The 60948-nt window shown below is 42.6% G+C and overlaps 2 protein-coding genes across 2 annotated transcripts; both read right to left on the bottom strand.

Annotated features, from left to right (window-relative positions):
- Positions 1-2929: 2929 nt before the first annotated feature.
- Positions 2930-4726, bottom strand: Garin4 (golgi associated RAB2 interactor family member 4). Its single transcript, XM_005329523.3, has one exon. The coding sequence runs from the start codon at positions 4724-4726 to the stop codon at positions 3020-3022; it is 1707 nt and encodes a 568-aa protein (XP_005329580.2). The 3' UTR covers positions 2930-3019.
- A 13713-nt stretch (positions 4727-18439) lies between these two features.
- On the bottom strand, positions 18440-32002 carry Atf3 (activating transcription factor 3). Its single transcript, XM_005329427.5, has 4 exons — positions 31755-32002; positions 25326-25569; positions 20997-21104; positions 18440-19909 (listed from the first exon to the last, which is right to left on the bottom strand). The coding sequence occupies exons 2-4, from the start codon at positions 25563-25565 to the stop codon at positions 19712-19714; spliced, it is 546 nt and encodes a 181-aa protein (XP_005329484.1). The 5' UTR covers positions 25566-25569; positions 31755-32002; the 3' UTR covers positions 18440-19711.
- Between the last annotated feature and the right edge of the window lie 28946 nt (positions 32003-60948).

The following is a 60948-nucleotide window of genomic DNA, read 5'->3' as shown; positions in this document are numbered from 1 at the left end:
ATTCGTCAACACTTCCAGTTCCTCTGTGAAGCCTTTCCTGACCCATTACTCCATCTCAATCCCCAGAATCCCTCGGATGAATGGATCTTTCATTATACCTGTCACTCATTGTGTCTGTCAATCATTAAAATAGCGACTCACATGCCTGCCTCCCCCCTCTTTTATTTCCAGGACTGAGGACTGAACTGAGGGCCTTGCGCATGCTAAACAAGTGTTCTGCCACTGAGCTAAATCTCCAACTCCTTGCCCTGTCTTTTTCACCGGTTCTTTACAGCTGAGTGAGACTCAGTATGTGGTAGGTGCTGCGTGAAAGGTGTTGCACTGGAGTGACTCCATCTCTGCACCTTGACCAAGTCCTTTCAATGCTCTGAACCCAGTGGCTGCTCTGCCAGATGGAGTGACATGAGAATCAGAAGACAGCACATATATTAAATAACTTTATAAATGACTAAGTGCTATGTGAATGTTTTTGTTGCATTTTTGTCTTCCAGACTAGTGTTTACCTACACTTGCCTGTGTGGAAATCCTCAGATTAAAGGAATGAGATGTGATCTTTTTTGTAATTTCTCCACCTTTCCAGTCAAAGGAAAAGCTGGTTAGGAGTAAACCATTAATTCGTCTCCCTTGCAGGCCCCCAGTCTTCTCTGGAGCTCTGGGTTAATGATTCCAATGTTGTTTTCTTCACAGGGCCAATTAGTGTCTAATCTTTGGCATGTTCCCTGCTTTCTTAAGAATAACTTGACTCACTTCAATAATTCCTCAGCCTGGGGTCAGGAACCTTGTTTTGAAGGAGGAAATGGTGGATGTGAATAGTCTTGAATTGTCTTCCCTTCTTGACAGGGTCCTCCATTCCATGTCCACTATTCCCTATAAGGACCAAAAAGATCTCTCCCCACCAAAAAGTTGAAGTCTGCAACTACCCTCAGAAGTAGCTTTAGGAATTAGCTGTGGAAATTCTAGCAATTGTAGCCTAACTCACAACTTCCTTCCTGTGAGGTTTGAGGATTTGTTTTTGGAATTCCAGGAGAAAGAATTCTGGTCCTGACTTTCAAGAGTTACTTTCGGGGGTGGGGGTGGGGGTGGGGGTGGGGTGGGGTGGGGGTGGGGTGGGAGGGATGGGGGCAGGGACTGGGCTGCCTGGAGCCATAGCTCCAGGCAGGAGTGGTCCCTGGTGGAGAGCAAGGCCTGGAATTCCAGGCGGGAGGTCTGTTTACAGCTGTAGTGAGGGCAGCCGAGGCTGGGGATAGAGGTCTGTGAGCCAGACACAGCTTAAGGGTGGTCTGGACACTCTTTAGATAAGGCCATCTAGGGGCTGTGAGCTCACTAAAGTTCAAACACCAACTCACAGTTGCTCACGACCAGGAGTCTCCCCAGCCCCCATCCCTTCCTCCTCTTAATCCAGTAAATTCCATGCTCACCTCTGTAGAGTTTTGGCAAGTCTCAGGTTCTTGTGGTGCCCCTGTCTCTTGGGACTTATTCACTTTGCCTGCACCTCATGACTCCAATACATCTCTGCATAAAAAAGTGGGTTAGGGAAACACTGTTCTGCAAATGTCCCACTAAGTGACAAAGCAAGCTACCTTCTTGAGCCAACAGTGTTCTCATTTGTAAAAAAAGGGACATCATTCCTTTTCCTAACAACCAATCCCAGCCCGTATACATGTCATTTAAAATATGAATCTTAACAAAAGAGGCTCCCATGCCACTTTGGGACATATCACAGAAAAGTGAAAGCACCAAAGAAAGGAATTAAGACATATCTGGGGCAATAACAACTTTATTACATCTGCCACCGTCATTTTAGGGCTGATAAACAGACAATAAACCCTCTATTATACCCCCCTCGCTAAAGATATACAATTCTCAGTGGGTTGTGGTGGCTCATGTCTGTGATTCCAGCAGCTCTGGAGGCTGAGACAGGAGGATGGAAAGTTTGAGGGCAGCCTCAGCAACATAGCAAGGCCCTAGCAACTTAATGAAACCCTTTCTCAAAATAAAAAACCAAAAAGGGCTGGGGTTGTGGCTCAGTGGTTAAGCATTCCAGATTCAATTCCTGGTAAGTCTTATGCCTGCCTCCTTGTTCCGGCCTCTTGCTTTGCCACCATAAAGAAAAATATCATTCAGGTTCATGTGTTTACCATACCCTTTTGTCTACATTTTTACCAAACATATATGCAATACATCATATGATCTTGTTTCTTAACTCTTTTTTTTAGGTGTAGATGGACACAACACAATGTCTTTATTGTTATGTGGTGCTAAGGATCGAACCCGGTTCCCGCCTGTGCTAGGCGAGTGCTCTAACGCTGAGCCACAATCCAAGCCCTTTTAACTCTTTTATAAGTAAATTATATTCTATTCTGTGATTTGCATTTTTAAAAATATAACTGAGCAAACTGTATCTACACTGATTGTCACTTTCAAATATTTCAATCCATATCCCATAGTCATATCAATTGTGTTGATGGAAATTTGGTCTACTTCCAGTACTTACTATTATTTTGCTATCAACATTCTCATGACCATCTCCTAGAAAATGTATGATTGTTTCTCTGGGGTGTATGCCTAGGCAGGGAATTGCTAAATCTAGACAGTGGTCCTCCCTGTTCTGATTGCCAGCAAATGTTGCTGCTCCCCTTCCCCCACCTCAAGAGGAGGACCTCCATGTTCTCAATCTATGGATCTTTAGGGGGGAAGAAAAATTATCAAGAGTAGGGAAATGGTAGAGTTCCCAGCCCAAGATCTGTGACTCTCAGCCATCACCCTGGGTCACCCAAAGAGGGAGCATTCCTATTGACACAACTGAGCATGAGTGTGAGATGGGGCAGGGAGGGGTCTCAAGCTGCAGCACAGCTGACGTCACAGAATCCACTGTGATGTCACTGCTGAGCTGTGGAACATGGAAATTCAGACACAACTCAACAGACCATTCTCAGGTTGAATGGTTCTTTATTTAATCTGCAGTAAAGGAAGCTGGAATAGGCTCTTTTGGGATAGTCCCCTGATCCCTGGGCCCCTCTTAACTTCTGGCTCTGGGTTGTATTTCATGGGTTTCAAAGGTCATCGTCTCCATGACCTCGGATGTCACAGAACCAGTGAGGTCCAGACCCTGGCCACTCTCTGCTGTCTCCATGATGGCCTCCATGGTGGTCCTCTCTTCTCTCTTAGCTGTGACGTCCATATCTCTGCCGCGCACTGAGGCCACCCCTTTAGTGGTAAGGTTGGCTTTGACCGTCTTCAAGAAAGAGCCGATCCTGCCCATTCTCTTGTTGGCCGAACCGGAGCTTGTGGTTGATAAGCTCCTCCCAGACTTGTGGGAGCTCCTGGACTCCTTGGTGATGGGGGAGCGACTGATGCCTTTGTGGGTACTGCTGTGCTTGCTGCCTCCGGGGCTGCTGCGACTTTTCCCCTTTTTATCCTCTCTAACAGTTCGGCGGCCAGTTGACTTCCGGGAGATCTTGTCCCCTGTCTTGTGGCGACCTTCACCCCTGCGGTGATGGGTACTCCTACTCACAGTTCTGTCCTTTTCTCTCCTCTCCCTTCTTTCCCTCCTCTCCTTGTGGACTTCTGTTCTGATGTGGGAGCTTTGCTGCCGTTTCGCCTGGCCACCCTTGTCACTCAGCCTGGTTGGGGTGAAAGATCCTGCTGCTGAATTCTTATCTGGTTCTCCAGCAGTTTTCCCAGCAGCAGGTTCTACCCCAATATTCCCCACGCCCTCTGGGGAGAAGCTGGAGGATGTGCTGGGAATACCTTCCAAGGGCTTGTTTGCAGCCAGGCCTACCTTAAGGCTCTTAGGGGACCCCTTGGCAGAGCCTGCAGTGGCCACATGAGTTTTGCTTCCTCTTGCACCAGTGAGGGTCGCATCAGCTTTGTCTCCGCCTGCCTGTCCAGAGCCTGCTGCTCCCTCTGTCGCTGACTCTTTGACATGCTCTTTAGATTTTGTTCTTGGGATGGCTATATTAGTCTTGGATGTGGATTTGTGGGAGCCATGCTGGATTCCCTCCCCCCCAACATAAGCAGCAGAGGTGGCCCCACACACCTCAGAAACCATGTGGAGGCTCCTGATGCTAACCTGGTCTTGATCCCCTTTAGCATGTAAATCCCCAGCCCCCAAACTTGTCTTGTCCTCTTCCTCAAACGCAGGCATGCAGATCATCTCCTCGGCTGGGATGGCGTACGTACTGCTGTTACTGTCCACTGGTGGTCGCAAGAGGTAAATTAGTTTTTCCCAATAGGCAAAGAGGTCTTCCCGGGCATCCAGAGGAGGGCACAGCTGCAGGTAGCACGACCGGCCGGTGGCAAATTTCAGGCGCAGCTGTTGTTTGTCACGGTCATGAACAGAGATCCTTACAAACTTCAAGGGAAGGAGTCTGGTGAGCTCCAGGGTCTTTGAAGACTTACGACCTTTCCCCTTGGTGCGTCCAGCGAGCCCCTCATGTCCAGCAGCTGGCCGGGCCAGCAGCATGACATCAGGGAGTGGGAGAATGGGGCTAGTGCAAGCGATGCCGACGGTCACCATCCGGACTCGGTTGTGCACATCAATCACTTCTCCTCTTTTGGTGATCTGGATGAAGTCGCTTTCAAATATCGGTGCGTATTTGAATATGTCATATTCTCCCTTGTACAGCTGCCGCTGCAGCTTCCCCATGGTGGTATTGAACATGCCCACCCCAGAGCCACTTTGGGCAGTGTAGTATGGTAACAGACACTCACTGTTCGCGGTCATCTTTTATCATAAGAGCGCTGGCAAGGCTGGTCCGAATCTTTCTTAGCCTCCTGGGCAGATGAGGGAGCAGAAGCGGTGCTCCTGGGTCACAGAAGTGGTGCCACAGCAGGTCTCTCAACACCAAACCACCCCACCCCACAAACCCCTCCACCTTTGCCTCAGAGCCTCCCAGAGGCCAGGCTTGGGGTGGGAGCACAAATGATAGACAAGGGGGCACTGTAGTGTGCCTGGATCCCAAACTGAATCTCTTTAAAGATTGAAGAGATGCAGGGTGGGTTCCAAGAGATTGTCTTCTGGGTCTAACCCCCTCACCTCCACCTGTGATATTTTACTTCGCTGAGAGTCAACAAACTGCAGTCCTAGTGGGAGAAGTGACCACCCTCTTGGCCTCAACCCCCTGCACAGCCATATTTATCCTCTGCTCCCTTTGTGACCTGTCACTGTCACATACCCCTTTGTTTTCATACCCCAGTTGCTCCTACAGAGGACAGGGCCACCCTGCCAAGGGACTCAGGTATGTGCAAAAATAAAGATTTTTCAAATGGAACAATTTTGTATGGGTGCTTCCTTCCCAACCCAAAATTCAAGAGACTCAACAACAGGAATGTGTCTATGAGACTGCAAGAGGATGGGAGAAATGTGAACCATCTGAGTTCATGGTTTAATTTTATTGAGTAATTTAGAATTGGTAGTCTTGGTCCTTAGCCTGTCCTTCCATAAAATTGCAGTAGATGTTGACAATGATAATTGTAAACACTAACTATGACCTTTAATAGTTAACATAATTTAATAATGAAAAAGGTTTCTTCTCCTAAGAACTATATTACATATTTTGCATGCTATTGTAAGAACCCATAGAGTTTGATATTATTGTTATTGTACTCATTTTACAGATTTTTTAAAAAATTAAAAAGGTTGTATCACTTACATTTTCATAAACTAATATTGTTTAAATCCAGGTCTAACTGACTCTAAAATCTTCATTCTAAACACTACAGAGACTCTGCTTCCTGATGCCATATGCTGAGCCACTCTCCTCCATCATGCCTTCCGCTGTGATGTTCTGTCTCACTTCCGGCCCAGAGCAATGGAGTAGGCCATCTATGGACCAAAAAGAAACCTCTGAAACTGTGAGCCCCAAATAAACTTATCCTTCTCTACATTATTCTTGTCTTTTGGTCACAGTGACCAAAAAAAAAAAAAAAAATGCTGAACAAAACAGAAATTGGTACCAGGAAGTGGGGTTGTTGCTGTGACTAACCTGACCATGTGGTTTAGAAACTTTTGGAGCTTTTTGGAATTTGTGGAAGGAATTTTGAAAAGTTTAAATATGCAAACTGGAGAAGTCTTAATTTGTTGTAAATGGAGCTTAATGGGTGATTGGGAAGAGTGTAAAGATTGGGCTCATGAGGTTTCAGAGAAGGAGGACTCTATTGGAAATTGGACTAGAGGCCACTTGCATTACACTGAGGCAAAGAAGTTGTCTACTTTTGGCCCATGTTCTGAAACTTTCTGTAAAGCTGAATTTAAGGTGAATTAATCTGGTGGAGGAAATGTCGAGGAAGTACAGCATTGGGGTGGCATGGATATTGCTGGTACTTTAAGCCAAATTAATCATGATAAACAGGAACAGGAAACAGAAATATTTGAAAAACTTGATATTTAGGTCAGGTATGGTGGTGCACGCCTGTAATCCCAGCAGCTCAGTAGGCTGGGACAGGAGAATTGCTAGTTGAAAGCCAGCCTCAGCAAAGGTGAGGTGCTGAACAACTCAGTGAGACCTTGTCTCTAAATAAAATACAAAATAGGGCTGGGGATGTGGCTTAGTGGCCCAGTTCCCCTGAGTTCAATCATGGATTACATGCACCCCCACCTGTGTGTGTGTGTGTGTGTGTATGTGTGTGTGTGTGTGTGTGTGTGTGTGTGTGTGTATGCAGACCAACAGAGGGCTGATGAAGTGGCTCAGTGGTTAAACACCCCTTGGTTCAATCCCTGCTACAAAAACAAACAACAACAACAAAACAACAACAAAACACTTTGCTGTTTGGCCAGAAAACTGCTAAGAAAGTTGTGGTAGTTAAAGACATTTCAACCACTGAAGAAATGCTAAGTACTTTGCACAGTGATAATGGGAAAGATGGCTTGGGGACATCTTAGGGATTGGCAACACCACACCCATCTCAGGCTCAAGGGTGTAAAAGGAAAAATTTCCTTTGAGAAGAGACCAAGGAAGAATCAGCCTGTGAGACAGTAGTTGCCTATGTTTCTCCTTTGCTAGCAAAGCAATAAAACTTCTTTTTCTCAAAACCATGTCCTCATTACTAGATTGACATCAGGGACAAGGACCAAGATTTTGGTATCAAATTTGGCAATCCAGATGGGACCTGAGAGCAGACCCTGCTCTAACTTTTCTTGGGCAGGCCTGGCTTTCCAAGCAACCCTACTCCATGCTGAAGATCTAAGATGAACTTGTTGAAAACCACTGGTGGGGAGTTAGGAAATAGATGAATTTGCTTCGAATGGAACTGGAGGAGCTGTTTCTATGAGGGAGGGAATGAGGGACCATCCCAGCAGATGCTAAAGCTTCTTTTGCTGCAGGGAACTCCTGCCTTCTCTCCCTGAACAGTACAGATCACTCCATCTTGGTCTACTTTGAGAAAAAGGAAACAACTCAGTAAAGTTGTGACACCCTTGGCCATCTAGCAAGTCTCCCCCTGTGCATGCTAAGACCTTTGCTTCTACACATCTGGTTTCTCTTCATGGGAACATCTGAACCCTCTTTGTGGAGACAACTCTGGCACCACTGATGTAGGAGCCATGGTGAAGCAGGATTAGAGAACCTAGGGATATTTACTCCCTTCTGGTCTATTCTAAGTTCTCATCTGTTTGTTGGCCTTAGGTTTGGAAATTCCCTCTGGTTGCCTGTGTTTTTGTTTGTGTCTATTACTTCCTTTTTAAAGACATGGGCAATATTGTGCTGATTCTATAGATTATCTCTTGGGAAAGGTCTTGGCTAGTTGGTTTCAAAGGTTCCCATCAATTGGCCATGATTTGGGGGATCCTTTCTGATTGTCTGTCTCTGTGTTTCCCTTTTGTACAATCTTGCAGTTGGAGTTGGGTCTATTAGAGGTAAAGTAAGATGAAGAAAGGGCCACCTAAAGGCATAAGCCTGTCCAAGAAAAAAAAATGATGATTTACTGTAATGATCCTGCCTTTCAATGTCTTTCTGAATTATTGTACAGTCTTGCAGCTGGAATTGGTCTGTCAGAGGTATTATAAGTGGGAAAATTTATGCATGTGCAGGTCTGTCTGTTTTAAAGGTTCCCATGTATTGGCTATGATTTGGGGGAATCCTCTCTGGTTATCTGTGTTTTGTCTTTATCTGAGACTGACCCTTTAAAACATCAGTCATGCTGTGTTAATCCTACTGGTAATCTCTTGAGAAGAAAGATCTTGGCTTAATGAGTCACCTTTAGGTATAAGCCTAAGAGAAAGATGCTTTACTATACAACAATCTGGCCTTTAAATTATTTTCTGGATTATTATACAATCTTGCATTTGAAGTCAGAGGTAAAGTATATGGAAGAGATTCTGTATGCATAAGCATTCATGCAGTTGCATGATAAGAAGTTTGAACAGTCAGAAATTGAGTTAAGGATGCAAAAAGTCACTTCTTCTGTTGTGCAGGACAGGACACCAGAAGAAAGGATTAAAAAAATGATTTAAGTACTTTCCACACAGTCCTGGCAATCTGGCCCTCTCCTAGAATAAAATTTGTTGTGTAATTTAAATGCATAGATAACATTTATAAGAATTGTTTCAGAATATAAATTTTTAAAAGGGTATGAAACTAGAAAGAGATATAAGAAAGTTATATGGATGGAAATTAGAAGGTAAAAGGAATGTTTCTGGATGAGAAAAGTATTTTGTATGATAAAGTGTAATACTCTTGTACTAAAGTTCAAGATATGGAAGAAAGGACAAAACTAAAAATGTAAACAAGTTATAGAATGTCTAAATTGCAGAAAGTTTGTGGAACATTAAGCTCAAAAAGTTCATATGTGATTAAATTGGCTATAATTAGCAAAGTCAGTCAAAGCTTTTCAAAATTTAATGTACCGATAGGAAGCAAAGTCTGAAATATTGATCTGGTCTTATCTAGCAAGATAATTTTCTTGTATTTGTTAGGTTTTATTAGTTGGGGAAAATAAGTGTTAAAGGAACTAGGATTTGCACCTGTTTTAAAGTAAAAAATGATTACTTTAGTAATTGGTTAAACAAACAACTGTTACTTAGATTATAACAATATAGTTGACACCCTAAATATATGTGACTAGATAAATATATGTGACTAGATGTATGCATCTGAGAACTATATTTGTCTAAGTCTTGTCTAAACATTATGTAAAAGTTCATAAAATAAAAGTTTATGTAAGTTTACCAGCAAGATAACCAATAAATGTTCTCTTTTATACATTGTATCTGATATAGAAGAGCCACACTGCCATTTGAAGAAGAGACCTGTCTTATATGTTTGCTTTGACTAAGTTGATTTCTGGTCATTAACACCTCTTTCCTAAAAGATGTAAGGCTATCCTTTGACTTTTGCTAGTACTGCTAACCCACTCAGATCTGTGATTATTGTACTGCACAGTATGGATTGTAAATTTTACTTTAAAAATTAAACTTAGTTAAATGTAAAACTTAGGAGAGAATTTTACCAAGTGTGTGTTCTCTAAACTAAAACTGTCTGTAGCAATAGTTTCCTTCAGATTTATATAGAAATAACAAATTTGGTTGGTATTTATTTATGTCATTTGCTTTATAACTGATTAAAAGTAACCTGTGTTAATTAGTTTCAAAATATAAATTAAACCTGTTGTCAATAAGTTATGTATAAAATTTTGTGTTATTCTTTACACTGGGATGGGAATTTAAATGTATTTTTTGGAAGGTAATAAGGAAAGCCTGATTTGTTCAAAGATTGACAATGTAGAATATGAAAATATTCTGCCACCATTTTTTTTTAAACAAAAAAGGAAGTTAAGAGCTCTCTTAGCAGCTGGGAATAGTCTCTGTAGTCCTGGTTGTCATGCACCTGTAGTCCCAGTTGTCAGGAGGCTAAGGCAGGAGGATCATGAGTTCAAAGCCAGCCCCAGCAAAAGTGAGGCACTAAGCAACTCAGTGAGACCCTGTCTCTAAATAAAATAAAAAATATGGCTCAGGATGTGGCTCAGTGGTCGAGTTCCCCGAGTTCAATCCCCAGTACCAAAAAAAAAAAAAAGAAGAAGAAAGAAAAGAAAAAAAAGAGCTCTCTTGCCATCTCTGATAAGTTTCAGATGTAATTCATCCTATGTTAACTAATATTCAGATAGACTCATGAAATAATACATGAGAACTTTGTAGAATGATATTTTTAAAAGGAGCAAAAATGAGATTCAGAAATAAAACACTTTTTAAGATTTGTCACGAGGTCAGTCTCACCTGAGTAAAGGCTCTGGTGCTCATTAGTCTCCATGTCTCCATGTTAGGATGGCTCCAAAGTAAGCTAGAACTAAGCTTATTTAAAGTTGTGTTCATCTGGGCATGGTGGCATATTTCTCTGATCCCAGAGGCTCAGGAGGCTGAGGCTGGAGGATTGGAAGTTTAAAGCCAACCTCAGCAACTTAGTGAGGCCCTAAGCAACTTAGCAAGACTCTGTTTCAAAAACTAAACGTAAAAAGTGTTGAGGTAAAGTGATAAAGCACCCCTGAGTTCAATCCCTGGTACAGAGAGAGAGAGAGAGAGAGAGAGAGAGAGAGAGAGAGAGAGAGAGAGAGAATAAAGCTGGGTTCAGAAGATAGATTTTTTGTGTGTGTTGTTTTAATAGTTATTGTTATATATCCAGGTAAACAGTGGATATAATACAAAACTTAAGAAAAGGTTTGGGTAAATTGTAAAAGGTGTTAGGGCTTGTAAAAGAGTTTTTAAAAAGTAAAAATTGTAGGTAATTGAGGTGATAAATAATGTGGGTCTTTATTGAAGCTAAATAGACCCAAAGATACATTTGGCTGGGGATATAGTTCAGTTGGTAGAGTGCTTGCCCTTGCATGTACAAGACCCTGGGTTCAATCTCCAGCACCACTACAAAAAAAAAAAAAAAAAGGAAAATGAAAAAAGATACATTAGTGTTCATTTTTAATTTTCCTTGTAAAACTTTATAACCATTGCCTATTAGTGTTTTGCAGAAATGCTGCTTCTAACAGAACAACCTGAATTAGTTTGAAACAATAAGCCATCGCCTATAGGAGAGACAGAATATAATGCTGACTTGTTGCATTAATACTGACTTTAATTAAAATAAAGGAAACTATAAAATTATAGATATTAAAGTTATAACCCATTGCTCCCACTTTGAGACCAGTAAAACTGGCTTGCTAGATGTTTAAAACCAAAAACTTGGAGACCAAAGTCAAGGAAGTAAAAGGGCCAAGAAAAAGCAGCCAACTATTTGGCCCTTGTCCTCTAAGCTCAACCAGGAACCAGAGAATGACGAGATGCTTCTATGGGTCCTATAGCTGGTGAGTCATCTGATCTGCTGATCAGGGGGATCAAGGGGACCCTAGAGAACAGAAAGCCAACCAGTGCACACTCTTCAAAAAAGAGGACCATTGGAGAGAAAAATGTCCCTGATGCTTCCAAGAGCAGCCATGTATGATTGGCAAAATACTTGCCTAGCAGATGGCACTACTGGTAGATAAAAGTTAAAGGAACCAAGAGGCTTCTCACATGTTCCCAAGAGAGATCCTGAGGAATCTCAGCTGACTCTTAGTAAGTAGTAGATAGGAACAAGGTCAAGTTTGATCATCTTGGTCTTAGACACTTGGCAGGAGAGTATAACCAAAGCACAGAACTACATAGATATTTAGGAGAGAAAAATGACTCTTTTGGGTTAACTTGAGATGTACACTTGTGTCAGCCCAATCAAAAGTAAATAAAAATAGAGGCTGTTTAGGAAGGGTTCTTGAGCCGGAGCTATAGCTCAGTTGGTAGAGTGCTTTCCCTGGCTTCATTCCCCAGCATCAAAAAAAAAAATAAAAAAAAAAAAGGAAGAGTTCTTATGTGGAAATGCCTAATATTAACTATCAAAAAAACTCTAGAATCACATGTTTGTCCTGGGTGAACTTGAGCTTGATCTTGATCTTATAGACCTACAAATCATCCTAACCTCCTACATAGATAAATTTAATTTTTTTTTACTAATACAATTATGAGTTACTGTCTTCATGTTGAGACACTGGCTGAAATGCTAATTGCTTTGGGGCTAATCATTTGCCAAAAAAAGTAATGCTTTGCTGTCTTGTTTATTATCTTAGCAAGATCCCTGCCCTATGACTGCCCTGTCCAGTTACCCACCAGCTGCCACCATGGATCTCTGAACTGTCCTGATGATGAATACCCTTAACTTTCCATGCCCCACCTGATAGAAAACAAGGACTTCAGGTCACTTCCCCCGACAACTTTGCCCTTTCTCAACAGGAAGTAGTTTGGTGGTATTGTCACCCACTTTTTTTTGTCACCCACTTTTCCATAGAAATGAAATGTAGAAAATTAACAGTGGGGAAATGTTACAGTGGTCCACTTCATGCTTCGAAGATAGCCCTTGCTGCTCTGCCACTACAACTTACTTTTAAAACAGATGCTTTTTTCTCTTCCTCTCTCCCTCCTCCTTAACCTTTCCCCCTCTCTAATCTCGGGGAAAACACACTTACCTCTCTTCCCTGCCTAGGGAGAGTTATCTATCCTTGAGCTCACCCACCATAGAAATAAATTAATACAGACTGAGGATGGCACCACAAGATCTCAGAAATGACTTTCTCCCAAATTAACAATTGTATTTCAACTCCAAAAGAGAACACATGGAATATAGCTTTTGAATCACCTCTTTAAAAACTCCTGTTCTCTCAGATCAGGCAGAATCACTGCCTCTGGGACAGGAGTTCCCTGTGTTTCTCCTTTGCCAGAAAAGCAATAAAATTTCTTTTTCCTTTTTCTTAAAAAACAAAACAAAACAAAACTATGGGGACACCCTGTTTACACAGAGGGGCTTAGGAAGTTTACTCACCATGCTCAGCTGCCCAAGCACTAAGAGACTGCTGCAGCTGTGGTCAAGGAGGCTTTTCTACTGCTCAAGATGGTGGCAGGCCCTGGCAGCAACCATATGGTGCTGGTTCTGCAGGATTGTGGGATTTTGGAATTAGGTGGTCATGGAGGCTTCCACTGAAATTTCAAAAGAAGGCCTGGGAGGCCAGACAAGGTGTAGTAGTTGGATTCCCTGAGGGCAGCCCCTGAAAGTGTGATGTGTGGAGATGTATAAAGGGAGCCAAAGCTGCCATGGAGACCTCAAGATTAAGTGAGGCCAGGTGGCTGGGGATATAGCTCAGTGAGTAGAGTGTTTGCCTCATATGCACAAGGCCCTGGGTTCAATCCCTAGCACTGCCACAAAAAGAAGAAAAAAAAAAAAAAAAAAAAGGAAAAAGAAGAGGCCAGTACCATGGGATGTCTGCTGAGGAAAGCTGTATTTTTCAAGCAGAAACAAACCAAGAGAGAAGCCATATGTGTTGCAACCAGCAAGGTCATAGGGGTGGAGCTACACAAGCTCGTTAGAGAGAACATCATGATGTCATATACCCCAGACACTGAACGTGGGGCTACAAGGCTTGTTTGCCCACCTGGATTTCAGTCTTGCTTTGGTCCCATTCCGCCTTTCTGTGCCATTTATTTCTCCCTTGTGGTATGGAAAAGTTTACTCTGTGCCATTATATATTGGATATATGTAACCTGCTTTTGAATTTTATGGGATTCATGCTGAGAATTTGCCTTGAGTCTCAGGAGACTTTGGACTTGAACTTTGGGTAATGCTGGAATTGTTAAGACTATGGTGACTCTTGAAAATGGACTGAACATATTTTGAATTGGGAGATGAGCATGAGCTTTGGGGGACCAGGGGCAGAATACTGTAGTTTAGATATGCAGGGGTCCCCCAAAAGTTCATGTGAGAGAGAATGCAAGAATTTTCAGGGCTTGGATTGTAACTCAGTGATAGAGTGCTTGCCTAGCACACTGGGTTCAATCCTCAGCACCACATAAAATTAATTAATTAAAGGTAATTAATTAATAATTAATTAATTAAAGGTATTTTAAAATAATTTTCAGAGGTAAGTGATTAGATTAAGAGTTGTGACTGATAGGAGTTGTGATTGACATGTGATCAGTTGTGACTGATATGGATTATCTGGGCGGTAACTGTGGGCAAGTAGGGTGTGGCTGGAGGAGGTGAGTTACCAGGGGCGTTCCTTTGGGGTTTATATTTGTCCTTGATGAGCAGAGCCCTCTCTCCACTTTCTGTTTCCATGTCCTGAGCAGCTTTCCCCCACCATGTCCTCCCACCATGATGTCCTGCCTCATCTCAGACCCAAAGCAATGAAGTCAGACATCTATGGACTGATACCTCTGAACCATGGGTCCCAAATAAGCGTGTCCTCCTCTACATTGTTCTTGTCAGATCTCTTGTGTAGTGACAAAAAAGCTGACTAAAACACTCACAAAATACTCTATCTCCATCTGTAATACTCTGATGGTAATACCATAAGAGTGGATTAGGACTTCAATATATAAATGTGGGAATTGGGGACTTTGGAGGGAGACCAGAATTCATTCTACAGCAATTTACTTTACTACTTGCATGAGCATTTCTCTTCAGGAACTCTGATAAGCCCTATCCTTGGCCAATCCTCAGTGACATTGAGTGGTCTCTTATACACTGTTCTTCAAGCTTTTGTTTTAAGTCACCTGAATCCATTTTTGTGTCATATACAATAATTTTATATGGAACTCGATGGATGGATTAGATGGGAGTGGAACAGTTCTGGCAAAAATCAACTTTTTCTTGCCCAATGTGGCAGCTCCTTTTTCACGGTTTGAAGGATGAATTTTTGTTTTTGAAAACTAATTACAATAAATCAAGATAGGACTCAAGTGAATCTTGCTCTTAAAAAAAATAGGAAGAAGTTATTTTTTTTCCTCTGCTGAAAACACCTCTAAAATTCTGATAACAAAAACAAATAGTATGTACAGATTAACTACAAGTATTTGTTAATAATTTACTTAAAATTCACACAGCATGAATAGTATGAATTTAAAAGACTCTGGTACTACTGGGTGTTTCTTCAAAGTTAAATTATCAGTGTATTGAAGAGATAGCTGTGCTCTTGTGATCATTGCAGCACTATTTACAATACCCAAGAAGTTTAAACAACTTAGGTGCCACAGCCAATGAAAAAGTTAAGATACTATGTTATATCTTCACAACAGAGTGCTATTCAACCATTAAAATAATGAAATTTTGTCCCTTGTAAGAACATAAGTGGAACTAAAAATCATTATGTTAAGTGAAGTAAGCCAGGCACAGGAAGACAAGTACCACATGATCTTATTTATATGTGGAACCTAAAAAAGTTGACCTCATAAAAGTTGGGAGTAGAACAGTGGTTACCAGAGAGAGGGAGAGTAGAGGGAAGGTGGGGGAGGGGAGGAGTTTAATCCATGGGTACAATGGTACGAGTTCCAGTCAAGATGGGAACAAAGGAGACTGATATCCGCCAAACTATATTGTTGTTTTGTGTGCATATATGAGTATAGAACAACAAATCCCACCATTATGTTCTCTTATAAGGTACTGTTATGATTTGGATGTGAGGTATCCTCCAAAAGCTCATGTTTGAGACAATGCAAGAAGGTTCAGAGAAGAACTAATTGGGTTATGAGAGCCTTAACCCAGTCAGTGACATAATCGTCTGATGGGATTAATTGAGTGGTGATTGAAGGCAGGTGGGGTGTGGCTGGAAGAGTAGGGCATTGGGGGTGTGACTTGGAGTATATATTTGTATGTGGAAGTGGAATCTCTCTGCTTCCTAATCATCATGTGAACCACTTAGCTATGCAACTCTTCCACCATAAAGTTCTGCCTCACCTTAAGCCCTGAGGAATGGAGCCTGCTGTCTGTGGATTGTGATGACCTCTGAAACCATGAGCCCCCAAATAAACTTTTCCTCCTCTACAATTGTTCTGGTAGGGCCTTGAGTTGCAGTGGAAAAAAAAAACTGACTAAAACATGTACCAATAAAAAGTGGGGGGGGGGGGAGGAGCAAGAAGTTCTGGTGTAAATGATAGGTGACTACTAGTAGACAGCAAAAGTGCACTGAATATTTCAAAGAGCTAGAATAAACAACTTTTGATGTTTTCACCATAGAGAAATAAATGCTTGATTAGATAGATATGTTTTAAGTCATCTGTACATTATAAAATTTATACAATACTGAAATAGAACATGGTAATATGTGTAGTTGTTGTTTTTATATAAAATTTTAAAATACATTTAGTTAATAAGCATGTAAGACCCTGTGGCTAAGAAAATTGCAATCTTCCTCTATATTTTTAACAAATACTGCTATAGAATTGATTTAATTTGAATATGTTCATTTCACTGTGTTGAATGAAAGAAAAAATGATGGCAAAATAGCCTTATGTGTGATGTATTTATATATATATATATATATATATATATATATATATATATAGAGAGAGAGAGAGAGAGAGAGAGAGAGAGAGAGAGAGAGAGCCCAAAGCAACAGAGCCAATCAATCATAGTCTAATATCTCCAAAATTTGAGCCAAAATAAACCTCTTCTTTCTATAAGTTGATTATCTCAATTATTTTGTTATAGTGACAGAAAGCTGACTAATGCATGGGATAATGCTTGTGAAGTACTTAGCATAGTGCCCTATTCAATAACTGAGCTAATATTAATTAGCATTAGTCCTCAGCAGTGCTTGGCAACTCAGTGTAAATTCCTTCCTGGGAGCCATTTTTTTATAAGAGACTTGGAAGAGCTTGGAGTTAGTTCCACCATGAAGACACAGAAGGATGCTCAAAGGACAAATATGGCCTCATTTTGGGAAGATCTGGACTGTTACCATGAGACAGAAGAGAGGAGAACGCCTGGTGTGGATTTGGATGTCAAGGATTTATTTGGAGTTGGGAAATAGCATTTTACCTCTGGACAGAAAGTGAAAGCATTCCTGTCCTGAATCAGAACCTTTTAAACCCTTTACTCCTGAAACAGATGTCAGAATAGACCTCAGGGCAAGGTAAAGAGGCAGGAAGAAAACAACAGGAGGGGGAGGGTGGCTTTCTAGGCCCTGCCAGAAGCACCACCCACAATTGCTTCTGCAATTTAGTAAGGCTCTAAGCAACTTAATGAGATCCTGTCTTTATATATATATATATATATATATATATATATATATATATATATATATATATATATATATATATTTTAATTCTCAGCGGACACAACATCTTTGTTTGTATGTGGTGCTGAGGATCGAACCCGGGCCGCACGCATGCCAGGCCAGCGCGATACCGCTTGAGCCACATCCCCAGCCCTGAGATCCTGTCTTAAAAAAAAATGGCCGGGGATATGGCTCAGTGGTTAAGCACCTCTGGGCTCAATTCCCAGTACCCAAAATAAGATGAACCAAATGACCTGATGGTAAATAATATATATCCTTGTCTTTATTAAAGTATCAAAACATAAACTTGGCTACAGAAAACAAAACTTATTAATGCATTAGTTAAGAATTTTCAATCACACTAACCACACACAGTTTGATTCTCAGATCAATGTCTCCTGCCATGGCTATCCTCTCTCCCTTTCTTTCTAATCTATTGCTATTCATGGCAGTTTGCAAATTATCTTGAGTTTCCTAACAGCTGGTGGTGGCACCTTTACCCATAACCAGAGGGTAAATGCAGGGGAGTTTTCCCCTCCACCAAGGCAAGCATAAATTATCTAGTGAAAGAAGTGGCGAATGTACTAACCTCAGATGGTTCTCCACAGATGAGGAACCACCCCTGATGTGCCACTAAAGCAGCCAAACTAAGATGCCTTTGTCATAAGTGATAGTCTAAAGGAACCACACATAGTTCAAAGAAGCAGAGGTACCATTCATGTAGACCAATGTCACAGTTAATGACGTCAGCATCGTGAAGGTAGCAGAGTGGCTGGTTTTTATTTCTAGCCTGTATTATATGTGTCCAGGCAGTTCCAGAAAATGAGGGAGAATACCTTTCTCTGAATTATCATACCCATCTTGTCCAAAATTATTCTTTCTTCCTCTCTATCCCCCTTCCCATTCTTTTCTGATCTTTAAATACATAGTTGCCACAATGTGACACACATTTGGATGTTATAACAGATATAATTCAAGTGGATACTTTAAGAAGAATGCTGTGGCAGGTCAGTTTTCAAAGGCTCAAGTTGAACAAGAAATGTGTTTTACGCATTTGTACATTCAGAGAAACTGATGGTTGAGGTACTTATATAACTCAGATTTTAAATCTATCTAACTTCTATGTTAGCACCAGTTAACTAGGATAAACTAGGTGCTGTGTTCCGGGGATTATCAATAAGAGATCTGAGAAAGAGGACTGAAAGTCAACTAACCTACCTATTGGAGCCCAAAGACAGAGGAGGAGGACACTTGGATAATGTTCAAAACTAAATCGTCTCCCACAATGGGGAGAAGAGAGGTATGTGTGGCTGGGGTGGGGGTAACCTTTTCAACAACAAAGAGCCTTAAAAAAAAACAAAAAAAAACACAGAAACGAGTATAACACTTAACGTTGACCACATCTTGGTTCCAAGATTTATTATATTGACAGGTTAAGGATACTAGGATAAATAATATTTTCTCTTACAGAAAAAAATTGTAATGATACTATTAAGAAGGGTTAAACACTCTGAGGATTTCACAGAAACATCAGAATTTTATCAGACAGTAGCCAGAGTCCTTGTGGGCAGTGTGAGTGACCTCTCGCAGCTGCAAATGCTCTGGGCCAGATTTCTTAAAACAGATACATGACCAAAACAGTGCCATTGACATCCAATAATGCTAAAGCCTGGGTATCCCCTGGCTTCAAACCTGCATCTCCACTGATCAGATTTTAACCACAAGGAAAGGAAAATGGAATATTCTTTGGCTCTTCCACTAGAAATAAATCCTGACAAAGTCACTGAGTGGATAGTCCTAACCCTTTGGAAATTAGACTTTCCTTCTGCATTCTTCCTGTGACATTGTAACTGAGCCTGCAACAGAGGACCCACTGTCAGGCCCATGGATTTTCCCTTAACACCTGGGTGCCAAGGGAAAAAGGAGGCCTCCTCTTTGACCCAGACCTGCTCTGCTGGCCAAAAGACAACGATTCTGCTCTCCCGGGCCTGGCAAGCGCTTCTGGCCACCCGAACATTTTTGTAAGACACTGCCCATGGCGAGGGACCCTCCAGACTCTCAGAAACCAGATCTGAGGAAAACCACGGAAAAGTCACACACCAGTGTTGTACGAAACAAACATCAAAAGAGCATAATGCCTAGTTTTGAAACGAATGCCTTGCACACAGTAATTCCAGGACATAACAGCATATTCTCTAGAAAGCACAACCCTGGCCATTGCACAACTTCAATAAATGTTGTTCTCACTCCATGTCCCCTATGAGCAACAGCGGCAGCTGCAGTGGAGGAGATGGCGCCGCTCCACCCATCCAAGGTACAGACCCTTTTGCTTGAATCCTAATGATGGGCATCCTGGTTCTTGTAGAACTCACATGAAAGCAGGCAGGACCCTAATCAGGGGCCATCTGGAACATCTAAGAACAGCCAGTACGTCAAGGCCTAAATCCTGGAGTTGAGGCAGAGGATGCTCTTGACCTGGTCCAAATTTCACTCTGCAGCAGAGTGGGAAGGCCCTCTCGAGTCACCATGGGCCCTCCTGCCTCAGTGGTTCTCGGCTGCTGGGATTCTAGAGGTGCACAGGAAGTCGGCTTTCCAATGGCTTCAGGGTTTTAGGTGGAAAAAGGAGTATTCGATGAGGACTCCCAGTTGCTGCTTAGCTCTGCAGTGTTCCTTCTTTTATCTGTTGGATAAACAGGTTTCTCTCATCTTCTGGAGTCCGCCCATTCTGAGCCCGGACAATACACGTGGGCCGATGCAGGTTGAGCATGTATATCAAATGCTGCTTCTCATTCTTCAGCTCCTCAATTTGGGCCTTCAGTTCGGCATTCACACTCTCCAGCTTCTCTGACTCCTGGGGGACAAACAAAAGAGGCATTAGGAAGGGAGATCAGGAAGGGCCAGCCAGGACAGGGTGGCAGTGTGTGTGTGGGGGGGTGGCTGGGGCACCTCAAGGCTCATGAAGCTGCAAGAAATCTGCAGAGGGAAATATCCCCTAACAAAGATGGAAGAGCAGCACTAGGAATGGGAGAATACAGACCCTGGAGAAGCCTTTGAACTTGAGGGGCCCCTTTAGAAAAGCCCTGGAGATGCCTCCAAGGTAGGCTGAATGCTATAGTACTGAAACTGCTACAGGACCAATGATCCAGAGACGAACTAGGCATGAGTCCTTGGCCCCATATGTATGGGCATCTGGACCTGAAAAGCTAGGGAAAAATTCAAGACTCATGGTTCTTGGTCTTTGGTTAAGTCACTGATCTCATGGACAAGTTCATCTCCCCAGAAAAAAAATGACACCACAAAATTTCCTCATTTCCACCAATACCCTGGAGCCATCTGCAAAACCCTCAGGGACCTGTGGGTTAAGACTCTTCCATGGCCAGTCCACACTTGGGGGAGCAGACACAGCCAATGAAAGGACTGTAGCACCACGGTCTGTTCCACCTGCCCACACAGGCTGCTCCCCTGGTGTTTCCCCAGGTTGCCAGCCTCATGCAGAATTGGCTCAGACCACTGGATGAGCTGGGAGGACAGCAGAGTTCAGAACCAGATAGAGCCCAAAGAAGCAGTGCAACCGGTGTTTGCAGATTCAGGAAATAACTTGTTTGAAGAGATTAATTTAAGGCTTTTCATAGTGAGCCAAAGGAGAGCAGCAAGTTTCCTTTCTGAGACAATGGGCAGGTGAAGACTCCTTAACTTGGCTGGCATATCCCCCAGCCTGGGAGCTGCTGGGCATGTATGGACCAGCCGGGACTCTGGAGTCTGGAGTTTTTAATTCACACACCTGCTTTTTGTGCATCCAAACCCTTATCCATTGTTTTAACAGCTCTGCTACTCATTCGGCAACTGGCCTTTCTGCTACCAGGAAGCCCTTCTTCTGACAGTGACCTGAGGCTGGTGGGGGACGGAGTGAATGAGTGGGGAAAGCTGCAGGGACTCACTTTCTGCAGGCACTCTGTCTTCTCCTTTTTCTTGTTTCGGCACTTGGCAGCTGCGATCTTATTCCTTTCCCGTCGCCTCTTTTTCCTTTCATCTTCCTCAGGAGCTACCTATAAGATCCAACAGACAGACACACGTTTAATCTCATCATGAAATGCCACCCACCTCAAATACACTGCCTTTTACTGCCAGCAAAGTCTGACAAACTGCCGGGTGCAATGATGTCCACCTGTAATCTCAGTGCCCCTGGAGGCTGAGGCAGGAGGATTGTGAGTTCAAAGCCAGCCTCAGCAACTTAGCTGAGGCCCTAAGCAACTCAGCAAGATCCAGCCTCTAAATAAAATATTAAAAAATGGGTTTGGCTCAGTGGTTAAGCGTCCCTGGGTTCAATCCCTGGTACAAAAAAAAAAAAAAAAATCTGGCAAAATGGAACAGCCCTAATGCAATGGGACTCAGGAAAAAATAAATAAATAAAGCCTTAGACTTCAGCCTGAAACCCTTCTACTACACACACACACACACACACACACACACACACACTTGAGAATGAATAATGAAAACCAAAGTACTAAAATAGAATTATACTGGCAATGTTAGTAAATTAAAATCTAACCTACTCTAAAAATATCTATGGGTTTTGAAAGAAGATGTTGATATTTATTTATTTATTTATTTATTTATTTTTTTTTTTAAAGAGAGAGTGAGAGAGAGAGGGGGACAGAGAGAGAGAGAGAGAGAATTTTAACATTTATTTTTTTTTCTTATTTCTTGGCAGACACAACATCTTTGTTGGTATGTGGTGCTGCTGAGGATCGAACCCGGGCCGCACGCATGCTAGGCGAGCGCGCTACCGCTTGAGCCACATCCCCAGCCCCAGATGTTGATATTTAAATTCATAGCTATTGGGACTACTAATCATTTAAAGGAGGACCATCTATTTGGGAAATACATCCCTTAGGACCAGAAACAACCTCAGGATCATCCCTTAGCCACCCTCTCCTGTTGCCTGTTCTTTGATTCAAGACCCAAGGGCAGTTTCATTCATCTCCATCCTCAACTGGAGTAGCAGGTACTGCCTTTCTGAAATCAGCAGCTGGTAGAGCTCCTAGACAAAGAGCCCATTCTCAACCAAAGTGCCATGAATCAGCCCATAGCTTAGGTGCTATGTATAGTGGTAAATTAGACCCATCCATTGGTTTAGCCAACAAATACTCACCACCTCCTCCCCTATGCCTCACCCTGAGCCAGCCCTCAGTATCCTGGGAGGGAAAAAACCCTATTCTGCTTTAGGATGTGGTCCTCTGTGGAAGTTCACTCAGACCCTGAATTTGTCCATGGGCCAGTGAGGAATCGGTATCATTCAGTCACTGAATTGGCTTAGAGACCAAAGTCCAGCTGAGATGGTGAGCTAAATGGGTGACAGTTTAGGCTGTTGATGCCAGACCCTGTCATGTCACTTGTCCCTGCTTTGGACAAAGGAAAAGGCTATAGGAGCTACACCTCAGACCTAGCAGGTCTGGGATGCCATGTTCACCTCATGACTGACTTGTAACTATTCCTTAGATCTAAATAACATTGACTGCTTGGGCAGAAGGCCTTGCAAAGCCCAAGGGAGAATTATGGGGAGAGGAAAATTTACCATTTACATCTGAGTCCCAGAACCACACAGGCACATACTTAGGCTGTAGACTAGACTGGCTTTGAATTCCAGTGTCACCACTTAGTAACCATGAGCAAGTTACTCTTCTGAGCCTCAGTTTTCTCATTTGTAAAATGGATCAATAATAGTATTTATTTACTATGACCATGATGAGGATCAAATGAGTTAATATATATGAAATGCTTTGCATGGGGCTTAGCTTATACTAAGTGCTATATAAGCTTTAGTTACTGTTATTAATTTCACCATCAATATTTTCCTCAAGATATTGCAACCCTACAGGTATTTATTTTGCAACACTGTAGGCATTTTGGACAGGTGGAAGAGGATTCACATTTGCTCAGGAGGAAGCTCTTGAAAACAGAGTCACAAACTGTCCAGATGGAAGGGCTCTCTATGGCCCATTCAGTCCAGCCTCCCTCATTTTACTAATGAGGAAACTGAGGCACGGAGTGGCCAGTTTAAATGTGCCCAGGAGGCCCCAGGAATCCTTTGAGGCTCTCGACCCCCAGACCAGTAAGCTACACACAACATAAACCCAGGCATTCCATTCCCTTCCTTCCTGTCACAGCTGCCTTGTTCACCAAGTCACCTTTCCAGAGAGGACTGGGATCTGGGAAGCAGACTCATGATGCACAGATATACAGGATGCCTATGGCTTTGATGGGTGTGTGTCTTATTTGAAGGTGGGAATTACTACTCAACCATGTCTGCTGGTGCATTCTCTTTCCAATATGTTAATCTACTTGTCACACTGACCTAAGATCACAAAGTCAAGTGAATACAGAATCAGAGAACTCCCCAAGTTTCCTTCCAAGCTTTCTTCCTTTCTCTCCTACTAGTTCGATTTTATCCAGTTATCTCAAATTGTTAAAAAAAAAAAAGAAAAACCCATTGCATGACCAATATGATTCTGCAACCTGTACACTCAGAAAAATGAGAAATTATATCCCATCTGATTCAAATGTATGATGTCAAGATCACTGTTCTTTCATGTGTAACTAATTAAAACAAATAAAAAAATCAAAAAATTTTAAAAAAGAAAAACCCAACGATAGTGTCATTGGACTGAGTGAGCACTGGTAAACGTTGTTTGGGTCCCTCTGAGGCTAACTGGGAACACAGCTAATGCCCCTAATGATGCTATATGGCCACAGCATTATAAATAGTCCTAGCTACCATTCATTGAATGCTATCAGCTAAGCTCTCTGCTGGGCAAGCATTTTACTACTGAGTTACAACCCTAGTCCCAACCTTTTTTAAACTCAGTTCTTCAGGGCAGATTCCACTGCCCTTTGCCCTTTGCAATCATGCCAGTTAAGTAAGCTTGCAATAGTGCCATCTGGCAATCATCATGGGAAGGCCAAGAAAATTGCAAGATCCCAGCTCTGACATCATTGAGCCAGCACAGCATCCCCAGCAATCATGTCTCCTATGTCTGTTATTTCAGGTATCTTATGAAAGGTTGCCAAGTACAGAACAATGCAAGCATCTGAAACAGACATGAACTTAAGCATACACTTGGTACCAAGGCTGTCGGCATTGCTATAGGGAAGGGTGGGGCTGGCTACCTGGTCCTTGATTCATTGTCTGAAACCTTAGGTCCTGTTAGTGATAAAAAAAAGAAATCACCATGCTACGTTCTTCTTCAGAAAGACTTGATACAGAAGGTGACATCTTCCCAACCCAGGACTTCAATGTCCATATGCTGATACCTTCCAGCTCTAGATCTCTACCCCCATACTCCTCAGGACTCCAGGCCCACATATGCAACTATCTGCTCCATATCTTCACTGCAGTTCAAACAGAACAGGAGGCAACTCCTGCTTTTGCACCACCTGCCTTCCCTGACTTCCTGCAGCCCCAATTTCAGCAGCAAGTGGAAATTCCATTTTTATAGCTGTTCAGGCCAGAACATTGAGAGTCATCCTTGAGTCCTCCTTCTCCCACACTCTCTAACCAATCTATCAGTAAAGCAGATTTATCCCCAAGTCAGATCCAGAATCCAAACACTTCTCAGCAGCTGCACCATTCCCTCCTGACCCAGGCCCTCCTTCACTGACCTGGGAGGCTGCCCCTGTCTCATTTCTCCACACCCCTCCTTGCCCTTACCACCCATTCAACAGAATAACCAGGGAAATCTTTTAAAATATGTCAGAATATGTGACTCCTCTGCACAGAAACCTGTGCAATGGCTTCCCATTTCACCTCTGGGCACAAGGCAATATCTACACAGCAGTCTATAAGGCCCAACATGATCTGCCCCTATTTCCCCTCCCCCACCACTCCAGCCTGCCACACAGCCCACTTGGCACTGACCATGCTCCTCACTGGTGCTTTCTCTCTTTTGCCAGACTGTCACAGTATCTTTCCCTCAAGTCCCTGCACAAAGGCCACCTTAGTGCCGCCATCTCTGCCCTTCTAATTTATAATTTAAAACAACAACCCCATCCTTCCCCACTCCCCCGTTCCCTTTTCTGCTTTTCCCTTTGCACCTGTCTCATGCTCTGCATTTATCTATTTCACGTAGAAAATAAGCTCCCTGGGAGCAGCAGTTTTGCTTTATTCCCAACTCTAGCCCCCCACCCCCACCCCCAGTCTAGAGAATGGGCAGCATGTGGTGAATGTGCCCAAAACATATGCAAGAATGAACACGTGTGGTAGAACCCACCTCAGCTTTTGTGACCGACATCTCCAGGGGTCTGTCGCTGACGGTGACTGACTCCAGTGCAGAGGACATCCGATGACAGAGGTGCTTGTTCTGGATGGCAAACCTCAGCTCTTCCTTGACAAAGGGTGTCAGGTTAGCAAAATCCTCAAATACCAGTGACCCAGGAGGGGACAGGCAGGGGACGATGGCGGAGGCACTGACTTCCGAGGCAGAGACCTGGCCTGGGTGTTGAAGCATCATTTTGCTGAAAGACACATTGAAACCCAAACTGCTTCAGGGGTTCTGGGGCATGGGATCAAGTTCTCCCCACCTATGACCCCCCAACACCACAGCCCGGCCCACTCCCTGAGGAAAGTCCCATTAGCCGTCAGGCTTCTGTTTTGTTTTCATTTCATGCCATTCTCATTTTGAGTAAAACAGGTTCTTAAAATACACAGCTCAGTGACGTGGATAAAATGCCTAATTGAAGTTTATAAGGGTTGACATTTCAAGCTATTCTGAACTCTTCCAAGAGTTATTAGTTTTGGCTGGTGTGCACATATGCAAATGTAGCCTTAGTCCTGAAAGAGGAAGAACATCTTTTAAAAAAAAAAATCAGACCATTTTTGTAATCCTATGTTCAGTCTCTTTTCAAAAAGAAATTGGAAGGCATCTGAAGTCAATATGAATCTACCAGTGAGTGGAAGTAAAAGCAAGAAGTGGGGGACACTAGATTTAGCAAATCTATGGTTAAAACTTTTCCCCAGGAAGTTGGATCCAAATAATGGGAATGAGGAAGGTAACTATAGCTGGGTGTGTTTCTTCGCTCCAGTCCTTGGCAGCAGGTGGAGATGGCCAGGATTCAAGTCACGAGGGAACAGGTAGCTCCTTCTTAATATTAAGGTCAGCAAAAGACCTCAGAGTAAGGAAAAGTCAGGAGATGAGATCTGGACACTTGTATGAAGGTGTCGTTGAACCCTGAGGTATAGGGAAAGACTTGGGCTGGGGGTGGAGGGGGTCCTAGAATTGGCTCCAGCATTAAGGAACAGGTAACTTGGGTCAGTCACTTCAACTCTTCATCTGGTGAATGGTCAAGACTCCTGGGAGGAGTCTGCTGTTTACTCCATCCCACAGCCTAGTCCAGCTGTGCCTGATGGGATGGACACTGTCCAACTGAATAAATGAGAGGGGGATGGAGTAGTCAAATGGTCCCATTCTCCTGTGTCATGCTATATTGGGTCAGGGAACCCAAAGGGATAACAAAAGGAAAATAAAGGGTAGAAATAGCGATGGTTCCATGATCCCAATCCCCTGTAAGTCCCTGCCTGTTGTGGACTCCCCTGCAGTTGGTTCTCAGGAGCAATGAGTAGTAATAGGACTATCTGGGCAGGCAGTCCCATGGAGCAACCCTCTCAATCCAGGGATCTGTGGTCATTAGCCCAGCCCAGACAGACAGGAAGCCCCTTGGCAAATCTCTAACTCTGAAGGAGTATCTCCTTCATTCCAGACCTCATGTGCCTTATGTTATTTAGTCCTTATGAGAACCCAGTGGGTTTAGTCCCAGCCCCAAATTATACATGAATAAACTGAGTTTTAGACCAACTAATATGCTTGAAGTCATGGAGGTATTATAGAGCAGTGTCAGAATTTGGAATTAGGTTTGTTTGGCCCTAGAATTCATTCCCACAATGTATACACTGCAAAACCGAATATTGCTCTATGTTGCAAAAACATGCATATTATTTTACATTGCAAAAACAAACTGGGTGTGGTGGCACATGCCTGTAATCCCAGCAATTTGAAAGGCTGAGGCAGGAGGAACACCAAGTTCAAGGCCAGCCTCAGCAACTTAATGAGGCCCTAAGCAACTTAGTGAGATCTCATCTCAGAATAAAAAATAAAAAGAGTTGGGGATATGGCTCAGGATATGGCTCAGTGGTTAAGCACCCCTGAGTTCAATCCCCAGTACCCCCAAACAAACAAAAATCAAAGGAATTTGGGGTGGGGAAAGGGCAGGTGACAGGTCTGGAACTGAAACAAGAGAAGGGAGGAATAAATTGCTGATCTTAATATATCAGGGTACATACTTAACTGCTGCCTAAATTAAAGAACTTACATTTAAATGGGCTTTTCTGTTCACAAAATTTCCAGACTGGGATCAGGAAATCAAGATGTGAGACCACATAATATATCTCCACTGTACCTCTTAATGGCTTTCTCCTCTGTAAGAGGAGGCTAACAACAATTAACCGAGTCATTTTCACCAGGTTTCCAGGAGTCTTTTTAGCCCAAGGCCAGCTCTTTGGCTGGCACTCTGTGAGGTACACGTGGAAGGGTGGCTGGTCACCATCTTTATCTGAAAGGTTTCTGATTAAAACACCCCAACCTCTAATTCCTACTGGAGATCTGAGATACAAGGCAAGAATTCCAGACCAATGAATGCTACCATGGACTAGTCAAAGAAACCCAGGAAATATAATTCTTCTCCAGAGCTTCAAAACTGAAGTTCTTCTCTTACTTAATCCTATAATCTTAAAATGCTGGGAGGATACTTCTTGGACAGATGATAGACTCTAAGCTTCTGAAGCCAGAGGCTTAGGATTCTCCCATGCATTCCTCCTATTAAAAATCCAATAGTTCAAGGATGGAATTTGGAGCTACCACTGGGCTGGCTTTGTTTGAAGGACCGGATGGATCCCTTCTCCAGGGAGGCTTGAATTCCACTGCAGTTGAGTGTGTGTTATCTTGCCACCCAGCTAAGTTTATTAATGAGCCCTCAGGGCTTGGGGGTCTGCTGTTTGAAACTTTCTCTCTTTCTTAGTAGTCTTAATGAAATAAACTGAAGGTCAGTGGTGTGGAATGTTTTTATAAAAAGCATTGGGCGGGCTGACTTGGAGACAGAGATGAGTTGCAAAAATGTTGAGCTTTTCTGAACATAAAGAATTTGTAAAGATTTAGGCTTTCTCTGCACTAAGCTAAAGCTGAGCCTATGGGGAGGTACTTTCTAGATTGTCCTTCACTCAGTCTCTTGTGGTATGATTTAGCTTAGACACTGGTTGTGTTCCCAACAAAGAAAATAAAATTAAATCTTCAGACAATTTTTAGAAAATTGAAGCCCTTTAACATCCCCTTCATTGAAGAGAAAAACTATGTTTGGGGGACTTTAGATGATCTGAGTTAACTTTCTATATTGATGATAAAATTGCTTAGATCCGATACAAAAGAACTTGTTTCCAATCAGAAAGCATGTCATATCATTGCGAGTTTCATCATTTTCAAGAAAGTGAAACTTCACTCGTGTATTTCTTTAACTGGAAATTCAGCTCCCATATTTTTATTTCCTGGTAGCTACACAGTGAATTTTCACTTTTAATTTTCATTTCTTTCCACCAAGCACTCCTTGCTAACCAACTTACCGTAGTAAGAAGCCAATATTGACCTTTCAATATGGGTCTTTCTTCTAGCCTATTTGAAGGCTTGAGGTGTAAGGCTGAGCTTCAGGGTCAGAGACAACATTTCCAAAACTCTCTCTCTACCACTCACAAGATGAGTATCTATACACCAACAAGCCATTGAGGCTTTCTGGGTCTCAGTCTCCTCATCTATAAAATGAGATCAAGTCTGCCTGCACCAGTTCTCTCAAAGGGCTGTCAAGAAGAGCACCCGAGGGGCTGGGGATATAGCTCAGTTGGTAGAATACTTGTCTTGCATGCACACACATTATTACTGTGACTCCACTGTCCCATTTCAGGTTAGCCCTATTTATTAGTCAGGAATTAACTGGAACCCTTGAGAACTTCAGGTCAGCCACAGCCTCTTGTGTACTTTGATTAACCCCCAGGTTCCTAAGGCACCAGGTAAATTCCACCACCACCACCCCCATTTGCTGACACAAACATTCTCCACTGGTGTTACATACTTGAGAGATTACCATTTCTCATACACAAAACCATTTGTTCCTAGAAAAGTTTCCGTGGTGTCCTGGCTATACCCTCCTTCCCACCTTGGCTGGGCAAAACTTGGAGACACTGACCCTGTTCCATGCCCAGCCAATTTTTAAAAGTTAGAAATCAAGGGCTGTATCTAGTGGGAATCATAAAATGTCCAATATTAGAGTCATGTAGGTGAGATCCTCATTTTGTAATTAAAGTAAATTGAGGCTCAGGAAGGTCATAAAGCTGGAGATTGGCCCAGTCAATATCAAGTTGTTGACACCCACCCACTACTCATTTTGCTCCATCAGAAAAGGGATCCATCACTTAGATAAACCAGGGAGATAACCAGAGAATAAAATCAGTAGCCAGGTAGATGAGGGATCAACATGTACCAGGGAGGAGACTTTGACAGGACTAAGACAGGGAGGGATTACAGAAGAAAAGGCCATAAAGAGAAAGGAATTATGCAGTGATAAGGATGAAGAGGGAGAGGAAGAGAGAGGCGGGGCTATGACAGGAAGGACGGAGCTGCCACCTGTGCTGGCTGCTGTATTTCATCCACACTGGGGGCCTAGGCACCTGTTTTCTTTACTGACTCTGAAACCACCCAGGCACTGACTGCAACCCCCACCTCACTGAGGATACCCTCAAAGCAAGAGCTTCTATGTTGTAGCACTATCCTACAACAAATGTTAGATGCAAAACTAGATGGGCAGTAGTACCAATCTCCTCTTCATCTTAAGTTGAGGAGACAAGATTCCCAAACAGAAGATGTGATTATTATCCACATTGAAATAGATATATTGGGAGAACACTCAGATTATTTAGCCAATTCTTTCTCTGGCTCTCCCAACGAATTGGCAACTCCTTTATTTGTAAGAAAGCATATGTGATAGAGGCAGGTATGGTGGTGCACTCCTGTGATTCCAGCCACTCTGGAGTCTGAGGTAAGAGGATCACAAGTTGGAGGTCAGCCTTTGCAATTTAGCAAGACCCTGTCTCAAAAATAAAAATGAAAATGAAAAAAAAAAAAGCACTGAGGATATAGCTCAATGGTAGAATGCCCCTGGTCCAAAAAAAAAAAAAAATAGTAGATGTAATCTTTGTACTTAATGAAACTAAGGGGGAAAATGGTTAGGAGGAAAGGAAGTAATTCAAAGGCAGACTCAGCAAATGTGAGGTGCTAAGCAACTCAGTGAGACCCTATCTCTAAATAAAATACAAAGTAGGGCTGAGGATGTGGCTTAATGGTTGAGTGCCCCCGAGTTCAATCCCGATAACCAATAAAGAAAATGGGGGGTGGAGGCAAAGGAGACCCAACGGGAATAAAGCTGGGGACGGACAGAGATGCCACATAGAGAATCTCCCCTTTCTGCCAAGGTCTCAGAGACGAGCCAGTGATGTTACAGACCTCCTCATTCAAGTTCCTTCGCTGGCCCCTTTTTTTCAGTTACATCACCCTAAAATCTGAAAATCTTCAGCCAGGAAGGACCTTGATGTTAATCTGATCCAATCACCACATCGTGCTCTTCAACGGGCAGGAAGGGTCCGTAGTGTCTATGTGCTCATTATTTCCCGACCCGGGACACCGAAGCTCAAGGACAGAAAGTGCAGTATAAGCTCTAACAGTCCTGGCACTAGATCACAAGCATTCTCTTAAATATCTGTACAACTGACTCCACACTATCGCTTCCCCCGATGGTGGATCTCCATGAGCGCAAAACAGAAATGTCGGAAAACTCAAAGGAAAAGTTTGAGCGAGAATCACAGGTACTAGAGAAAAGACCATGAGACTGGAAAAGGAAGTCCCAGGCCCAGGAGCCCGACACCAATCGGTGTTCCGAGTTCTCTCCGCCTTCCGCCCTAAAAGAGCGCAGCACCGAGGCTCTCACCAGCTCCAAACTTATTCCAACTTTCGCTCTGGGCTCCCTATGCGATCCTACCTCCAAAGGCTTAGGTATGCACAGGATGACCCCCAGCGGCCGTTTCCACTATCCCGGCTCACCCACCCCTACCCCATTCATTCCACTCTGTGCCTGCGGCAGCGCTTCCAAGAGCCCTCAGCGATCGCACTTCCCTGTAGACTTGGGAAAGATCAGTTCCAAGTAGCCGAGCTCCGACAAGAAGTGAGGAAAGGAGCCGGACGGCGAGCCGGATCGCCTGGGTCACCCCCCCACACCACCACCCACCCGCCCCTCGCCCTCCCGCAGTTGAGGGCCGAGAGGCGCTCCCAAGACGGTTGCGGAGCAGGCGCCCGATTTCCTCCTCCACCCGAAATCTTTCGCGCCCCAAGTCAAAAAGAGAAAGTTCTTTCACTTTTCGAGAAACTTTCTGAAACACTGAGGAGCAGCCGCGGCAGCCGTGAAATTCAAACAGAGTTACTTTTGCAGTCGAAAACTAGGGGAGCGGGTCAAGGATTAGCGTAGGTTTCTGGCAATTGATTAAGAGAGGGGCGCGAAAGGAATGAATTCTAGCCACCCTCGCCGCGTTCTTTTACTCAACTTCCAGCGCTCACCTCCAGTCTCCGCTCGTGACGGCCAGGGTCCGGCTGTTTTTCTGTCCGGCGGTCGGTCGAGCACCGAGGACTCACAGCCCGCGCGCGGGCTGGCGGGTCGGCTCCGGCTGCGGCGCAGGGAGAGAGTTGTGTAGTGCGCGCTTCGCGGAGTGCGACTGTGGCTTGGAGCGCGTTGCATCACCCCTTTTATAGCCCTCCCGCTGGCAGCTTGCTGGTCTACTCCGGGTTAGCAGTCTAGGCTGACGTAATGCTATTAATAGCTTCCCGGGAGAACCAGCAGAACTGAGCAAAGGAGGAGGGCTAGAGGAGGGACCAAGGCGGGGCGAAGTACGGCTGGAGGGCGGAGGTGTGGGGGGGTGAAGCTGGTGATGCAAGCTCTGGGAGGAGCCTGCCGCTGTGCGTTCACCGGTCCTCTCATGCCTGGGACACACACCCGCCCGCCCTCTTTCTCCATATCAGGTCCGGAGCGGCCTGGGCGGGCCGCCAGATGTGCTTACTCGCGGCTGCGTGTTCCAGGCATGAGCCAATGGTGCCCAAGCCAGCGGCATGACTCCACCGCTTTGGCATCTCTCCCTCCGCTAGTTTTGGGGGAATGGTGTGGAGGAGGATCCTGGCCGCAACCCAGACTAGGTGAGTCTGGGAAGCGGGCACGACCTTTCTCTAAAATGCATGGTCATTTTCTGGAGTTTCAAGGAAGACGCGCCCCCCCCCACCACCAACGCCACCACTAGAAGTCACCTCTTTGTCAGGCAGGGGGAGGGGGAGGGGCAGAAGCGCTGATTTAGGGTGTAGGAGAGTCGCCCGAAGTCGCCCTAGGGTGAGTTCCCTCGGCTACCACGCTGGTGTGACCTCCGCAATGGGGACTTCTGAGAAGCTGGCAGGTTAACTCAAACGCAGCAGGCATCGTACTCCTGAGCCCTCAGCGCTAGCACACTCCACAGAACGCACTCGCAGGAGCGCCTCCAACCCGCTGGGAAGGAACCCCAGATGCCCGTGAGGGCGAGTGGTAGGACGCTGTCAGTTCCATTAAAACACACACACACACACACACACACACACACACACACACAAAGCATTTAAAATAGGCTATCCTCACTGAAAGCCCCTAGAGCATGGGAAGAGGAGAGAGAGACCTAGAGAAATCAGAAGCAACCCTGAGCAGGATTAAGAAGGGGCTGAAGCCGAGGGACCCGGGAGACCTAGAAACAGAATATACCCGTGGGACCAGGCGGGGGTCCCCAGGGTCTCAGGCACTATTTAGGAGAAACCATCTTCGGCTTTCTCGTGGAACCCAGATCCGATTGGTCTGGGACACACGGATCGGACTGAGGACGCACTGATAACAGGCTGCATGAGGCCCTTGCAGAAATTCCTTGTGCCCTCAAACCCGGATGGGGGAAAAGCGGGTCCTGTGGCCCTAGTTTCCAACCGAGGCCTCAACAGAACTGACTTTGACTCTTAAAAACAATTTCCCTGACTCCAGCTGTTGGAGTTCAGAGCCGCAAGACCTGAACTCTACTACCTTCTCCACTGCCCCTGGATGATTGGATATGAACAGAATTTTAACCCGGGAGTTTCGCATGTGCCCGGGAAATGGAACTGCGGGCGCCCGAGTGGTGTGGTGGCTCAGCCAAGGACAGAGACGTCTCCTTCCACCTGCCTCTTGACAAGAGAGACAAAGGCGATCGAAGGTCATAGTTGTAATTTGGGGTGAGAACTAGAGTAGAGAAGTCTCTGAGCTCGGGTCTCACGCGCAGTCGCCACTCCCACAGCACCTGCAGCTTCGCGGTTAAGGTGGTAAAATAGGGTCCAGCTAAGTGTGTGTCCCAGCGCGTGCGCAGGATGTCAGCCAGTTGGTCAGTCAGTCTCTCTCTCTCTCTCTCTCTCTCTCTCTCTCTCTCTCTCTCTCTCTCTCTCTCTCTCACACACACACACACACACACACACACACACACACACACACACACACACACTGGGGAATCGGCGACCCCCTGGGGCTGACAACCATTTTCAGAGCTTCAAGGAAAACCGAGTTCACAGCACTCGGGGTTCTCTCCTCCAAATTGGCGCCTCACTAGAACAAACCCCCTCCTTTCCAGCCTTGGGCCAGAACCACGCGTAGGGCGTCCTCGGAAGTCTCCCCGCCCTATCGGCCAGGGAAGCCTGGGGTGGTTCCACCGCGGGATCCCCGGAGATCCTGCCCTGAGTCTGACCGGATTTCCAGCGGTCGCGCGGGAAACGGGCGGGTGTTTTGCTTTACTTTTCTCCTTGGTAACGGCTCTTCCCGCCCCACCCTGTATCTCCCACGCCCACACCCGGCTCCACACCTTCACACCCCGCCCTCCAGCCGACCTGCGGGCAGGTAAATCCTGGGCGTGTCAGCACAACCCCCAGAATGCCAAACGACTTTAAATGGCAGAGTGTGCATTTAAGTGAAAGTCGTTTGGGATTTCTGTTTATGTTTTGAATCTACTTATAGACCGTACCGAAATAAAAATAGCATTATAAAGTGAAGCAAGGAGATGAGGGAGAACATGCAAAAGTTCTCGCTCCCCCCTCCCTGCTGTGAACCACCTACAGAAATCTTTAACCAGCTTACGTATTAAAGTATGATTCTATCAATCCAACCAAGTTAGATTTATAGAGGTTTGGCTTAGTCCTTAAGAGGAAATTCAATTTAGGGCGTGGAGTAAACACAGCCAGACCCGTATCCACAAAACAATGTAAGAGAAGGGTAATAAAGACGCGAGATGTCCCCAACACATTATAGGCTCGGTTTTTTTTTTTTATTACAGTTGTGCTTCGAGTTCTTCCTAACCTTGCTTCATTCTAGTCATTCTTAGAATTTTGAATCTCCAAGTCGCACCTGGATAGAAACGCTGTCAGCTGTTTACAGAACTCTGAATCTGGTATTCTCTGCCTCTCTCCTCCTGAAGCCGTAAAAGCGATAAGAATCTTGGTGGAGAAGTGAATCCACCCCCACTTGAATGAAACTCTTATCCAAGGAAAACAAAAATTACTTCTGCCTGTCTCTTTCCTCAGCCCCCAGAAGAATTTGTAATATACCTACTGAATTAAAGAGAGACTAGGAAAGAGCAATGGAAAGGAAGATCCCCGCAAGGTCTGCAAGGAGACAGGAAAAGTATCCGTATCTGAGTCCTGTGGGTTCTCATTTTACCCTGGCTTAAGTTAATGCGACCAATGTCCAGCGTGCACACTTGTCACCACATGCACAGGCAGTACCATGCAGAGAGGGATAAGAAAATCTCCCCACACCAAAGTCACTCCTCTATGTATGCAAAGGCAAAGAATGATTGCCCTGCCTTAGAAGGAAGCTCTGACTGGGGTTAATCCTCAATAAAAGAGGGTGAAGCAGAAACTTGAATGTGGCTGAGGTTTTATGGTGGAGTACCGCCTGGGGAATCCACATTCAGATCAGCCTTGGTATGTTTTGCTGAGTGAGATAAGAATTGAAGACTTCATGCTGTGGCATGTGCAAAAGGAAGGGGAAAAAATTAAAAGGCAAGGGGAAGGAACTAGGCAGCTAAAAACAGTCCACTCGTGGCAACCAAATCTAAACACAAAAACATTGCTGTGAGCCAAAAGAAAAAAAAAAGAAAAGAAAAAAGAAAAAGTTCAAGAGATATTTAAAGATTTTTTTGCAGTTCAGCACACAGTCCCTTCCCACATTCCTCTCCTTGCATTACTGTGTGCTCCAAACCCCAAAATTATATTTGCTCAAGGAACTCTAGCAACACAAATTAAAACCAGCCATGGCAGCATCAGGGCACTAGTAGTAGCCTGGTCCACCTGGTTCAACCCACTTCTCCACTGAGGAAAGGGAGTGGGTGTATTTTCTTCTTTGGTCTGCTTTCCCAAGACCACACTTCCTACAAAGTCAGCTTGAATGTGGGGGTTACTAATTTAGAGTCTCCAAAATTGGCACCCTCAGGATGTGAGGCAGCATCACACAGTAGACTGGAAAGTGTGGGAGGTACTCTAGTTCTAGATTCAGCATTTAACAGCTGTGTCCCCCTTAGGAAAGTCATTTCATTCCCCAGGTTTGTTTCCTCAAAAGAAAAGTGGCACGAATCATAGCACTTGACACATAAGGTACATTGAAGACAGGGCACACAGTCTGCCCTCAGTAATGGTATCATTAGTTCTGAACCAGGGAGGGTTTTCTGGGAGATCCCTGAGTCTCTCCCAGAACTTACTCTGTCCCCTCACCCCACCATCACCAGTAAATATCATAGGTCAAGTCAAGAAATGTACAGAACAACAAAGAGACCTCTGGCAGAAAACAATGAGAGTGGTCGTATTCTCCAGTTACAGCAAATCCACGACACACTGGGGCTTTCTCAGGGATAGGTGGATTACTCTGCAAAGCACCTTGGGCTGGAAACAGGGGATTTGAATTCTCTGGTTCTGTCTTTGATATTCTCGAGCAAGGTTTACCCTCTTTTAAACCTCCCACATTTTCTGAAGTGGGGAACTCTGGGCTAAGCTCTGAGGGTCCTAAATGGAGACCTTTGGCCAAAATCATACTGCAAGACCCTAATAACCTGTTTCTAAGAGAGCTGGAGAGAGAAAGAGAAAAGTTGTAGGAGGGAAGGTATTGAATGGCACAAGATCCATGGCAGGTTTAAATCTCCAATACAACCTGCCCTCTTTCTCCCTCCTTCTTTCAACATTTTCAAGAACTTTTACCCACATGGACTTGGGGCTTTGCCAGAGAGGAGAGTGGGAAAGCACCCTAGGCAGGGATTACATCTTTGGGGATATCTCATGCGTCTATCATTGAGAACCACAGACACCCACCTTGGATCACAGGGTCAAATCCATTTAAGAGAACAGATTCTGGAGCCCCAAGAATCTGAGATGAAATCCTGGAAGCCAAAGGGTTAGCAGGACTTAGATCTGAGAGCCACCCACAGGTTGACCTTCCACCAACTCAGTGACTTAGTGAAAATCATAAACATATTATATCAGTTTTTCATTTTACAAAATGGAATTACTTAACATTAACTCCCCAAAGAGTTGCTGTAAGAATCAAATGAGATAAGAGATGTGACAATGATCTGAAAATAATTAAAAGAATCATACTTTTAAAGATTCCTTTGTGGGAACTTTTTTATGACAAATATTTGCCATTACAAAAACTGGGGAAACAGACAAGAGAAAAAGTAATCCATAATCTCAACATTATAGTATTTTTATATTTCTCTCCAGTTTTTCCCATGCATATGATTTAAACATATAGTTAGAATCTTAGATTGCAATGCCACTTTGAAATTTGTTCTTTTGCTTATTATTCTGAATGGTATCTGATCTTCATTTTACCATAATTTTTCTTCTTAAAATATCTTCACTTTATTGTAAAATGTAGCATACATACAGATGATTACATAGAAATATATACATGTAGATATATTTTTAATAATAAAACACCACCCATATTAAGAAGTAGATTATCATTTTCAGTACTTAGAAGTTCATATACACTCATTCCTGATCATATCTGCCTCCCTCTACCTCCCTCAGGATATATTTCTATCTATAGAAATATGTTTTAATTATTTTCAAATCACTTCCACATTCATTTTCTCATTTAATTCTCAGAGCAAATTTAATGTTAACTCCCATTTTCCTGACTCTTATTACCATAGTTTGTAATAGCCCATGGGTGTTACGTAATTTACTCAGTCTCTTTCTACTTTTAAAATTTAGGGTGTGTCCAATACTTATATAACAGAATTATATAAATTTAACTCTTTTTAGGGGAGAGGCATCAAATATGGCCATGGCTCAGGTTGCTTAAATGGAAATGAGTGATCTTGATTTTTCATCTTCAAGTGCTATAGAGGGTATGGTGGAAGATGGAAGGACCCTCAAAGACTGTGATACCTGTGCATCTTCCTGGTTTACTAGCATCCAAACAAAAAACTCCTGCAGGCACTTTTCCTTCCTTTAATCCTTCTTCCCTCTACTTTCACATCTCCCTTGATATTCTATTTGTCCACCTTGAAAAAGAAAATCCAGTCTGCGGCATGGGGGAGTGGTAAAACGATGCCGCTGCCTATGTCTTCAGGCAATGTTCTCACAGTGGCTCAGGCAGTGTCTTGGACCTGCCATCTCTATGCCAGTTTGGTGGCAGGGGAGCTAACAGATAGGCAGCCACCTCAGTCTGCATTCTGACAGGTACAAGAGTCTGGTGGTGCTGATTTTCAGAACTACAAGACATTGGAGCCAAAAGGGCCCTAGAAGTCATCCACATCCAACTTTCCCCAAAGATGGCACACATGGATACACCGTTGTGCAGCAGGGGGGATCTTGCTGGAGGATGTCTTAAATAATAACTGCATAAAATATTGTTTTACATTAAACAAATATGGATATGTTAAATTTGAGTGTAAATCACAGAAAGACTTTCAAGGAGAAAATAGACTACTGAAAGTTATACTTTTAGGACCCTAGAGGATTTGTCCTTTTCCTTCACCCTTTAAGTGTAAGATGCTATTATTACTTAAGTACAAATGCTATTATGTAGTACCCTCTGTGTTCCAGGCTACATACTAAGACATATAGTTAATGCCTTTAATCCTCATTACAACCCTTGGAAGTAAATACTGCAAACATTTCTATTTTATAGATGAGGAAACAGAGGAAGATAAATAACTTGTCAGAAATTATATAGTTAGTGAGCAGCAGAGGAGAAAGCAAACCCAGGCAGCCTGGCTCAGGAATCTGGGTGTTTACCCACAACGTGTACTGGCTCTTGGCAAGTGCTCATGGGAAAACGTGGAATGTTCTGATGCCATTCAGTGCCCTCATTTGATAGATGAAGAAACTGAATTCAGAGAAGGAAAGTGGCTCTCTGTGGTTTCAGAATTAGCAGTTCTTAACCTTTTTAGCCCCTTTTGCCCTCTGCTTAGAGACATGCTCAGTTTACTAAAACCAGGGCCAAGATGAAGAAAAGTTCTCTGTAAAAAGAGGACCCTATTTTTCCAGGGCATTCTTTTTTTTTTTTTTTAATATTTATTTTTTAGGTGTAGATGGACACAACACAATGCCTTTATTTATTTATTTTTTTTTATGTGGTGCTGAGGATGGAACCCAGGTCCCGCCCCTGTTAGTGCTCTACCACTGAGCCACAATCCCAGCCCCTCCAGGGCATTCTTGACCAGAAACTAGCCAGGTATACCATCCTTAGGTCTGGCAGAGGGGTAGATACCAGAGATGGCAAGAAGAACCTACACTCAGCACTGAGTTCAAATCCCCATTTGGCTACCTTCTATTTGGCTTCAGATGGGGTCCAAAACCTCAGTGTTTCCTGTAAAATGAGGATAATAATATCAATCTTAAAAAGGAAATATTAAGAATTAAAGAGCAGGGCTGGGGTTGTAACTCAGTGGTAGAGTGCTCGTCTGGCATGTGTGAGGCCCTGGGTTCAATCCTCAGCACCACATAAAAATAAATAAGTAAAATAAAGGCATTGTGTCCAACTACACCTAAAAAAAATATTTAAAAAAGAATTAAAGAGCAATGCACCCTTAAGTTTTCTAAATAGGCTAGGCATGGTGGCACATGCTTATAATCCCAGGGGCTCAGGAAGCTGAAATAGGAGAATCACAAGTTCAAAGCCAACCTCAGCAAAAGCCAGGTGCTAAGCAACTCAGTGAGACCCTGTCTCTAAATAAAATACAAAATAGGGCTGGGGATGTGGCTCAGTGGCTGAGTGCCCCTGAGTTCAATGCCGGGTACCCCTCCCCCTCCAAAAAAGAGATTTCTAAATAGGAGACATTCAATAAATGCTATTTTCCCCTTTTCAAGGATAAGAAAATGTCTTACCCTTGAAACTAACAGTAATGTAGACCCCTGAAATATCAGAGATGTTGCATCTCCCAGGCTGATTTACCGATTTGAAAACAAATGTTAAAAAAAAATAATACATGTGTGGTCAGGTCTTATTTAACAATTATTATTTACTGAGCATATACTGCATGCCAGGCACTTACATTGGTAAGTACTTTTTAAAATATTCAGTATCTTATTTCATCCTTATATTATCCCTGTGTGGTGCGTATCATCTTCTCAATATTGTAGATGAGGAAACCAAAGCTCAGAAAGACTAAGGAAACTGCTCACAGGCTGAGTGAGGTGGTGCATGCCTATAATCCCAGCAGCTTGGGAAGCTGAAGCAGGAGGATTGTGAGTTCAGAGCCAGGTTCAGCAATTTAGTGAAGCAATTAGCAACTCAACAAGACCTTGTCTTAAAGTAAAATATAAAAAATAAATAAATAAAGGAGGGCGCTGGGAATGTGGTTCAAGCACCCCTGGATTCAATCCTCAGGACCAAAAGAAACAGAAAATTGCTCACAGGTAATTGATTCAAACGCAGGTCTGACTTCTTCCAAAACTTGGGCTATATTGTCCTCCAAATCTTAAAGAACTTCCCCTGTGTTTATTTTTCTTTAGACTTACTGCCCTTGTTGAAAACAGGTACACCTCCCTTACCCAAAGTCTTGCTGAATGCATCGATGCTTCTAGAATTGACCTTACCAAAAAAATTCTTACTCTTGAAGTCCCAGAAGATTCACACTTGACAAATTCCAGATCTCTGTGCCTTCTGTGATACTGTCTTCTCTGCCAAATTTGCCATTATTCCATAATTTGTTTTAACCACAAACATAAGCCCTGCTATTGACTGAGTAAACTGAATAGGGCTTTTTAGACTTTTATTCTGTTTCCCAAAATATGATGAACTGAAATCATCTGATGATGAACTTGTACTTGAAATTGGAGTGGCTGAGGGTAGAGTGAGTCACTCCAGTGAGTTTATACCTATCAGTCAATTCATCAAATTATGTCCTACTGCCAGACACTGAAATCAGCAGTATACTTAGACACCTTAGGGTTACAAGGGCAACGGAAGAGCACTCTTTGCCCTTGAGGAGTTTAAAATCTTTAGGCAGCAAGTTAATATATGTGAAACATTGTCCAACATACAGTAGGTATTCAATATGGATATGTACACATGTTCAGTCAGGAGATATTTTAATGAGCACCTACTGTGTGCTGGGTACTGTGTCAGAAGCTGCAGCTATACAGTGATGTGTCCTAGCTATCCAGGTGCTCACAACTCATGGGGACACAGACCACAGATAGTGACACCTTGATGTAATGTGAGCTCAAGTGGTCCAGGAAGGCTCTTCCCAGGAGAGCCTGCTGATGGACGAAGTGACCTTTGAGCTGCATATTAAGCTGAGCATTTTCTAGGCAGGATAGGAGGGAAGGTATTGCAGGCATAGAGAGAGGGGTATGTAGAGACTGTGCATGCCAGAACACAGGGGCTGTGTCCTGCTTGTCTCTGTGCTTATTCCCAACTCCTTGCACAGTTCTAGGCACATGCAAGTTCCACAGTAAAAATACATTCGATGAATGAAAGTATAGAATTGAGGCTGGGGATGTGGCTCAGGCGGTAGCGCGCTCTCCTGGCATGCGTGGGGCGCTGGGTTCGATTCTCAGCATCACATAAAAATAAAATAAAGATGTTGTGTCCACCGAAAACTAAAAAAAAAAAAAAAAAGAAAAAAAAAAAAAAAAGAAAAAAATCTCTGTCTCGAAAGAAGAAAGTATAGAATTGTGGAAACCCGGAGCGTATCTGCAGCAGCTGAGCAGGAATATACCCTCATAGGAGGTAGAGTTGGGAGGCCAGTGGGGGAGGAATAGCTGTGACAAGCCTTGAAAGCTTTGATGGTCCTTTTGGACTGTGCCCCCAGGGACAGGGGTGGGGGGTGTCCCAGAATCTGTCAGTGACAGTTGCAAACAAGCAGGTGTTCTTAGGGACGATTGCGGGCACAGGGCAGAGAGTAGACTGGACAGAAGCTGCCCAATGGGCAGGTGAGGTGAGCAAGGCTAGGTGAACTGAGAAGGTGGTGACATCTTCAGTCTCACATGTTCATACAGAAAAAAAATCACTGCCAACAGTGGTGACACATACCTGTGATCCTAGCTGCAACAGGAAGATGGCAAATCTGAGGCCAGCCGGGGCAACTTAATGAGATCCTATCTCAAAACATAAAAAGGTGTGCTATGAAATGTATTCTGCTCTAATCAGTGTCATCTTGGTTCTGTCTTCCTTCTCATCTATTAGGCAATAAACTTCTTTTAAAAAAAAAAAAGACTGAGGATATAGCTCAGTGGTAGGATAGCCCAGGTTCAATCACCCGTACTACAAAAATAAAAAATATATAAATTATCCACAAAACACAATGTTTTATGTGTACAGAAATCAAAATGAATTTTCCCCCTTCTGGGTCTTTTCATTACAAAATTCAGAATTCCTTCATTAAAAGTGAGCTTCTCTCTCACTTTTTTTTTTTTTGATGGGGGGCAGTCCTGCACTTTACCAGTGCCTTATGCAGGTGACTTTTTGGCCTTGAGAGTGAAGCAGTGTTGCCTAAACTTAGGTCGGGCTGGACTAGCTCATGGTCCCTGTGCCAGGAATGACTTGGGGGAAACTTCCAAGCAAACACCTTTGGATTTGGCCACCAGCTTGGTGTTAAGACAGGTGCCTGCCTCAGGGGTCCTGGGGCATAGAGTCGGGTGTAGGAAAGAAGCTCATTGAGGGTGGTATTGACTGAGGGTGGGAAGATGCTAATGGTTTCATTATAGGACAGAGTGCTCAGCAGTGGGATGTCAAGAAGTATATGGGCCCTGGACATCAGCATGTTGGGAACATCAAAGTAATAGAAAGACTCAGAAGAGAGAGGGAAGAGAGGATGGAAGGGAAGCCACGCTAAGCCCATCCAAACCAAATCCTGACTTGGTTAAATGTACCGAGTACTTATTGAATGTCCAGCATTGTGCCTGGGGCTGAGATAGAATATGGGAAAGAAGAAAATAGTTTCAAAGGTGGGAAATGGAATGAGTTAATCTTCGATAAATTTGGGTTTTGTCTTGCCAAACCTAGCAATGACTGACATCAATGATACAGAAAGAAATCTAGTGTTCCATCTATAGTGAGAACAACGTGGTAACTGGAAATACCACACAGAGGGCGACTGAGGTTCAAATCCTGGTTCTGCACTAACTGAATAACCCTGGAGACCTCTCTGAGGATCCAATTCCACCTGTATTAATCAAGGAGGCTGTGCTAAGGGATGGCTCCAAGGGCAATAGGGGTCCCAGCCTCTGCCACCTGTTGGCCTGAGACATTGAAAATAGAGCTAGTAAGACCGACTTTTGCAGAATTCACCCATACACACACACACACACACACACACACACACACACACACACACACACATTCAGTACCTGGAACATATAGCAAATTATTAGTAAATGGGGACTTCTGTTATTATAAATTCTGAAATTCTACCATTTTAAAGCTGGGTCGACAGTTGATGATGTCGAAGGTGATCACAATGGTGGCATTATACTTCAAGAAGCCTTTTCTTTTGTTATCCTTTCCTATTGACCTAGAGTCCCTTAGTCTCTGAGGCAGCCCCAGGTTATCTCTGCCTATGTTGGACAGACCTGGCTGGACATACTCTTTCCCTTGATTTCCAACACTTTGTTATCTTAGGAAAGTTGCCACAGCTACGTAGGATTTCTGTGAGGAATAAGTTCATCCACGTATTCATCAAATTTTAACGGCATGCCTCCTGCATGCCAGGCATTGTTCAGGATGCAGGGAATTAAAGAATGAACAAGACAGACCCATACGTAGCACTTAGCAGATATCCCCACATTAACTTCTCCTCTTATGTTTGAATTGAAATAAGTCTATAGAGGAAACTCAAAAAAAGACTCTCAATTCAGAAGAACAGTGTCATCTCATCAGCATTGCTTCTAAGAATTGAGGGACAAAATATTGACTAGCTCGTGGTCCCTGTGCCGGAGAGAAGCCTGCATCTTTCTATCATGCTTCACGTTTACCTTGAAAAGGAAGGGGTGGGGTCAAAAAGGAGTCTGTACTTTCCTTCTGACACATAGAGCCTTAACTGTAACTTTTACATTCCACAAAGCACACTTCTCCATTGGCTCCATTACATGTCCAGACATGTAGAACACAAAATGAAAATGAAACAAATGTTCCACCTGAGTCATTTTGTTTCTCCCTTATCACCAAAGCAATGAACTCCCACACAATTGTGGCTTGCTCTATTTAAGTCTTAAAACGTCATCTTTGTAATTAAAGAACACTATTATTGCTCTACAGTAAACAATCACAAAACACATTCTTAGAAACATCTCTCTGATTCATAAATATTTGGATGGTGAACTCACTGAGGTGGAATGCTAACTTGGCTAACAGCCTGGTGATAAGAATCAGGAGAAGCTAATAGTTCAGTGAAGATTAGCCTTAGTCTACAGTGGAAGTGAGGGAGGAGATGGAGCGGTTATCTTATAGTGGTTGTTTGGAGTCATCTAAATTTAAAAATAAACCCTTTTTCCTAGTGTCGTAATTCACTTGATTAACTTATTCAAGAAATATTTATTGAGTGCTTATTTGCCCCTGTCCTTCCTGCCCAGCCGGGGCCACGCCCACAGGTTCTTCAAGCTCCAACCACTTGAGGCGCTAGTGGCTCCTGTTTCTCATCAGGCTTTCACATCTGGCATTTTTACCTATGCTGTTCCTTCGGCCTGGAACTTCTTCCTCCTTCTAACCGCCCAATCCTTACCAACTGGAAATCAGCTACTTTTATTTATTCTTCCAAAATCTATCTGTGTGTGTGTGTGTGTGTGTGTGTGTGTGTGTGTGTGTGCTGGGAATTGAACCCAGGGGCGCTTAACTTCTGAGCCACATCCCCAGTCTTTTTTTTTTTTGTAGGGGGGGGGGATTGAACTCAGGAGCACTTGACTACTGAGCCACATCCCCAGCCCTATTTTGTATTTTATTTAAAGACAGGGTCTCACTGAGTTGCTTAGTGCCTCAGTTTTGCTAAGGCTGGCTTTGAACTCAGGAACCTCCTGTCTCAGCCTCCCCAAGCCGCTGGGATTGCAGGCATGTGCCACCGCGCCTGGCCACACCCCCAGTCTTTTTACTATTTTATTTTAAGACAGGGTCTCACTAAATTGCTTATTGCTTAGGGCCTTGCTAAGTTGCTGAGGCTGACTTTGAAACTGGCGATCCTCCTGCCTCAGCCTCTCAAACTGCTGGAATTACAGACGTGTACCGTGTCCCGGTTCAAAATCTAATTTCAAAGTCATTTTCTCGTGTAGGTAATGTAACAAACCACATCCAGGATTAGCTATGTCCTTTGTGGAGCCCATTACAAAATGAAAATGAAGAGTCCCTTGGTCAGAAATGAATAAGAATTTCAAGCTGGTGACAGCAGAGGATTAAACCAAGAGTGGAACCTTTAAAAGACCGAACTGCAGAGGTCACTTCTCTTCTGTGTTCCCATCATTCTTAGGGACTATTATGGTTTTTCTAACAGTCCAGCATTTATTTGCTCAAATTTAGATAATGGTGGGTTTCCCATTTTAACTATGGGAAAGCCATGCCCCTCACATGCTTTGTCGTTGCTCATCGGGTGACCAGCCAAAGCAAACCATGCCAGGGGTCCGAGAAGAGGCTTGGGGCCCAATCAGAGCCAACAAGCTGTGGGATCATGGTTTGGGGGCTGCTGCTCACCCGCTTTCCTGCTGAACTGGAATGCAGGGAGCCCTGAGCTTTGAGCTGTGGGGTTGCCACTACATGTCGCCAGAGAAAAGGGGCAGAGACTAGAGGTGAGAGGCTCTGCATGAACCTGGGTTGGCAGCCTCATTTACTATAACATATTTCAGTAAAGCTACTCTTCAGACTTTGTGCGTGTGTGTGTGTGTGTGTGTGTGTGTGTGTGTGTGGCAGGGGGCGGATTAAACTCAGGAGCCCTTGACCACTGAGCCACATCCCCAGACCTGTTTTGTATTTTATTTAGAGACAGGGGCTCACTGAGTTGCTTAGCCCCTTGCTTTTGCTGAGGCTGGCTTTGAATTCTCCATCCTCCTGCGTCAGCCATCAGAGCCACAGGGATTACAAGCCTGCACTACTGTGGCCATCCTTTTTGTTGAAGCCATTTTGAACCAGTTTTTCTGACTCTTGCTTGCAAGAATCTGAGGTAATAATACACATCTGTTTGGTGTTTACATGTTTTACTACTGTTCTTTTAGCTCCTTGGGGGCAAGCATATTTTTGTCCATCTTACTGTGCTCCGTGCTTGGGATATTAAAATATACTTCCATCTTTAAAAATAGAACTCATCGGGAGAGTAGGTGATAAAAACAAGAGTTGACAACCTCGTCTCCATTACTCTGATTCTGCTTGTGAAATTTAACTACTCTGTAAAATTGAGATGGCTGTGAACTCCTACCACACTCATTAGGATCAATACATGTTAAATCCAGAGGCTTGGTGAGCAACTGATAGGTCAATTCTGCTCACAGGTGCCAGCAACACCCCCAATACCCCCCTCCTTGAGATATGGGGGTCTGTAAGGGGCTCATGGCTTCACCAAAAAATGCATATCTACACCCATCATGGTGCTCCCATACGTCTCCCACAGTCCTAAAAAGAAATCAGGTCAGGGAAGTTCATTTCCATTTCATAGACTGGAAATTGAGATCATGTTCGAGCAGTTTCAGCAAGATTTAGCTAGAGAGATGTTTCCTAATTCCGTAGTCAGTAGAAGCATGTAGCCATTAAGCACTCTCGAAATGTGGCTAATCCGAGTTGAGATGCACTGTCAGTGTAAAATGCACACTGGATTTAAAAGACTTAGTATATTAGAAAAATAATGTAAAATATCACAGTAATAATGCTCCATGAACTACATGTTGAAATGATATTTTGAAAATTTAATGTATTATTAAAATGAATTTTACTTGTTTATTTTGACTTTATGATATGGCTATTGAGAAATTAAACATTATATATGCAGCTCCCATTCATAGCTCATATTTTATTCCTTTTGAATGGCTGACCTAGAACACATACTGGCTTATGGTTCTGTTTCCATTCTACAAACTCAAGTTCTCCCTCTTCTTTCCTGCTTGCTCATTGGAGATTTTTCTGCCTTACTGTCTGTTCTATCCACTCCCTTCTTTCTCTTTGACCCTTCGGACTAGGAAGGCAAAATGTATAAGAGTTAGATTGATTTTTAAATATCTCTTACTTTTAGAATCTGCTAATTTATAACACAAAATAAACACAACACCAGCTCTGAACTTTTAAAATTTATCAGGTGTTTTTTCTTTGTCCTCCTTCCCCTTCTCCTTCTCCTCCTCTTTTTCTTTCATATTCTCTGAATATTTATGTTTCAAAACAATTTATACACCATGGAGTATTACACAGCACTAAAAAATGACAAAATCATGGAATTTGCAGGGAAATGGATGGCACTAGAGCAGATTATGCTCAGTGAAGCTAGCCAATCCCTAAAAAACAAATACCAAATGTCTTCTTTGATATAATGAGAACAACTAAGAACAGAGCAGGGAGGAAGAGCAGGAAGAAAAGATCAACATTAAACAGATACATTAGGTGGGAGGGAAAGGGAGAGAAAAGGGAAATTGCATGGTAATGGAGGGAGACCCTCATTGTTATACAAAATTACACATAAGAGGTTGTGAGGGGAACGGGAAAATAAACAAGGAGAGAAATGAATTACAGTAGATGGGGTAGAGAGAGAAGATGGGAGGGGAGCGGAGGGGGGAATAGTAGAGGATAGGAAAGGTAGCAGAATACAACAGTTACTAATAGGGCATTATGTAAAAATATGGATGTGTAACCGATGTGATTCTGCAATCTGTATTTGGGGTAAAATTGGGAGTTCACAACCAACTTGAATCTAATGTATGAAATATGATATGTCAAGAGCTTTGTAATGTTTTGAACAACCAATTTAAAAAAAACAAGTCATCTATATTTAATTTTAAAAAATGATGAACCTTGCTGGGCACAGTGGCACACACCTGTAATCCCAGCATCTGGGGAGGCTGAGGCAGGAGGGTTGTGAGTTCAAAGCCAGTGTCAGCAAAAGCGAGGTGCTAAGCATCTCAGTGAGACCCTGTTTCTAAATAAAATGCACTTATGTGGTTCAGTAGTCTGGTGCCCTGAGTTCAATCCTCAGTACCAAAAAAGAAAAAAATAATAAAAATAAAAACAGGGAGCTTCTAGGGTTAAATCTGAGGGCTCAACAATTTTTGGAGTGGCTACTCAGTATCATAGATTGAGCAAGGGCTTTTGGAGTTATGAAGACTCACAGAAAAACACAGGACAGCCCCAGGAATAAGAATAGTGACTGATATAAATACATATACAGAGAGACACAAACAAGTATGCTTACACTCACTAAGGATTTAAGGAAACACTTATTTTTAAATGCTTATATAATCAGTGGATGACAGTACCTGATCCCACTGATCCATCTTAATGTCTACAGAGCTGGGGCCACCAAGACACCTTGGACCTCTTTCTGAGATGTAACACGAAGAGCATAGCCCCTCCCCCAAGGGAACTGAACCTCACCCTAATAAAACCTCTATATCTAACTATTGGTTTTGAGGAAATTTAGGGGATAGAGAAAATGGTTAAACAACCCTGTGAAGATGCAATCACCCAAACATAAAATGAAGGAAATCCCAAAGGACAAATTGCCCCGTTTCTGGAACAAAAACATAGCATTTAAAAAAGAAGGAATTTGCATTAAAAAATGACAAAATCATAGAATTTGGAGGGAAATGGATGGCATTAGAGCAGATTATGCTAAGTGAAGTTAGCCAATCCCTAAAAAACAAATGCCAAATGTCTTCTTTGATATAAGGAGAGTAACTAAGAACAGAGTAGGGACGAAGAGCATGAGAAGAAGATTAACATTAAACAGGGATGAGAGGTGGGAGGGAAAGGGAGAGAGAAGGGAAATTGCATGGAAATGGAAGGAGACCCTCAGGGGTATACAAAATTACATACAAGAGGAAGTGAGGGGAAAGGGAAAAAAATACAAGGGGGAGAAATGAATTACAGTAGAGGGGGTAGAGAGAGAAGAGGGGAGGGGAGGGGAGGGGAGGGGGATAGTAGAGGATAGGAAAAGCAGCAAAATACAACAGACATGAGTATGGCAATATGTAAATCAATGGAAGTGTAACTGATGTGATTCTGCAATCTGTATACGGGGTAAAAATGGGAGTTCATAACCCACTTGAATCAAAGTGTGAAATATGATATATCAAGAACTATGTAATGTTTTGAACAACCAATAAAAATAATAATAATAAATAAATTTTATCCAAGGGAAAAAAAAAGAAGGAATTTTCAAATAAATGAGGCATAAGAGACACAGCATCCAAATATTTTGTGTATACCTTGTTTGGATCCTGATTCCATCAACTTAACTAAATTGGCTTTTTTTTTTAAGAGAGAGAGAGAGAATTATTTTTAATATTTATTTTTTAGTTTTCAGTGGACACAGCATCTTTATTTTATTTTTATGTGGTGCTGAGGATCGAACCCAGCTCCCCGTGCATGCCAGGCGAGCGTGTTACCGCTTGAGCCACATCCCCAGCCCCAAAGTTGGCATTTTTAAAAATACTTTTTTAGTTGTAGTTGGACACAATACCTTTATTTTATTTTTATGTGGTGCTGAGAGTTGAACCCAGTGCCTCACAAGTGTGAGGCAAGCACTCTACCACTGAGCTACAGCCCCAGCCCTAAGTTGATATTTAAAGAGATAATTTCAGAAACCTGAACATGGCTTGGCTAATTACTTGATATCAGGAAATTATTGTTAATTGTATTAGTTATATTTTAATTATTATTTTAAAAGCCCTGATCAGAACTGGGCACGGTGGCACACTCGTGTAATCCCAGTGGTTTAGGAAGCTGAGACAGGAGGACTGAGAGTTCAAAGCCAGCCTCAGCAATTTATCAAAGCCCTAATTAACTTAGCAAGACCCTGTCTCTAAATAGAATACAAAATAGGGCTGGGGATGTGTCTCAGTGGTCGAGTGCCCCTGAGTTCAATCCCTGGTACCAAGAGAGAGAGAGAGAGAGAGAGAGAGAGAGAGAGAGAGAGAGAGAGAGAGAGAGAGAGAGAGAGAGAGAAGCCCTGATCAGTCTTAAAAAGGAATAAAATTCTAACACATGCTACAATATGGATGATCCTTGAGAACATTATACTAATTGAAACAACTCGAATACAAAAGAACAGATATTGTCTGCCCCCCCCATATGAGGTATTTATATTAGTCACACTCAGAAACAAAATTAAGATAGTGGTTACTGGTGGCTGGGTTAAAGGAGAAATGGGTAGTTTAATGGGTTCAGAGTTTCAGATTAGGTAAGATGATGCAAATGTTCTGGAGATGGTGGTAATGACTGAACAACAATGTGAAGGTACTAATGCCACTAAATAATACACTTAAAAATGGTTAAATGATAAATTTCATATTATGTACTATAAACTACAATTTTAAGAGAAGTCCTTATCTGTTAGAGGCATACCCTGAGATAACTGTGATTTGCTTAAAATATTCTCATCTGGGCTGGGGATGTAGCTCAGTTGGTAAAGTATTTGCCTTGCATGTACAAGGCCCTAGGTTCAATCCCCAGTGCACATACACACACACAATAAAATATTCCCACCTAACTCCTCCCATAAAAATGGATTATGGAATAGATGAATAAAATTGATAAAATACTAATAATTGTAAAAGTTGGGTTATGGGTACATGAAGATTTTTATGTGTATATTTCAAACATAATTAATAAGTTTGTTCATTTTGGTACTGATGATCGAACCCAGGGGTCCTTAACCACATCCCCAGCCCTTTTATATATTTTATTTAGAGACAGGGTCTTACTAAGTTGCTTAGAGCCTTGCTAAGTTGCTTTGAACTCATGATCCTCCTGTCTCAGCCTCCAGAGCCTCTGGGATTACAAGAAGCCCGCCTTGCCCAGCTCCATAATTAATAGGTTTTTAACCACAAAATGGCTTACTATGGAGGAGGGAATAAATGGCTATGGCGCAAATCTGTCCATCAACACCTGAGCCCAGCTCAATGGAAGAGCATGCACAATGGACTTGGGAGCAAGGCAACAGAGAACACTTCCATGACCCATCCACAAGTCACTAGTTTCCAAAGTGTGCTTACTTTTTAAAAATCACATCCTGACCCTTGCCTTTGCTGGGACACCCAATGCTCTTTTCAACCAGTTTGATGAACTTATGGATTATATTTTTCCCACAGGTATAAGCCGTGATATCATTGTAGATTGTTCTATTTGCAGTGGGTGCCTGGTAGCAATTGTTTAATATATTTGAGGCACCCATACTGAGGTGTAGGCTGCTGGAACTTGGGGTTGGGAGGCGGGTGGGATCCTATCCCCTACTAAGGAGCCTAGGGAGACTTTAGAGTAGAATACTTCTTTAAAGAAGATGAGACTTTCTCTGAAGCTTGGGAGGATGAAGTACGAGGATCCCAAGGCACTAGCAACTCAGTGAGACCCTGACTCAGCACAAAGTAGGGCTGGGGGGATGTGGCTCAGTGGTAGAGTGCCCCTGAGTTCAATCCCCTGTTCCAAAAAAAAAAAAAAAGTGGGAGAGAAGGAGGAGAAGGAGAAAATGAGACTTGAAGACAACCCCCAAGAAAGTGGAGTGGGGCAGGGAGAAAAAAAGAAAGATCTCCAGGGAGAAGAATCCAAATATGCAAAAACATGGAAGCAAGAAGAGAGAGTCACCCCAGGGACACAGACAGAAAAGGAAGCTGGGAATGTTGGCTGGGGTTAGATTGTGAATGATCTTGTATGTCTTGCTCTGAATTTAATTTGTTCAATAAATTCAGAGCCCCCTAAGGGCCACATTCTTTGCAAAGAGGTGCACTGCTCCTAGGGAAATGCGTATCCCCTGCACAGCCTGGGACATCTGGGTATGGGGTCCAAAACCACGTGTTTCACCTTGCGCCTCCAATTTTCCCTTTTAAACAGCTTTACAGATATGGATAAGACCAGGGAAAGCAAGAGAGACCCACTTAGCTAGCAAAATAAGATTCCAGACTGAAAGCAGGCCTTAGTACAGGAAACCAAGTCCATCATAAGGGAATATTTCTCACTTCTGTGCAGTGTCTCCTCATTATCTAAGTGGTTGGCACACTTGCCTTATATCCAACAGTAAAAGCAATGAAATACATTACCCCTCCTCCTCTAATGTTGCCTGTATCCAATGCTAACTTCGTAAGTCTTTCACCAAGGGACCCATTAAGCTTATATTACCACTTCAAGGAGTGCCTGAGAAATGTGCAATTTGTGATTGTGAGATCAACATCTGCAGTTATGGCCCCCTTGTTTGCATTAAATTCAACTTTTATTTTGTATTATTTTTAGTATGTTTATTAGTGCATTATAGTTATACATAATATGGGGGTTGTTTTTGACATACCCATAGATGCATGTGACATCATTAGCTCCATTTTAGACTCCAGTAGTTCCCTTTTTTCCTCTCCTCCTCTTTCCAGCTGATCTTTTTACTTTATTGGTTTTCCTTCTATTTATTTTATTTTATTTTTAATTTTTTTTTTAGTTGCAGATGGACACACCATCAGTATGTAGTGCTGAGGATCGAACCTAGTGCCTCACATGTGCAAGGCAAGATCTCTACCACTGAGCTACAGCCCCAGTCCCCTTCTATTTATTTTTAATTAGTATCTTATAGTTATATATAAAAGTGGAATTTGTTGTCATATATTCATACATCCCTCCTCTCTCCCCCTTGGCCCCTTTCCTCTATTAATTCAGCTTTTAAAGTTGTGCTTTTAAAATGCATTTCCCCTGTAATATGTTAAAAAGTGAAGTGATATATATATATATACAAAGGAAAATAAATCAAATATAAAGTGTTTATATAGAAAATTAACAGTGCCCACCACACACTCCTGCCACCATCCACAGGCCACAACCTTCAGCTGCCTCTTTTAAAAATTATTTAGAAAGTGGGCTCCCTAACGCTAAATCATATTGTAACAATGATCCACTTTAGGGTTTGTATATAGCCCTTGCTGCTCTGCCACTGTAACTTATTTAAAACCGACAGGTTTCTTTCTCTTCCTCTCTCCGGGCCCCTCCCTAATCTCTCCCCCTTCCTAATCTCTGGGGAAACTTGATTACCTTTTCCCCCCATTTTAGGCAGAGTTATCTGCCCTTGAGCACACACCCACCGTTGGATCGAAGTCATCCAGACTTTGAAGATGGTACCAGAAGGTCTCAGAAATGACTGTCTCCCAAATTAACTAGTGAATTACATACAACTACTACAGAGAACATGTGAAATGAAGCCTTTGAATTGCCTCTTTAAAAGCCCCCTGTTCCTGTTGAATCACAGCCTCTGGGACAGGAGTCCTGGTGTTTCTCCTTTACTAGCAAAGCAATAAACCTTCTTTTTCTTTTTTTTTTTTTTTTTTTCCAAACCCACGTCTTTATTATTGGATTGGCATTGGGGACAAGTACCAAAATTCCAGCAACTGACCCGGGCTCTTTGTGTGGGACAAGAGTCTTCTCATCTGATGGTGATGTCTTAGGGTGATGACAGGTTGCTATGGTTTCTATATTGGATGTCCCCCAAGGTTCATAAGTAAAGGCTTGATCCTCAGAGTTCCCCCCTAGAAGGTGCAGGGGACCTTCAAAGATGGGGTCTACTAAGTGCTCCTTAGATTATTAGGGAGCATTCCCCTCTTTCTCTTCTTTCTGTTCTGGTTCAAGATGTGATAGCTTTTTTGGGTGAAGGATATGGAAAATAAGTCCAAGGACTGTTTTCCTGAAGTTTTTATCATTTAAAATCCCAGGCCTCAGCCAGAGTGAAGGAACACAAAAGGAACTTGCACCTGACTGACACCTGACCCCCCCACCCCAATGGGTCACCTGACCCCATACAATAAGCCCCAGGAAATTCACTATTCACATTCCTGACCCACTCTTATGGACCAGAGGGACCACATTACAATGAACCCCTGCAATTGCCTTCCTGACCCCACTCTAAACAAAGCCTGTATAACCCAGACTCTTGCTTCAGCCGACTGCCATTTACTGCCTCCAAAATGAGCCCCACCAGGGTCCAAACCAATCGACTCTGCCTTTAAGTACTGAATGAAGAAAAGCTTGCTGATCCGAGGTTTGCTTCCTGTCCCCCACCTTCGTCATATGTGCGTCACTTGTCCTAACAATCTGATCTTGGACTTTGAACCTCCAAAACTGTGAACTAAATAAAACTTTCATCCTACAAAATTTGAGGCAGTGCTGACTGCAAATGTGATTCTTCCTTGGTGAATCTCAATGCTAGCAACCTTAAATCTTTGCTCTGGGGCTGACCAATTTTTTAACCTCCTTCTGGTAGGAACTGGCAGTAACATGTCTGTGAGAAGGGATCTCAGTGTCCCCAAGTTCAGAATTGAGTGGTTTCACCACATCCATTCGTTTTCATCCAAGTCCACACCCTGCCTGGAATCTTCTAGCCCCAAGCCTCTCAAATTTCACTTCTTACAAGAAGCTTTTCCAGGTGGGAGGAGTAGCCACCTGGTTACTGTGGGGAGAGGAAACTACCTAAGGCAGTCGCCCCTCTTGATTTGGACTTAGAAGGAGTCTCCTGGGATTCAGTCTCACCCTCACGTTTATTCACTTCCTGCAGCAACTGGCACCCCATATGCTGAGCCTAGCACAGTCTGCAGAGGGATTGCATCCCCTGGCAGGCTCCTTGCCTGGACTTCTCTGCTTTGCTAAATTAAGTATATGTGTCCATCTCACACTTTCCAACTTTTACAGTTCTGGTCTGCCGCTCTCTATCTTCCCGTGGTGCTTTGTCTTTATTTGTTACTACTATTGTTTATCCCTTCCCTGTTGTTTTCAAGGGACCTGGGGAAGAAAGAGAGGAGTAGAGATGTGTGTGTGTGAATGTCTGGATGATTGGTTAATTCTTCATTTTAATTGAAATTGCAACTGAGTTTACAGGAAAGTCTGGATTTTATTTACCATTTCCTACCCTGTGATGTGAGTTTACCTTCTGTAGCATTTCCCTGTTAGCAGTATTTTGTCTCTTGGCTGGTAGCTGTATTCCTGAGTCTAGTCTGTGGGCTTCTAAACATGTGGGTTGGTCACAAGAGGTTCAGGCTTGAAACCGTGGTTTATGTCATACAACCCACCCCCACGACAGCAACCCCAACTTCTGCAAACATTCACTTGCAAATTGTTTGTTGGGATATTTTCCCATAGAAACACTATAATAAAGGAATATTTTACTTCAGAGGTTTTTGTTTGTTTGTTTGTTTTGTTTTTGTGCTGGGGATTGAATCCAGGGCCTTGTGCATGTGAAGTAAGCAGCAAGCACTCTACCAACTGAGATATATCCCTTGCCCGCACAGGTCAGTTTTTAAAAGTCTATTTAATGAAGATACAGCTCATGGGTACAAATATTCTTTCTTTATGAATATGTTCATCTCCAAACATTTGCTGAATACCAACTATGTGTGATTTGGCATGACATTATTATGAGATCCTATCAAACATGAACTTTTAAATACATTACTTTTCTCAATTTTTAGCTTCTGTTTTTGTTGTTGTTGTTGTTGTTGTTTGTCTGGGTTTGGTTTTGGTTTTAGTACCAAGGATCGAACCCAGGGATGCTTAACCACTAAGCCAGATCCTCAGCCCTTTTTTGTATTTTATTTAGAGACAGGGTCTCACTGAGTTGCTTAGGGCCTCACTAAATTGCTGAGGCTGGCTTTGAACTTGCAATCCTCCTGCTTCAGTCTCTGGAGCCGCTGGGATTACAGGCTTGCACCATGGCGCCTGGTTTCTCCTTCTCTCTCTCTCTCTCTTTTTTTTTTTTTTTGACTTCCAAATGGTCATTTCTTTTTCGAACATAATTCCTTTCTCTAACTCTCACTCCACTTTGAAAGAAAAAAACAAAGTTTGTGTCTTTTTACAAAATTTTTAAAAAATATTTTATTTATTTATTTATTTATTTTTATGTGGTGCTGGGGATTGAACCCAGGGCCCCGCACATGCTAGGTGAGCACTTTGCCGCTGAGCTACAGCCCCAGCCCAAGTTTGTGTCTTAATCAGTGGAAATGTTCATTTGTCCGAGGCAGAAAGTCCCTGAATAGGCTGCGTTGCACCCTGAGGGCTCCTCTGCCCAGGCTCACTGTGAGAAGTTGCTCCTTGTACTTTCCTTGGGACACACAATGACTAGGAATGAAACTGGGAATAAGGTCTTCATCAACTAACTTTCAGATTCCTAAGCCTGCAGCACTAACATCGTTTAAGGCTTAACACGGGTAACTAATGGTTATGTTTTGCTTTCCCATAAATTTCAAAGGCGAGGGGCGGCATGTTGCCAGCTGGGTATTTCACCTGTTTATTTCCTTGTGGGTCAATTAATGTGTAACCCGCAGAGGTCTTTGTGGTGGAAATTTTAAACTTTCACCCAATTAAGTTCTTTGGCCCATCACATTCTCCAAAGCGGTTCTGGGCAGGAATACCAGCCAAGCTGGCAAATTCATACTTATAGAGTCTTGTATTTATTAACTGATTCACTCCCCTTTCTCAGGTTCAGGTCTTATGGCAATGCCTGAATCCCTCCTGAAACGACTCAGTCTCAGATTAAAAACACAGCTCAATCTCTATACGATGTCAGGGGTTTTGACTGCTTAAAAAAGAAACAAAAAAGCCCCCTTCCAGAGGAAGCTTCCCAAGTTCTCAGCTCAAGGAATGGATCTTTTCTCCTAAGCCTTCTTTCGGACATTCAATTTTATGGAATCTCTTGTGACATGGTAAAAGGAGAAACTCATGACCAGTATACTTTGTTTCCAGCACCAGAGCTAATGACTGTGACTAAAATAGGGCTTTGTGGGGAGAAACCACAGAGCCCTCCCTTTGGAGAAGTTCTAAAGATGGCATTGCTTTGCATGGATATAGTGGTTGAGAGCTGGTGAACCTAGTCTTTTTTTGTTTCCTTGGTGCTGGGGATCAAACTTGGGGCCTCTCTCGTGTGCTAGGCAAGCACTCAATCACTGAACTGTGTCCCCAGTCCGCTGGTCTCTTGATCAGCTTCACAGGGTATAAGCAAAAAAATGCATTAAGATGAGCTTACTAATACAGAATTTGTAGTGTTTTATGCACAAGCTGGCCATATTTCTAAAGGATAATGCAAATTTTAGGCTTACATAGTAGATGGTAGAGTTCCTGGACAAAATATAGAAAGCCCAGGATGTGGTGACTCACACCTGTAATCCCAAGGGTTCCAGAAGCTGAGCAGGAGGAATTATAAATTCAAAGCCAGCCTCAGTAACTTAGTGAGGCCCTAACCAACTCAGCAAGACCCTGTTTCTAAATAAAATATAAAAAAGGGCTGAGGATGTGACTCAGTGCTTAAGCACTGCTGGATTCAATCCTGGTACCTGTGCTCCCCCCCCCCCAAAAAAAAATTATAGGAAGCCCAGGTAGATGTGAATTCCTAATCAACCACAAATAATTGTTTTAATTTAAGTTTGTCCCATGCAATATTTGGAATCTACTTATCCAAAAATATTGTTTGTTCTTAAAACAAATTCTTTGGTTTTATTCATATTTACTTGGATATTGTTTATTTGAATTTGTTAAAGCTTATAGCCCTACAGGTGGGGGGAAGGGAGGATGTTTCATTGGTTTGTGAGAATATTGTTTGCAGGTACATCTTATATATTTCAGAAGCTGAATTTTTCTCAGAAACCAATGTGCTTTTTCTAAATTGCTCTATTATATTAATTGAAAGAGGGATCTAAATAATATTCTATTAGTAGAGATCTTATGTCTATGTTTCAGAAAATAATAAAACTGTATTTCCGTAAGGATATGTGATTATTCTTTTCCCTAGAAGCCATGTATCTGGACCACTCGGATACCAAATCACTGCCAAGCTTTTATAGTGTGTACATAAGCTATTTCATATGTGCAAAAATTAAGTATGCCTCTAAGTAATAGTTTCATACTTTCATTTTTTACATTTTTATAGTATAGGCAGTATTTTGTCAATGCTGTTTACTTCTCTTCTAACCATTAATAATAATTATATCATAAAATATAATTTTTGTAGCAATGCCAGTGTCTAAGGGATCACAAATATTTTTGGAATTTTTTTTTTTTTGGTGGGGGCACTGGGTATTTAACCCAGGGGGGCTCAACCCCTGAGCCAGATCCCCAGCCCTATTTACTTATTTATTTATTTTGGGGGTAGAGAGAGTTTACCAGGGATTGAACTCAGGGGCACTCAACCGCTGAGCCACATCCCTAGCCTTATTTTGTATTTTATTAAGAGACAGGGTCTCACAGGTTGCTTATCGCCTTGCCTTTCCTATGGCTGGCTTTGAACAAGTCCTCTTAGCCTCCCGAGCTTCTGGGATTACAGGCATGGGACACTGCACAGGCTGTTTTTATTTTTTGAAACAAGGTCTTGCTAAATTGCTTAGGGTTCGCTGAGTTGCTGAGGCTGGTGTCGAACTTGTGATTGTCCTGCCTCAGCCTCCTGAGTTACTGGGTTAAACGTGTGTGCCGACAGTTTTGCATTTTTTTAAATTCAACAAAGCATGCTTTCATTGGCAAAACCAATAATAATAACAAAACCCAATTCCTATGACACCCATGGGGCTCATGGGGCTCATGCAGTTTATTCAGGGCACTGAATTTTTCTTAGATATCTACAAAAAAAAAAAAAAAAAGATATCTACCGAAACTATTTTTTTTTAGCCAGTCAATCTGTGTTCTTGGAAGCAGTGAGGGGCACTCTAGGAAGGTGGTGGGATATCCACCAGAGCCACATGCAAGAACAGTAAATAATGTGAATAAGACTGAAGCCCAACTGGGCGCAGAGAGGTACGCCTGTAATCCCAGCAGTTTAGGAGGCTGAGGCAGGAGGATCATGAGTTCAAAGGCAGCCTCAGCAAAAGCGAGGTACTAAGCAACTCAGTGAGTCCCTGTCTAAATAAAATGCAAAATTGGGCTGCGGATGTGGTTTGCTGGTCGAGTGTCCCTGAGTTCAATCCCCAGTACTCCCAGCCTCTGAAAAACGAGTGAAGCCCACTAAGAATCCAAAGACAGTTCAAGGACACACTAGCAAACATTCATTCATTCAGTTTGCTGGTTGGCACTATTTTAAGCACTGTGGATACCATGGCAATCAAAATATATACAGTTCCTCTCCTTGTGGAGCTTATGGTTTTATGATGGGGAAGGTATATGGAATGGAGTTCCTCAAGCTTGGGAAGAGAGGCTGAAAAAACTGAGGTTCTAGTTCCTAGAAGTTGCAGGCCTCCGGGTGTCAGAGGACACAGACATACCCTGGTGACCAGAGAAATCTGCTGCGCCCTTATTGTTGCTTTGCCGCATTGATTCTGAAATGCCACCAGAAATTGTTGCTGTGGACAGCAATGGTGGAAGGACACAGAGGGGTGAGCACAGAGCAAGGAGGAGAGAAAATCAAAACCAACATGATCGCCATCTGAAAAGAGCCAGAAAACCAAATTCCAAAATGCTCAGAGAGGTAGACAAAAAAGTCAGTTGTCAGGACAGAATTACACTGCAGATTCAAACTAATTTCATAGACCAATCTAAAAAAGAATTTAGAATAAGTACATTTGAGATGTCAAAAGGGATGGATAAAAGAAATTATAAAATTACAAAACAGGTAGGAAAATATACCAGGTGGTATAAATGTCTCAGAAATTAATAACATAAACTTTGAAATGAAAAATACATTAGCTGGGGTCCTAACTCAGTGGTGAATGAAGTGTGTGCTTAGCATGCATGAGGCCCTGTGTTCAATTTCCAGCATTAAAAGCGAAAAGAAAAAGAGAAAAAATATATGTAAATTTAAGGGCTGGGGTTGTGGCTCAGTGGCAGAGTGCTTGCCTCAAACATATGAGGCACTGGGTTTGATCCTCAGCACCACATAAAAATGAATAAACAAAATAAAATATTTAAAAAAATATATGTAAATGTAAAAAGAAGAAGAAAAATACATTAGATGGGAAATTCCTGACCTGGGTGAAGTTGAAGCTCACAGGATTGATATAGAAAAGGTAGTTAGAACACAATCAAAATATAAGCAGAGAAAGTATTAAGAGACCCAAAAGATCAATTGGTAGATTTCTACTACCTTCTAAGAGGAATTCTGAAAAAAAAAAAAAAAGAGGGAAAAAGAGGGGATGACAGTAAAATATTTAAAGAGATGATTGCTGAGAATTTTCCAGAATGAAAACTTCAAATCAAATATACATTTGAGTGCCAAGCATGGAAATAAGAATAAATTCAAAGCTGATATGCTGTAGCAAAATTGTAGAATGCCAAAGGTAAAGAGATTTTTTTAATAAAGTTAACAAAAATAAAAGATGGATTACCTACAAAGAAATGAAAATTAGTCTACATTAGCCTTCTCGTAGAAGATTCAAGAAGATAAACAGGGTAATATGTTCAAAGAACAGAGAGAAACTATTCGTAAATCTAGACCTCTTTAACCTGATGTTTCAGACATTCAAAGATCAGGAGAGTCTGCCAACCACAGACTGTCACCTATGAACTAGTAAAGACTATTATATTTTTTGATAAAAATAGTTATTACATTTTTAAAGTTTTTTTAAAAATCAAGTTATTTTTATCAAAATATAATAAAATATAAAATATGTAAATTTATATGTATAAATTTATAATAAATTTAAAATATAAAATTAAATAGATAAAAATTATAATAAATTTAAATATATAAACATTTAACAAAATGTATACACATATACTTTATAAATATATATTATACTTTGATAAAAATAATTAACTATTCATTTTTTAAAAAGATCTTTAAAAATGAAAAGGGTAAAACTACTACAACTCCAGGACAGAAATAAGATGGGGAACAGGGTTCAACTTGTACCTCAAAAATGCTGGGGTCCTTGTTGTAGTTTACAGGACAATTAAAGTTCTGCTTTAAAAAATATATTGACTACAAATAAAATGAAAAACCAAACAAAAGGATGATGATAAATAAATAAAATGTTCAATTTATGAAAGTAGGCAAAGCACAATATAGAAGCCTAAATTAGAAGAAGATAATAATACAAGCGAATAGGAAAGAAGTTATATTTAGGGAAGATGAATAAATTAAACACTGGTTTTTCTAAAATGACTTACAGAAATAAA

The sequence above is a fragment of the Ictidomys tridecemlineatus genome, chromosome 10, assembly GCF_052094955.1.
Source record: "Ictidomys tridecemlineatus isolate mIctTri1 chromosome 10, mIctTri1.hap1, whole genome shotgun sequence".
Lineage (NCBI taxonomy): Eukaryota > Metazoa > Chordata > Mammalia > Rodentia > Sciuridae > Ictidomys > Ictidomys tridecemlineatus.
Note: the sequence above shows the minus strand (reverse complement) of the source record. Positions and strands in the feature narration are given on the sequence as shown.

Excerpts from the sequence above, each read along its gene's own strand:
- Garin4 (XM_005329523.3), bottom strand. The coding sequence starts at position 4,726 with ATGACCGCGAACAGTGAGTGTCTGTTACCATACTACACTGCCCAAAGT.
- Atf3 (XM_005329427.5), bottom strand. The coding sequence starts at position 25,565 with ATGATGCTTCAACACCCAGGCCAGGTCTCTGCCTCGGAAGTCAGTGCC. Across the intron at positions 21,105-25,325 it reads TGTCGGTCACAAAAGCTGAG|GTAGCTCCTGAGGAAGATGA; the intron begins GTGGGTTCTACC and ends TGGATCTTATAG. Across the intron at positions 19,910-20,996 it reads AGACAGAGTGCCTGCAGAAA|GAGTCAGAGAAGCTGGAGAG; the intron begins GTGAGTCCCTGC and ends TTTGTCCCCCAG.